At 36.2% G+C, this 66,402-nt stretch overlaps 2 protein-coding genes and 2 long non-coding RNA genes across 4 annotated transcripts; all 4 read left to right on the forward strand.

Annotated features, from left to right (window-relative positions):
* The first annotated feature begins 11,893 nt into the window (after positions 1-11,893).
* On the forward strand, positions 11,894-16,651 carry LOC133790939 (uncharacterized). Its single transcript, XR_009874090.1, has 4 exons — positions 11,894-12,027; positions 12,157-12,203; positions 14,339-14,411; positions 15,941-16,651. It is a non-coding gene; the product is annotated as an uncharacterized LOC133790939 (long non-coding RNA).
* A 322-nt stretch (positions 16,652-16,973) lies between these two features.
* On the forward strand, positions 16,974-20,735 carry LOC133791487 (uncharacterized). The gene is made up of 4 exons (XM_062229412.1): positions 16,974-19,170; positions 19,321-19,510; positions 19,624-20,311; positions 20,718-20,735. Exons 1-4 carry the CDS (start codon positions 16,974-16,976, stop codon positions 20,733-20,735), a joined length of 3,093 nt encoding a protein of 1,030 aa, XP_062085396.1.
* Positions 20,736-21,066: 331 nt separating this feature from the next.
* On the forward strand, positions 21,067-21,902 carry LOC133789502 (uncharacterized). Its single transcript, XR_009873584.1, has 4 exons — positions 21,067-21,232; positions 21,312-21,527; positions 21,600-21,692; positions 21,778-21,902. It is a non-coding gene; the product is annotated as an uncharacterized LOC133789502 (long non-coding RNA).
* A 14,841-nt stretch (positions 21,903-36,743) lies between these two features.
* Positions 36,744-40,962, forward strand: LOC133791488 (protein FAR1-RELATED SEQUENCE 5-like). Its single transcript, XM_062229413.1, has 5 exons — positions 36,744-37,248; positions 37,392-37,702; positions 37,801-37,893; positions 37,975-38,082; positions 40,942-40,962. The coding sequence occupies exons 1-5, from the start codon at positions 36,744-36,746 to the stop codon at positions 40,960-40,962; spliced, it is 1,038 nt and encodes a 345-aa protein (XP_062085397.1).
* Positions 40,963-66,402: the final 25,440 nt, after the last annotated feature.

Consider the following 66,402-nt stretch of genomic DNA (forward strand, 5'->3'; position numbering starts at 1 on the left):
TTACTAAGTGTTTTCGCTTACCTAGTTGTTTCATGTTGTAGGTAAGAGCAAGGGCAAGGTAGAGTAGTGAGCGCTAGAGTCTTCCTTACAAATGTACATGTGGACCGACCTTTTGGGAAGTTGTTTTATTTTTGGAAATGTTGTGTAATTTTCCTAAACTAGGCTCACTCTACTCTTTATAAAATATGTTTGTAACTAAATTCTAAGTATGGCCATACGACTTTTTAAAAAGCTTTTTCTTATACGGGTTTTTGAGACATTTTGTTAAATGAAAACATTTATATTTCTGCATTATCAAATCTTGAAAATCCAGGTTGTTACATACTCATCAATGGAAGAGGAGCCTTTCTTTGTCGACTGAAGAAGTCCTATGATCTGTAGAAGCCTAGCCTTGGATTTGGTGACAAATAGACGAGCAAAAACATTCCAGATCTTAGCAGAAGTGCGGTAGTTGATGTAACGACCCAAAATCACTAATATGGCTTAAGGGCCTTGATCAGTGTGTTGGGAGGGCATAATTTGTTTATGTGTGAATTTATTGATTTAATGCATGATTATATGATAAGCATTCTTGTATGATTATATGAATGTAAATGTGGTTAAATGTTATATCTGTGAGAACCACATTATTATGTGGGTAGATCTGCAACGTGCGATTTAAGGCGATCCTAGGGAGCCAGTTAGCGGGAAAGTCACAACGGGGCTTAATATTTGACTTGGGGTAAGTCAAGGGGTAATTTGGGTATTATATGATTATTTGAGTTATTGGGTCCTGGAAATAAATATATGGAGATATATTCGAGGTTAGGAGGCTTAGGCGGGAATATTGGGGAATTTTACCGTTTTGCCCTCGGGCACGTTTCCGGTACCCCGAGCCCTCGGGATTGACTTAATTAACTAAGGTTAGACTAAACAAAATAGAAATCGGTAGAATAAAGCACAAACCAACCCATTTTGCTCCTCTCTTCCTTATCTTCCCTCTCTTAAGGAAACTATTGAAATCTAAGGGAATTCAGCTGGGAATTCAGTGATTTGGGCTGGAGTTTTAAGGAAATAGCTCAGTTTCAGCCAGGGAAATTCAACCATAAACTAAGGTAAGCACTGAATTTCGTTTTTGACTAGTTGATTATAAGGTCTATGGGTTGAAATCTAAGGGTTCCTAGGTTCTTAATCTCAAGGTTGAATTAAGGTGAAAAGCTTGGGAGTTGGCTTGGATTTTTCCTAAAGAAGTGATTCTGCTGTGGAGGTCACCTTGAATCCATAAATTAATGACTGAATTATGGTGTTCCATTGTTGGTTTTTGTGTTCTTGAGTTCTTGGGTTTCAGAAATCAAGATGGGATTTTGAGGGGTTTTTAAGCTGGATTTATGTTGGATTATGATGTAGGGATCATGCTAAAAGTCTTATGATTAAAGGGTTTTGGAAGTAGGGTACTTTGGGGTGGTTTTGAATAAGGTTGGGATGTTAGAAATGGTGGGTTTTCTGGGCACGAAGGGTTGGGCCGCAGCTCTGTTCTAGAGCGTTGCGGCACTACGAAGCAAAGGAGCCAAGGAGGCTCTATCGAAGGGGAGCGACGCGGCGCCTGTCTGTCTACAGAGAGGCTTAGCCTCTGTTTCAGGGGCGGGTCGTGGCTAGGTTTCAGAGGCCACAGCCCTTAGGTGCATTTTTTTATCTTTTGGGGATTTTAAGCGCGGGAACCTAACCTAGGGTGCTCGGGATCGATTCCACCACCGTGTTTGGTGGAATTCAATGTCCCGGAAGCTAGCATTGTACCCGGAAACCTTTATTTGAATATTAATGGAATCCATTACCTTGGTTGTGACTAGGTGTTAAGCTAGGGCTCGGGAACCAGATCGTGCTCGAGAGTCGTCCCTCGTAGTCAGTGAACGTGGAAATTAAAGGTAAGAAAACTACACCCGGTTATGTATTTGTAATGGGACTAAGGGTTCCCTAATATGTATGCTTTGAAAGGATGGTATTATGCCATGTAAACAGTAAACCACAGCCTAAGAGTGCCCAAGGTTACACTAGCGCACAGGGCGTGGCTCGGCCACTGGTAGCCGAGGACAGCTTATTATGCACTGAGCTCGATTTAAGTGGGCAGGAGTCAGTGGGGTAAACAGAGGGTGCGGCCTAAGTTGTCGGCCCTGATTATCAAGTAACTTGATTGTTATTAATGCTTAGTTTCATCTTTGATTCTGAATATGTGCTATGTGATTAATATGAGTGTTAAGTGTTTAATCATGCCTAAAGGATTATTCATCTGTTATTGTTGTTTGTGATGCATATTATGTTTTCTTGCTGGGCCTTGGCTCATGGGTGCTACGTGGTGCAGGTAAAGGCAAGGGCAAACTCGATCAGCCCTGACTTGGAGAGCTCTGTGAGCTGAATGTACATAACCAACTGCTCAACCGCCACGGTTGAGGGGAAGACAGGAACAGGGGAACCAGAAATGTCTGTTTTTCCTTAGAATGGCTAATTGTTGTTTAAACTTTGGAAATTTTGTAAACTGACTTTCGAACGTTGTTCCTTTTTGGGATCCCATGTATAAAATGTTTTGTTATATAGAATGTACACTTTTGAGACCAAAACCTTTTAACCCTAGTTCATTAGTGGTTTCAGTATCACGTTTTAACTAAATGACTTGATTAGCAAGTCCTGCATCTTTATAAACACACAATGTAGCGGTCTTGGCTATCCAGGGTGTTACAAGTTGGTATTAGAGTGGTGCCTCCTTATTCAGGGACAGGTAGGGGCGGAGGCCCTAGTGACTTCAAGAGAAAGACTCCTGACACTTCGACCGCTGCTGATCCTGATAGGAGGGGTCGGGGTGGCTGTCAGGGTGGCGGCAAGGCGTGGCAGACCTATCCAGAGTGCCCAAGGTGTATAAGGCGTCACCTGGGCGAATGTCGAGCCAAAGCTTGTTTTGTGTGCGGAACAGTGAGGCATCTCAGGAAAGATTGCCCAACAGTGAAGAAAGGTGAAGCAGAAAAGGTGGATAGCTTGACTCCAGCTCGATTATTCACTTTGACACATGCAGAGGTCGAGGCTAGTCCCTCGGTAGTGACAGGTTAGCTTTCTAGCGCTGGCTCTCCTTTTACTGTATTGATTGATTCTGGTGCTACACATTCCTTTGTTTCTAGTAAAGTGATTGATAGATTGTGTAGACCTAGTGAATATCGGACTGCAAGGTTTGGGACTTTAATGCCTACAGGGGAACTGGTAATTTCTAGAAGATAGGTTAGGGAATTGCCAATGATGGTTGATAGTAGGGAACTTTTGGTAGATCTGATTGAGTTAGACATGGAGGATTTTGATATGATCTTAGGGATGAACTAGTTGGTTAGATATGAGACTACTATTGACTGCAGGAAGAAGATGGTGACTTTTGAGCCTGAGGGCGAGGATCCTTTCGTCTTTGTGGGTGCAGTGTGTGGACCCCGCGTACCCATGATTTCTGCATTGAGGGCCATAAACTTGTTACAAGGTGGATGTATAGGTTTTCTGGCTAGTGTGGTGTATACTACCAAGGTGTTGCCAGCACAGTCGGGAGAGACCAGGGTGGTTTGTGAGTTTTTGGATGTATTCCCTGAGGAGCTACCGGGATTACTGCCACGCAGGGAGATTCAGTTTGTTATTGAGTTAGCGCCGGGGACAAAGCCAATATCAAGGACACCATATAGAAGGGCACCAACAGAGTTGAAGGAACTAAAGATACAGTTGCGGGAGCTTCTGGATTTGAGATTCATTAGACCTAGTTACTCACCATGGGGCGCTCCAGTGTTGTTTGTTAAGAAGAAGGACGGGACTCTGAGAATGTATATAGACTACAGAGAATTGAACAAGTTGACTATCAAGAATAAGTACCCTCTACCAAGGATTGATGACTTGTTCGATCAATTGCGGGGAAAGACGGTGTTCTCAAAGATTGATCTGCGATCTGGTTATCACCAGCGGAGGATCAAAGATGAGGATATACCGAAGACGGCCTTCCGGATGCGATATGGGCACTATGAGTTCTTGGTCATGTCTTTTGGTTTGACCAATGCCCCGGTAGCTTTTATGGATTTGATGAACAGGGTGTTCAAGGACTTCTTGGAACAGTTCGTCATTGTCTTCATCGACGACATTCTAGTATACTCCAGTTCAGAGGCAGAGCATAAGCAGCATCTTCGACAGGTTTTACAGAGGTTAAGGGAGCATCAGTTATACGCCAAGTTTAAGAAGTGTGAGTTTTGGTTGCCAGAGGTGACTTTTCTTGGACATATAGTTGGCGCAAAAGGGATTAAGGTGGATCCGTCCAAGGTGGAAGCGGTGAGAGATTGGCCGAGGCCAAGGAATGCCTCGGAGGTGCGAAGTTTTCTTGGGTTGGCAGGTTATTACAGGCGTTTTGTGGAGGGATTTTCAAAGATTTATTCACCGATGACAGAATTGACAAGAAAGAATCAGAAGTTTGTTTGGTTAGAGAAGTGTGAGAATAATTTCCAAGAGTTGAAGCGACGGCTTATTTCTATACCTGTGCTGAGTCTTCCTATGGAGGAAGGAAAGTTTGTAGTTTACTGTGATGCATCGAGTATGGGATTAGGTTGCGTTCTAATGCAGAATGAGAAAGTTATAGCTTATGCATCGCGGCAGCTGAAGGAGTATGAACAACAGTACCCTACTCATGATTTGGAACTAGCAGCAGTGGTATTCGCACTGAAGGTGTGGCATCATTACCTGTATGGGGAGAAGTGCGAGATATACACTTACCATAAGAGTTTGAAATATTTTTTCACTCAAAAGGATTTGAACATGTGACAGAGGCGTTGGTTGGAGCTGGTTAAGGATTATGACTGCGATATCCTTTACCACCCAGGGAAGGCCAATGTGGTGGCAGATGCGTTGAGTAGGAGGGGCCTAGGACAATTGTATAGTTCCACCCAGATCTCAAGAGAGTTAGCTGATGAGATGGCCAGAGCAAATATAGAATTGGTAGTGGGCCAGTTAGCTAATATTACCTTGCAGTCGACCCTGCTAGAGAGGATCAAGGAGGGACAATTGGTGGATGCGCAGTTGCAAGATGTTAGGCAGCATGTCTTAGCTGGGAAATCTAAGGATTATTCTATTTCTGAGACTGGTATGCTTCGATATCAGGGACGGATTTGTGTTCCGGCAGATGAGGGGATCAAACGAGAGATACTGGATGAGTCTCACACTACGCCATACTCGCTTCATCTCGGTACCACGAAGATGTATCAGGATCTACGGACATTATATTGGTGGCCCGGGATGAGGAAGGATGTGGTAGAGTATGTGGCTAGATGTTTGACATGTCAGCAGGTAAAGACTGAGCATCAGCGACCAGGGGGATTGCTTTAGCCTTTGGGTATCTTAGAGTGGAAGTGGGAGGACATCACGATGGATTTTGTGGGAGGACTACCCAGGACAGTGGGACTTTGTGACTCAGTGTGGGTAATAGTAGACAGATACACCAAGTCAGCTCATTTTCTGCTAGTAAAGTCGACCTATACAGAGGAACAGTATGCAGAGTTGTATGTGAGGGAGATAGTTCGTCTCCATGGAGTTCCAAAGTCTATTGTATCTGATCGAGACCCTATCTTTACCTCCAAGTTTTGGGGAGCTTTGCAGAGAGCTATGGGGACCCAGTTGAAGTTTAGCACAGCTTTTCATCCTCAGACTGATGGATAGTCTGAGAGGACGATTCAGGTGTTGGAGGACATGCTTAAGGCGTGTGTGATTGACTTTGAGGGATCTTGGAGTAAGTATCTTTCGTTGATTGAGTTCTCGTATAACAACAGTTATCAGTCCACGATTGGAGTGGCTCCTTATGAAATGTTATATGGGAGAAAGTGTAGATCACCCATTCATTGGGATGAGATGGGTGAGAGGAAGTATTTGGGGCCAGATATGGTTCAGAAGACTAATGAAGCTATTGAGAAGATTCGAGCCAGAATGCTTGCTTCGCAGAGTAGACAGTAAAGCTACGCTGATCCTAAACGTAGGGACGTGGAGTTCCAGGTTGGGGGCCACGTGTTTCTGCGAGTTTCACCACTGAGAAGGGTGAGGAGGTTTGGAGTAAAGGGCAAGCTGAGCCCTCGGTTTGTTGGACCTTTCGAGATCCTAGAAAGGATTGAACATGTGGCTTACAGGTTCGCCTTGCCACCGTCGCTGTCAGGAGTTCATGATGTATTCCATGTCTCCATGTTGCGAAAGTATGTCTCAGATACGACGCATGTGCTGAAGTATGAGGACTTAGAGTTACAGATAGATTTGTCCTATGAAGAGCGACCAGTTCAAATTTTGGATCGGATGGACAAAGTTCTACGGAATAAGATGATTCTGTTAGTTGAAGTGTTGTGGAGAAATAACAAGGTTGAGGAAGCGACCTGGGAGTTAGAGGCAACGATGCGGGATCAGTATCCCGAGCTATTCAGGTAAATTTCGAGGACGAAATTCTCAGTAGGAGGGGATATTTGTAACGACCCAAAATCACTAATATGGCTTAAGGGCCTTGATCAGTGTGCTGGGAGGGCATAATTGGTTTATGCCTGAATTTATTGATTTAATGCATGATTATATGATAAGCATGCTTGTATGATTATATGAATGTAAATGTGGTTAAATGTTATATCTGTGAGAACCACATTATTATGTAGGTAAATCTGCAGCGTGCGATTTGAGGCGATCCTAGGGAGCCAGTTAGCGGGAAAGTCACAACGGGGCTTAATATTTGACTTGGGGTAAGTCAAGGGGTAATTTGGGTATTAGATGATTATTTGGGTTATCGGGTCATGGAAATAAATATGTGGAGATATATTCGAGGTTAGGAGACTTAGGCGGGAATATTGGGGAATTTTACCGTTTTGCCCTCGAGGACGTTTCCGGTACCCCGAGCCCTCGGGATTGACTTAATTAACTAAGGTTAGACTAAACAAAATAGAAACCGGTAGAATAAAGCACAAACCGACCCATTTTGCTCCTCCCTTCCTTCTCTTCCCTCTCTTAAGGAAACTACTGAAATCTAAGGGAATTCAACTGGGAATTCAATGATTTGGGCTGGAGTTTTGAGGAAATAGCTCAGTTTTAGCCAGGGAAATTCGACCATAAACTAAGGTAAGCACTGAATTTCATTTTTGACTAGTTGACTATAAGGTTTATGGGTTGAAATCTAAGGGTTCCTAGGTTCTTAATCTCAAGGTTGAATTAAGGTGAAAAGCTTAGGAGTTGGCTTGAATTTTGCTTAAAGAAGTGATTCTGTTGTGGAGGTAACCTTGAATCCATAAATTAATGACTGAATTCTGGTGTTCCAGTATTGGTATTTGTGTTCTTGAGTTCCTGGGTTTCAGAAATCAAAATGTGATTTTTAGGGGTTTTTAAGCTGGATTTCTGTTGGATTATGCTGTAGGGATCATGCTAAACGTCTTGTGATTAATGGGTTTTGGAAGTAGGGTTCTTTGGGGTGGTTTTGAATAAGGTTGGGATGTTAGAGATGGTGGGTTTTCTAGGCACGAAGGGTTGGGCCGCGGCTCTGTTCTAGAGCGTTGCGGCCCTACGAAGCAAAGGAGCCAAGGAGGCTTTGCCGAAAGGGAGCACCGCGGCGCCACAGGGCAGGGCCACGCCGCGTGTCTGTCTACAGAGAGGCTTAGCCTCTGTTTCAGGGGTGGGTCGCGGCTAGGTTTCACGGGCCACAGCCCTTAGGTGCATTTTTTATCTTTTGGGGATTTTAAGCGCGGGAACCTAACCTAGAGTGCTCGGGATCGATTCCACCACCGTGTTTGGTGGAATTCGATGTCTCGGAAGCTAGCATTGTACCCGAAAACCTTTATTTGAATATTAATGGAATCCATTACCTTGGTTGTGACTAGGTGTTAAGCTAGGGCTCGGGAACCGAATCATGCTCGAGAGTCATCGCTCGTAGTCAGTGAACGTGAAAATTAAAGGTAAGAAAACTGTACCCGATTGTGTATTTGTAATGGGACTAAGGGTTCCCTAATATGTATGCTTTGAAAGGATGGTATTATGCCATGTAAATAGTAAACCACGGTCTAAGAGTGCCCAAGATTACACTAGCGCACAGAGCGCGGCTCGGCCACTGGTAGCCGATGACAGCTTATTATGCACTGAGCTCGGTTTAAGCACTCCGGTGGGGTAAACAGAGGGTGCGGCCTAAGTTGTCGGCCTTGATTATCATGTAACTTGATTGTTATTAATGCTTAGTTGCATCTTTGATTCTGAATACGTGCTATGTGATTAATATGAGTCTTAAGTGTTTGATCATGCTTAAAGGATTATTCATCTGTTATTGTTGTTTGTGATGTATATTATCTTTTCTTGCGGGGCCTTGGCTCACGGGTACTACGTGGTGCAGGTAAAGGCAAGGGCAAACTCGATCAGCCCTGACTTGGAGAGCTCTGTGAGCTGAATGTACATAACCAGCTGCTCAGCCGCTACGGTTGAGGGGAAGACAGGAACAGGGAAACCAGAAATGTCTGTTTTGCCTTAGAATGGCTAATGGTTGTTTAAACTTTGGAAATTTTGTAAACTGACTTTCGAACGCTGTTCCTTTTTTGGGATGCCATGTAAAATGTTTTGTTATATAGAATGTACACTTTTTGAGACCAATACCTTTTAACCCTGGTTCATTAGTGGTTTCAGTATCACGTTTTAACTAAATGACTTGATTAGCAAGTTTTGCATCTTTATAAACACACAGTGTAGCAGTCTTGGCTATCTAGGGCGTTATAGTTGATCACATGTCCAAGCATCACCTCAGTCACAAAATTCATCATCAAATGCCTAAGGAATTGATCAAAGCGAAGCCACTGGAAATAAGCAGGATTAGGAGCATTACCTGCAAAAGTGATTGGTGGAGATGGAGTTGTGCCAAGAATATAACCATCAAGATTGTAGGCATGCGTTGCAGCAAGAACCAGCTAAGCTCTCCAGTAGGAGTAATTTGTGTGATCTAGTCGAAGATTAAGCATAAGGAGATTATTATTGGGAAGGCCGACAGGATCGGCTGACGAAGGTGGAGCTACAACCGGAGCAGCAAGAATAGGAACTTGTGGAGCATTTTGATTGGCGACTGAGTTGTTAGATCCATCGGATGCCATAGGAGAATCTAATAATACCATGTAAGAGTTCACAGAGCTCAAGAACTAAACCAGAGAAACAATGGAAAAAAGAAATAACAAAGCTAGAGAGAGAAGTAAAATGAAGAACTCAACCAATAAAGATGAGGCTCATATCAATATATAGAAGCTGAGAATTTGTTACAACCGAATTAGTTACATAACAGACTAAGACAACTAATAAAAAAGAATAACAGATTCTGTTATAACATAATTGTTGCTTCAGGAAAGTGTTCATACTCATGCTCAATCCTAACATTTCCTTATATAATTTTTTTTTTTACAATTTTTTTTTTCCTATAACTACATGATAGCCACACACTCGTCATTTTACATCCTCAAAATATACATAACGATATAGCATACATCTTAATTCGCATATAAAAATTAGAAATCTTCTAAACACAAAAATGCTTTAAAATGAACATCAAAAGTTAAAATCCATGATCATCTCTCACAAAAGGAAATTAAAACGTTAAGACCTAAGTAGTGGTCCAAAGAAATCCCTCAAATGGATCTAGCTAGCTAGTTGGAATATATATATCAATATAATGGCACTATTTTAAATAATTTTAATTTTCTAAAGGTGCTTGTTAGCAGGGGGTAACAATGTTCTTGTATATGCTTCATTTCATGATAGAAATGACTAAGTTTGATCCGTTCATGATCCATGCGCCTGTCATCAGCATCCCTAAACGCCCCTTCATTAACCTATAAATATATAACACAATAAAATTAATTAAACTATCAAAAACCAAATAAAAACAATAATAACAGTACTATATATATAATTAAGTAATGTGAAGTTAATGAAAAAATTTATACTATTGATATAATTATATTTACCTTTTGAATTAAAAGGTGGTCGATTTGAGTGTGGAATTCTTCCCATACCTGAAAATAATAATAATAATAATGATGATGATGATGATAGAATTATGTTGTTATAACATATACATGGAAGTTATGTGTATACTATCTACCATTTTACAGAAGCATATTTTTGACATTTTATACAAGGACATAGGAAGAACATTTGTGACTGTAGGCATACGTCCAATTGCTTCCACTGGTTTAAAAATGATCTCTAGATTTCTTCTGTAAATGTCAAATAACAACCATTGTTCCACAACTTCCTTCAGCAATGAGCTTTTAAATCTCACTTCCTCAATTGAAGGAACCACCTGAAAAAAATAAATAATAGAGTTTGATGATATAAATATATATATATATATAAATTACAAATTAAAATAATAAGATTGGCTCACTACCCTTTGTGAAATTCTCTGTTTCAAAACACTCTCATATTTGTCGTTAAGGGATTCCATCAAATATCTCCTATCGCTTGGGTTACCATTTTCCGTGAACAATTTGTTGACGGCTCTGCATAAATATGTATAAATAGATTAAAGCATATCATGATATTAATTAATTATATGTTATATGTATATATAGACACTCTTACATGGAGGCAAGCATTTGGTGGACTTTATTCCATTGGGCCTTATTATGATGATCAAGCTTATTGCTTATTTTCTGAATGGATGTATATATAACCACCATTGTATCATTTAACATCTTTCTCACTTTCTGATTGATATCAATCATCTTCTTTTTCGGGTTCTCACATAACAATTTGTCAGCACTGCATGTACACATTTCTTGCTGTTAGCTATATAAAAAATCAGAAATAATACGTAGAGAGGAATAAAGGAGCCAATTTAGCATAGTCATCATAAGAGAGATTTTATTAATACTGAATTTAAATTAACAGCAAATTTCTTTTGTGGAGTTTTTAAGTTCCATTTGTGCATGTTAATTTATTTAAAGCAAACGTAACAGCATATGATATATATATATTAGTTATATTTATATGTTTATGCAATCAAATATAGCTACATATATATATATGTACACACACTTACATGGAGTAAAGAATTTGGTTGACTTCATTCCATTCTGCAGCCTCATTAGGATCATCAAGATTATTGTTTATTTTCTGAATGAATTCCGCCGTTGCATCATGATCACCTGCCCTCATCTTCTTTCTTGGGTTCTCATTCATATTTTCATCATTATCACCCACCTTCTTCATCTTGGCCTTTCTTGATAATATATATATATATACTTCGATATATATAATTATTCCTGATAATCATAAAAAAATTAATAAAATAGATGATAATTAATAAACATGATGGACGATTTCGGAAACTGTGTATAATATATTGGCCTACTTATATACGTAGGTATATATAATCAAGACTACATTAATTATTACCTATAGAGATCAAGAACATTATATAAACATAAAATTTCTTAAAGACGAAGAAGACATGTACTAGTAAAGAAGAATAAAGAACAATAGTTGTATATAACGTTTAATGTTAAAGAAGAAGAAGAAGATTCACTACAGGAAAATTGGGTTCTAGCGACGACACATCTAGCGACGACATTCCGATTTTCGTCGCTAGATGTACTTTTAGACTTACTCCCCACGTCTACCCTATTTACCGCGAACCCAAATAAAAAAGCCCACCAAATTTTTGTTTTCCCCACCAAATTTTTTGTTTTCCCCAGTTTTTTTTCCCTCAGACCCATATATACCCCAAACCCCTTTCTCTCCCCTCTCAGACCGAAGCCTTTCTCTCAGACCTCAACCCCAAACCCCTTTCTCTCCCCTCTCAGACCGAAGCCCTTCTCTCAGACCTCAACCCCAAACCGTGAGAACCCCCATCTCCTCTCAGACCCCACTCTCTTCTCTCAGACCTCAACCCCAAACCGTGAGAACCCCCATCCTCTCGAGCATCCTCCATCTGTGGCTCTTCCAAGCTCCGCCGGAGACAACTGTGAGAACCATCAGAGACGGAGACGGTTCCTCTGAGCTCCATGGGTACATATATTTATATATATATATATATAAATATTTAGTTTTTTATTATTAGTATTGTTTAGTTAATTTATATATATATATATTCTTTTGTGACTGAAGGTATCTCTCGACTCCTTCTCTGTTTTGCAGGTATCTCTCTATTTCAATGTTTCAAAACCTGTATTTGACTTGTTTGGGTAATGTCTTGACTCCCCTCATTTGTTCTTTTTGCCTTTTTACACTGATTTCTCTGTTACTATTAGAAAATTAGCTATTACTATTACATATATATAGATAAAGTATATTCTTATCAAAATATTATATATGTTGCTTTACTTCTTTCTTTCTTATGGACCACTCTAATCGTTTAGCAGTGTACTGAAAATAAAATTATGATAATTTAACATGTCATGGAAGTAATTGACCGAATCAATCAATTTTATACAAAAAAAATTGTAAATAATGGTCTTTATACAAAAGTCAGTAATAAATGACCAAGTTGCTTCGAATGGAATTTAAAGGTCGGTTCCCATACATGACATCCTTTGTGGTTTTTATCTCTGATAGGTTGAGAGTTTTTTATATTATATTACAATTCTTACCTTGATTAAGAATATTTGTCCCTTTTTCATGGGAATTAAGCTTTGTACTTATATGAGGTTAATTAGTTTACCAAAGTTGAAAAATTGTTCAATAGGTTGTGCTTGGGTCATCATTAGTGGTTTGTAGCTCTTTCAACATCTTTTCAGCCACATCAACTCACTAGTGCCTTGAGCATGTGCTCTCAAGGCAGCTCCTGCTTTACTGCTGGACACCATATACTGCTTCTTCACATTACAAGTTTTTTCCAAACAAAAGAACAATGTACTGATGTAGTTCTTCTATCTTCAATCGAACCAGCCCAATCTACATCTTTTTACCCTGCCACCTTTTTATTTCTATTTTTCTTATAACCAATCCAGAGGCAGTCTTCAAGTATCTCAAAAATTTTGTATACAACATCATGATGTTATTTACAAGGAGCATGCATATATTGATTGACAGCACCTCAACATATGCAATATCAGTGGACCCCTTTTACAACTTACCGTACTCTTTTTGCTTTATCCTTAAACCCATTGTTTGGTGATCATTTTGCTGCGTTAAAGATGTTTTGTGTTCTGAATATGAAAATTAATGGGAAGAAAGTAAAAGTCCATTTAAAAAAATAACTATGCTTCATTTTTTTTTGTTAGCAAAACTGCAGTATTATTGTTGATGTTAAAATATGAAATTTAAATCTTGTTCTCTTTATGTTGATGGTTTATGGAAGTTCCAGCAAATGCTTTAGGAAGCCAATGGCAAGCAAATTGAACTGTTTGCCCCTCTCTCCCTAATTTAATTAATCCTGCAAAGCAGTTGTTTTCAATTTAAAGTATGGTTTGTGAGCATTAATAATTTAAACCTGTTACATATACAAACAAACTATTATAAAGGGTTGGAATAGATTGGCCAAATTTGGATGATTTAACCATTGACATATGCTTTTATGTTTTACCCCTGTGTTGGTAAATCAGGGAAAGAGAACCAAATTTTAACAGAAACCCAGTTTGAAAGGATTCACTATTTTTACTAAGATTGGATGCCCAGTAGTAAAGACTCACTCAATGCTATTCTTTTTTTTTTTTTTTGTCTAAGTTAAACAACACTAAACAATAAAATAACAAGCCTTTCTTTAGGTCTAGCTATGTGTGTGTTATTTGAGAATAATATCCTCTTTTATCTATGAAAAATAACAAGTTTGGGCCCCTCAGTCCTCATCTGACAGACACCAAATTATCTTGTCAAATAGTAACTATGAAATAGTGAGTTTCATTGAATTACTTCCACTCTTGCATACAGGATCACCAGAGAACAGAGGCCAAATGAAGCAAGTTGATATAATAATCTCACATTAACTTTTGCTTTCTGTGATTTTTTATCACCCGTGATTTAAAAACATGTACAAATTTTTTGGGCAATAAAAAATATTAGGCACCACAATAAGGAGAGTAGTGGTGGTTGGTCCCTATCAACTTGAGGGGGCTGTTAGTACATATGGTTAGGCTTGTATTTAACTGCAAATTAGTTTATTTCAACTGTATTTTCAGCTATCTTAACAGCCTCTTTCTTGGACATATATATATTCTGTTGGTTTATAACAGAACTCAGTTGTATCTATTCTATATAAATAATACAAGTTCTATTCAGTCTTTTTCACTGATTTATAACTCTTTTTCACTAAAACACTTTTGTATTCACACCCAGAAGCTCAACAACTTCATTATTTTTCTCTGCCTTTCCTTTAATCCAGGTTCTTCTGGTACATGCACCAAACAACACATTAACTGCAAGACAGTGTACTCATTATGAATTCCGGGCAAAAGGTTTGTCTTATTAACTCAACGACTTGTTTCTTCACTATATTATAAAATGCTTATTTTCACTTTTAAAAATAAAAACAAAAACCTTATTTTTAGTCACAACAAATTTAAGTTTGTAAAACTCACACTTATTCTGTATCTTGAACATTGCTTTTGTATAATTATAGCTATTTTGAATCCTTCTAGAAAGACAAAATAAATTAGTTTAGAGTATATAGTTCGCTTTGATTTCAGCTGCATCTTTTTTTTTTATCACAGATAGATAACTGAGAATTGAGTTAAACTGCTTTAGGATTCTGTATATAGTCTAGTAGATTCGTAGTAGGTTAAGAAGGGCTATCTATTACTATAAAATTATATTACTGAAAAAATAAAAGTGCATATGAGCTATTATAATAATGCTTTTAAGAATGTAAAACATACCAAAAATCTTCATGATTAAAATCAAAGATAGTTCATTGACATAGAAATTATATATTGGTATACCTTCTGTTCCCATGATTTTCTTGACTTGGTGTCTGTTCTTAGAATTTCATGCAACAGCCCTAACAATTATTATATCACCGAGTTGGATATAAATCAGTGAAACATATAATCATAACATATATAAGAACAACATTATATACATATATATATTATTACGGTTAAGGGTGATTTGCTTGAAATTCTTATGGATGCCGCCATGTGACTGAGATGATGTTACAGAGGCCATAATAGTTGTTTGAAAAGAAAAAATTTGTAACAGAAAGTGAAAGAAATAAAAAAAAATCAGTAAAAAGTAGTTTTTTTCTATTTAGATTTTAAATATGTATTACAACTATCTATTAGTTTCTGGTTTTTAGCACCAATACCCTCTATGCATGAACACTCATTTTAGTCCCTGAGCTTTTGTTTTTGAGCTACAATGGTTGAATTTGTTAAATTGGGTTCAGTAGCAAAGAAGACAGTACAGACAAAAAGAAAGATAACGATTACCTCAGCGACTAGTCCAGTATGGGTGCTGTATCCATTTTTAGAAAGAAACCCAGTGGAGCATTTTAGTGAACAGATCATGAACTAAAAATCCAAGCTAAATAAAAGTCATAGTTACAGAGTACTTACTGGCTAGAGATAGAGATTCCAGTGGTGCAGTTAAACTAGGACGAAGATCAAACCCATATATACATATACATATACATATATATATATATGACTGAAGAATCTTAAGGATCAGTGGGCACACGGGTACCCCCTGAATTTTTTTAGAAAAAATAATCATCTATGACTATACATGCATGGACAATAGATTTTTCTATTAATTTGGAAACTACATGGAAATGTCCAAGCCAATTATCTCCAAGTAATTGAAAAGTAACAATATCGTGCCCAAGTTTACCAAGTTATGTCATTTTCACTTGTAATTGTTGTCAAAAATAAATCACTATTGCATTACTCTTCTTTTTATTAATTTGTACTCTGTTGACTAACCACGACATTTTTAATTTTCAGGATTAATTGTTGATTGTAATTTGAGCAGGAGCTTGGTTTTGCAGGATTTTCTATAATAAAAGACTTTGGATTTTGATTGATTTATTGAGGTATTTACTCTTCAAATGTGTTTATTCTCTATATTTAGTATTGTTTATTTTGGTTTTTTTTTTCATTATGTGCTATAAGTTGAAGAGAATACATGTTTCAACTGAATTTTTGTAAAACTTTAATGTATGTAGAAAAATATATGTTGTTCTAAGAGAACCCAATATAGAGTCAAGTGGAGGTTAATCCAATTCCATGTAATTAATACAATATGTTTAAGCTATAGCTACCTATAACTAGATTGATATTTACACATATTTAGTCCTATTTAAAATAGTATATTTGTTTTTTATCAAGAAAAAGAAGTCTTACTATTTTTACAAGTTTTGAGTTTCTCATAATAATATGTATATTTGTTGCTCTTTGTGATGTTATTTTTCTTTAATTACTTCCCATCCTTTTGTAATAGTCTATCAATTTTCTTGATGCAACTATTTTTCCTCAAGAAATATGGAGTCAGGTTTACCCAAGAAAAAATATGATATATTTCTAATTAAGATGTATGGTACATGTGTGTGTTTTTTTAGGGAAATTTATGTATATATGTACCATACATCAACTCTGAGCAAGCAATTTGCGTTCATTAAAAAAAAATAGAAAGAAAAAAGTAGTAATGAGTGAATCAATAAAATTATACAATAAATAATAACCATAAGATTTATGTTATTCATTTTGTGGTTTTCTCTTTCATAAATATTTTATAAATGGTCAATATGCATAAACTTATAAATTTTTTACTAAATTTAATAACCAATAAAAGTAATAATTAATAAAATAAGTATAATAAAACAAATAATTAAATCAAATAAAAGTAATTACTAAATTATATTTAAAATTGAAATTAAATTGATTATTAATTACTCACTTAATTTATTAATTAATAAACTTTAATCTAATAAGTTATTGATGATTTATTTGTAAAACATGATAATTCATTGAAAAAATAATAATTCAAATAATAATTTCTTACACTGTGCAGTGTCCTATAGAATGTCGATCAACAAGACTTGGATTAATAATTCAAATAAATTTTCTGATGAGTATGTTGCTGGAGCGTTTGCATTTGTTGAGAGAGCTCAACAATTTGTGGATACAAGGGGACTAGTGAAGTGTCCTTGTAACAAGTGTCTTAATATCGAATTGCAAACGATTGGTGTGCTAGAAAGTCATCTTTTTGAGAATGGTTTTCTACGAAGTTATACAAATTGGTACTGGCATGGAGAGGAGGAAATAATACCGACCAATAGAGTAGTCCACCAATGTCACGAGGACGACATGATGGATGTTCTTAATGATATAGCACAACCTAACAATTGTGAAGATGATGAGAATGAGGTTGATGAAGAGATACCACCAGCATCAGAATGCAGAGGTACTAGCCAATACTATAATGACTTATTTGCCGAGATGGAGTCTCCGTTATTCCCAGGGTGTGAAAAATACACATCTTTGAATTTCGTAGCTAAGTTGATGCATTTCAAAGTGTTGGGGAAAATTCCTAACAAAATTTTTGATGGAATCTTGGAGTTGTTAGAAGATGCATTCCCATCTCCAAATAAGATACCAAAGTCACATTATGCGGCGAAGAGGTTGATGAGGAAATTGGGTTTGGGTTACGAGTCAATCCATGTTTGTAAGCATGATTGTGCATTGTTTTGGAAGGAAAATGCTGGAAAACACAAGTGTCCAATTTGTGGGGAGGATCGTTGGGTGGATAAAAATACCAAGGGGAAGAAAGTGCCCCAAAAAGTTATGCGTTATTTTCCATTGACCCCTCGGTTGATGCGAAAATATGCATCAAAGCACATTTCTCAACATATGAGATGGCATCATGAAGGGCGTGTTAAAGAAGATGGTATCATGCGTCATCCTGCAGATGGGAAAGCATGGAAGGATTTTGATCGTAGCAATCCAGCGTTTGCAATGGAACCTAGGAATGTGCGCCTTGGATTGGCTGCTGATGGATTCAATCCTTTTGGAAATATGAGTTTGTCTTATAGCATGTGGCCGGTTGTGTTAACGACTTACAACTTGCCACCGTGGTTATGCATGAAAGAGACTAACTTTATGTTGACTTTATTAATTCCTGGTCCACATTCACCTGGAAAAGATTTTGATGTTTTCTTAAGGCCATTGGTTGATGAGTTGAAGGAATTATGGGTGAACGGTGTTCAGACTCGGGATGTTGTTGATGGTAGTTTTTTTAAGCTTCGAGCAGTTTTATTGTGGACTATAAATGATTTTCCAGCGAGGAGTAGTCTTTCTGGATGGAGTGGTCAAGGTTACACTGCTTGTCCTACTTGCAATGTATCAACACCATCAGTTCGTTTGCAAAATAAGGTTGCATTTTACGGTCACAGACATTTTTTACCAATGGGACACCAAATTAGAAAAAAGAAGAAGTTATATGGTTCAGTTGAGAAAAGACCACCTCCAGAGGAATTTAGCACTGAAGCTATTTTCACACAAATGAATTTTATGCCTGAATCTCTTCCTGGTAAGCATGTTAGCTACGGTGGACAAAAAAGGAAACGCACAAAAGAGCAAGTTCGTTGGCGTAAAAAAAGCATTTTCTTTGAGCTCCCATATTGGGCCAATATGAAGTTGCGACATAACCTAGACGTCATGCATGTTGAGAAAAATGTATGCGACAGCTTAGTTGGCACAATAGTCGGGTTGGAAAATAAGACCAAAGATACAGTTAGCGCTAGAGTAGATTTGGAGAAGATGAAGATAAGGCCAGAATTGCATCTGAGAATGGTAAATGGTCGAATGGAAAAGCCAGCAGCGAAATACACATTTATTCCTGAAAATCGGCATAAGTTTTGTCGATTTTTGAAATCAGTCAAATTTCCAGATGGGTTTGCATCTAATCTAAGGAAGAATGTGATTGAAAATGACAATAAGATTACTGGATTGAAATCCCACGATTGTCATGTCATATTGCAACGTCTTTTTCCAATTGGTGTTCATTCATTCCTAGAAAAACCAATTGCCAAGACCATTATTGACTTGTGCACTTTCTTCAAGATTATTTGTGCTAGAACTCTGATTGTTTCTGATTTGGAGAAAGTGAAAACATCAATTGTTGAAATTCTTTGCGGACTAGAAATCATTTTTCCGCCAGCGTTTTTTGATGTTATGGTTCACCTAATGATACATTTGCCTCAAGAAGCAATAAATGGAGGTCCAGTACACATGAGGTGGATGTATCCCTTTGAGAGATACATGAAAAAATTGAAACATTATGTGCGTAATAAAGCTCGTCCTAAGGGGTCCATAGCTGAGGGTTATGTCGCTGATGAAGCATTGACATTCTGTTCTATGTATTTCAAAGGGGTGGAAACAAGGTTTAATCGTCCAGATAGAAATGTTGATGCAATTCCATCACTAAAGAAGTTGTCTGTGTTTCAATCTCAAGGTCGTCCGATCGGTAAGAAGACACTAACAACTTTGGACGATGAACTTAAAAAAACTGCTGAGTGGTACATTCTCAACAATTGCATTGAGATTCTCCCATATATTCAGTAAGTACTTTGATCACACTAACAATATATCTACTCTTCCATTTATCTTTCAAATTTTTTAAGTCTTTCATATTTTATATGTGTAGAGAGCACAAGTAGATCCTTTTATCTAGTGGTGTTGAAAACCTAGATCAATTACAGAAAAAGGAGTTCCCCATGTGGTTTTACAATAAGCTTTACAATCTTCGACAAGCAGGATCTGCAGAAGCTTCTGAAGAGTTATTCTCCTTAGCAAGCGGCTCCTCTAATCTTGTTTCTTCATACACTGGGTGTATTGTCAATGGAGTTCGATTTTTGTGTTATGATAGAGATAAAAATTTGAAAACTCAAAACAGTGGTGTCTTAGTACCCGGAGTAGACAACAAAAATTTCTACGGGCAATTAGAAGAGGTTATAGTGATGTCATACCTTGCTGGTTGTTCTGTTGTATTATTTAAGTGTAAATGGTTTGATACAGATCCTACCAAGAGTAGGATGAAGCATGAAAATAATATAACCAGTATATTTACTAAGTTCGAGTGGTACAAAGATGACAAGTTTATCTTGGCAACTCAGGCAAAACAAATTTTCTATCTTGATGATTTGAAAAATGACCGGGATTGGAAAATTGTTGAAGAAGTTCATCATAGAAATGTGTGGGACACCCCAGCAACTGATGAACAGTTGGATCCCATTGAAATAGATGTTATGCATGACACAATATCATCTGATTTCCAATTGTTTGTCGATCTTGGTCCGTTGCCTGAAATCAATTTTTGCCGTAGAGATCAATCGCCATATGTTGTCAATGTAGATACTCCTGTTGATCAAGAGGAAGATGAAGAGGAAGAGGAAGAGGAAATGGTTGATGAAGAGGAAGAGGAGATGGTCGATGAAGAGGAAGAGGAAGAGGAAGAGATGGACTTAGAAGAAGATAATGTAGAAGAAAATGAGAATGATAGTGATAATGAATATTATAGTGATGATTAAGTTGTAATTTTTGCATTCAAAGATTGCTTGCACTTATTATTTATGGATAACCATATATATCATTATATCATTATTCGTTGGTATGTTGAGTTTAACTGTTAGAAATATATATTCTTAATTTTCGGTGATAAATAAAGTGTCTAGAATACCTCACATGAATCTTAAATGTCAGCAATCTATATTATTTTCGGTGATAGTGAATATTATAGTGAAGCTTATATTATTTTTACATTGAAAGATTGTTCAAATGTATTGAAATTTTATAATATTTAAATTTGATTGTACAAATTTATCAATGCATATATATCATCAATTTTCTTAGATATGTCTTCTGCGGTTATGCAACATCACGGAGGGGATGGTGGGGCAAATCCTCCTCCAGATCCAACGCAGATACAGGCTGATTGTGAGAGAGGTAACACATGCAATTATTTTTTTTGGATGAATATATTGAATTAATTTATTTATGTGTATATAATAATTATATGTATTTGAGAAACAATAGTGACGACTAAAACGAAAAGGCGCGGCATCAACAAGGGGTTTTCAACTCGAGAAGCTAGAGTTGCATTAGGTAGACCACTACCACTGTAGTGGGATGTTCGAGGGAAGACTTACAAAGAAATTGGTAATTATTCCCAACATTTCTCTAGAGAGATCGGCATTCTCATTCGACAATATGCCGATCCCGACTACGACCGATGGGATAAAGTACCCAGCGAAGTTAGAGATCGCATACTTCCTCGTCTAGAGGTAATTTATTTCTATAATTTTTTTATTGGGTTCACTTTAATATTAAATCTAGCTAATTTATTTTATATTTTTTATTCAGGATGATTTATTCGACATTGGTCGAAGTCGATATGCCTCAGAGAACCTCCCCGGCATTCTTTTGGGCATTCAACAGTCGTGCGCTGATCGTTACTCGGAGTGGAAGAATGACTTGTCCACTCATTTAAAAAAGAATGGTCGAGCACATCCTCCTGATGTTTTGGTGGTGGAGAAATGGCAGAAGGCGCTCCAGTATTTTGATCGCCCTGAAGTGAAGGTATTCACAAAAATATTATTTTTTAATTTATTTTTGTTAATTTAACATATGGTTAACACAAGTTCTTTGCAGAGGCGTTCTGAGACTAACTCTGCGAACCGTGCAAAACAAAAACAGAGAAGCGTGCAGGGTTCACAGTCTACGCCAGCCCTTCGTTACAAGAAGGTACTTTCTTTTTTACATAATTTTTATTTATGTTTTTTTATAATGATTTTTTTTCTTAATTTTTTTCAAACTTCTTGTATTGTAGCGTGATTTACAAACTGGGTGTCTTGCTGGGGTTCCAGAGATTTGGATGGCGACTAAGTATATAGACGGGGAAGGTTGGGTGAGCAAGGCAGCAAAAGATAACTATGTATGTAAATTTATATTTTATGATGTTCTTACTTTATTGTGTTGTAAATTCTAATATTCTTGAAAATTGTGTGATACAATGATAGAGATACGTGACACTCTGCAGTCACAATCATCTACGAGCGCCTCTGCCTCGAGTACTATCCCGAGAGAAGATGATGACATTATTCTTGTTGAGACGATCTTTGGACGTCGTCGAGGCTATCAGCCGGGTCTTGGTCGTAGGATTCGCACGAGGGCGAATTGTGAAGCGGCTGAGGTACCTCAACCAGCCCAACCACCTCCTACCGCACAAGACATGCAAGAGGTGAGGGAGCGACTCCGAGCCATAGAGGAGCACTTGGCTAGGATTGGTGGAGTCTCGGGATCTGGATCTTCTTAGCAAGGTCCTGGTGCCGATCCTACAACACCTAGTTAAAAATATTTATATTTATGTATTTTAATTTTACTATGGTAGTACTTTGTTATATAAATATTTATAGTAAAAATATAATTTTGTGCATGATTAAATTTCTCTTTTATTTCAAATCTTTTAGCAAAAAAATGTGTTAGTATATATATTGAATAATGACATTTTTTTTAAGTATATATAATAGTTCTTTAGGTATAAAAAAAAAAAAGACTTTTAGCGACAACATGTTGTCGCAAAAAAGGCAAAATATCGTCGCTAAATACCCAAATAATTTCAAAAATCAGAGCACATTCCAAACTAACAGCGACGAAAAAGTGGATCTTTTAGCGACCACATGTCGTCGCTAAAAGGAAATAGCGACGACATTTTTCATTTCGTCGCTAATTAAAACCAATTAGCGACCAGCAATTAGCGACGACAAATAGCGACGACAAGGTCGTCGCTAAAAGAATTAGCGACTAGATTTTGGGAATTAGCGACGACTTAAGTCGTCGCTAAAACCCCTTTTTCCTGTAGTGATTACGTTAGTACCTGCGCCGTACACCACCACTTCTAATTGCTAATCGCTGAGAAGATGTTGGACGAATATGTTTATAGTGTGATATAACACAGAAGAATGTTTATATACACGTATATATATGTTTGAACCTGATCATATTGCACGCACGTTTGATTTTTTTTATATGTATTTATGTTATATTGTGCACGTGTGAATTATTTGCACCCAAATTTCGGATGAGGATCCTCAGTCCACTTTGTGTACCATTGTGTGTCCAACAATGATTTTGTGACAAATTATTTAATGATTTCTCTAATAAAACCTAACACTCAGTTGCGGTTAGTTATCATCCATTACTTTCTGTTTCATTTTGTATTTTTTTTTTTCATTTAATCAATTACTTCTAATATAGTCAACTGTCTTACTATTTTTGTTTATATGTCTTACTATTTTTGTTTATATGTACATATGCAACTGCACTGCCAATTTATTTATTAAACTATTTTTTTCCAAGCTTTGAAGAACACATTTTTTTTCCCACGGTAAGTTCTCCAGTTTTTTAGTTTAAATATGACTCTATATATGCAATACTTTCTATTTTTGTTTCCATTACATTCTGAGTTTTTTTGTTTCATTTTTATTTCATTGGTGGACACAAACAATATATATGACCTATTTATATATATAAAAATAATTACAATTGTAGCTTATATAGTTTTCGGTTAAGTTTTTTTAGTTTTAGATTTTAGTGATATCTCTTCTAGATACATGTGTATTATATTAGTACTTAAATCAATATAAACAATATTTATATATGTATTTATAAACTTAATGAATACAATTTTTTATTTTTTTTATTGAGAATAATACAATTTTGATACATAATCATATCACTTACAGGAATTAGTACTGTCAAGAGACAACAATAGTTAATTGAAATAGAGTCAAATACGGTTTTCATCTACGGGTATGGTTTTGCATTCTTTGTTATTTTGTTTGAATATTATTTGACTGCTTTGAGAATGTATCATTTATTTTTCAACATACTTATATTTGCAGATTATTTTATTAAAGATTATGGAATGTGATAATTTAGAAGAGTATCAGTCATGTCGAAAGTTAGACTTTGAAGGTAGAAAAGATATTGAAGCTAAGGAAAGAATAGAGATAATTCATTCTAAAATTTTAGATGAAGAAATACCAAAAATAGATATGGAATTTGGAAGTGAAGAAGAAGCATATAATTTTTACAATTCCTATGCTTTTAAGGTTGGATTTAGTATTCGTAGAAGTAAAGGACAAAAAGATCAAGATGGTAGAATGATAGATAGAATGTTTTGTTGTTCTTGTGAAGGATACAGCAGAAGAGATAGACGAGATATGAATGTAAAGTATCATAGAGCTGAGACAAGATTTGGGTGTTTAGCAAGAATGAAAGTTACTTCTCGTCAAACTGATAATTATCGTGTAATTGAGTTTGTTGCAGAACATACTCAGGTAACATCGAGTCCTAATAAGAGTCATTTGCATAGATCACATAGAAGAATGACTGTTGCTCATGTAGCTAAAATCGATATGGCTGACCGTTCGGGGATCACTCCAAAAGAAAGTTGTGAATTAATGGCAAGGAGAGCCGGTGGACGAGAAAATCTTGGTATGATTCCACTTGATTGTAAGAATTATTTACAGACTAAACGGATGATCCAAATGAGACTAGGAGAAACAGGTGGTGTTTTAGAATATCTTCAGTGCATGCAATCAAAAGATCCAAACTTTTTTTGATGCTATACACATTGTTGTAGATGATTTAATAACCAATATTTTTTGGGCAGATACTGCTATGATAACATCGTACTTTCATTTTGGTGATGTTATTAGTTTTGATGCTACATATCGGAAAAACCAAGAAGGAAGACCTTTTGCTATGTTTCTTGGAGTAAATAATCATAAACAAACATTTGTTTTTGGGACTACACTCTTATATGATGAAACTGCTGAAACATTATGTGGTTATATGATACTTTTGCCACAGCAATGTCTAGGAAGAAGCCAAAGACAATTCTTACTGATCAAGATGTTGCTATGGCTAAAGAACTATCTTCATAATGGCCAAAAACATATCATTGCTTGTGTATTTGGCACATATATCAAAATGTGGCCAAACATCTTAACAGTGTGTTTGAGAAGTTTAGAGAATTTTCAAAAGATTTCAGTAACTGCATATATGATTATGATGAAGAAAGCAAATTTGTCGAAGCTTGGAATAATATGTGTTGACCTTGATTTTGGGCAACTGACACGGAGTCAAAATACGCTTGACGTGGATGAATGCGTTGAAAAGAACATGATGACGAAAATAATAAGAACACAAGATTTTATAGTGGTTCGGCCCCAGGATCTGGTAATAACCTACGTCCACTTAGATTGTTATTGATGTAAGATCCAAAGGAGTGATCAAAGAACTATGGTTCAATGAGTTTCACCAACCTCTGAAGAACAATACAATATGACTAATTTGATAACTCTAATCTCAAGTGATCTGGAAGTCAGAAAAGAAAAAAGGATCCTCTTCCTTGAGCCCTCTTCTTCTATTTATAAGCTCAGGAAAGATTTACATTGATTTGTTACAAATATTATTTCCTAAATAATCGGATACTCAGGAAATCATGGGAGATAATTTCGGATTCCATCATAACTGCCTAAGATTTCCTCCGCATATTATGTGCATACGACCAGGCTGGTCGTATGAAGAGACCAATCGCATGATACCGAATATCTTCCTGGTCGATAGTCGAACACAGATTCTGCCAGGTGTCAGCCACGTGTAATTAATGCCTGCCATGCCATTCACTTCTGATTTTTGGGATAACATTTGCCCCCCAAGTTTGTTTAGTGCGACCAGCAATAAAGAAACTTAAGGGAACAACCGTTCACCTTCCCATGATGTTTGTCAGAATCCCCGTGCATTTTCGAAAACCGTGATATAATTATGTCTAATCAAGCCTTTTCGGTTTCCAAAAAGGAAATCTGACGGCTTGTATACTTCCCCACGTTTTGAAAGTGGGAAGTGATGATTACTGCCTTTTGGCTGTCCCTTCGATCCCTATAAGTAGGCATTTCTTCTCTTTTAAGAAATTTTTACCCATCACCTTTGCCAATATCTTCAAGAACTTGCACCAGAGTTCAGAGCTTCGAAAACCAGTCCGACCTTCTGCCGCCGGTCTTCCGGTTCAAGTTTCCATCTTTCTCCGAATCTCCATTCTTGCCCAGGTAAGAACTTCGTTCTTTTGAGCTTTCTACTACGCCATGCATGCCATTTCTGTGCTCTGTGTTCTTGAATAGGGTTTTAAGGGTTTTTTGGTATAAACCGTCTAGCGCTTGGTAACGTGCATTTTTATGCTTTGCATAGGTTAAGACTATAGTTTGATAGTTAGGATCTCTAGTTTGGGACGTTAGGTTGACAAAAGATTCATCCTTTTAGCTAGGTGAAAAAACCGAAATTTTTTCCCACCCCTCAGGAGTCGAAAAAAGTTCTCTTTTCAGAAAACAGTTTACTTTCCTTTTTGTTTTTATCCGTCTTTCAAACTACCCATGTTGAACTTAGCGTAGGATTAGGATGTTGCTAGTTATTTAGGCACGAGCAACGTTATCCCAATCTCCACCCTACCTCGCGGATTGTGTCTTATCTCCTCCATTGTCTGTTGGCAGTTCATATGCAAGACCCTTGGGGGGGAGAAAGACCTATTGAATATGATCTTTTGGCCCAATTGCTCGAAGGCGAAGAGAATCCATCTACGTTGGTCCCAGAAATCCCCTTTTCTCGTCCTAGCCCAAATCCTCCACCAGTTTCCTATCAGAAAATGGCCAGAACAAAAACCAAAGCTAGAAAAAGACGCAACCTCAACTCTCCAAGTCAGCCTTCTGCTGATGCCCCCTCGACCAGTGGTCGATGGGAATTTTCCCCTGAAACCAAAGTTCAGAGGCGCGCCCGTCCTCGGCATGCTAACCAGCCGGCTGTTGAGTGGCACGCCGTTTCTCCAAGTTCGGTGACCATTCGAATGATCGCCAACTATTTAAACAAATACAATCTGACGGGGGTGACCCTGGTCAGACCTTCCATCGACCAGCGAGCCAACCTGCCAGGGGTGTCTTATAGCGCCTGGTCGAGATACCATATCGAGGCTGGTGCCACCTTGCCTCTTCATTCATTCTTCCAAGGGGTGGCAAACTACTTTGGGGTGGCCCCTTTTCAAATCACCCGGAATGGGTATAGGATGATGGTCGCGCTCTATATCCTCTACAAGCTCAAGAAATGGCCAGCTCCTTCGCCTCATGAGGTCAATTTCCTGTTCGACCTCAAGTCCAACCCCAACCAAGATGGTACGGGGTTCTTTCATTTCTGCCATCAGGAGACTGGACGCACTTTTCTGTCCGACACCACTCACATCTCCAACGTGGGGAAGTACCATCAAGAGTACTTCCTTACGCCCGACATTGCCGCGGATAATCTGGCCTTCACTCGAGGAGGTAAAGAGAATAATAATCCTTGAACCAATAGTTTCCATACTTTAATTCTTTCTTGTCGTAATACTTCGCTGTTCCATTGCATTCCAGGCCCCTGGTTACGCCCGACCCCCACTCCAGGAATGGAGTCGAGGGTAGCACTCTTAGCCAGCATGCCAAGTGCTGCTAAGAGTGTGAAGAACTTAATTAATGAGGCTAACCTTAGGCTGGCTGGCCTTTGGGGCTTCCATCCTGCGACTAACGAACCGCAGCAAGTGGTGTCCACGCCGATGCGGGACCCGAGCAGCAACCTCAGGCGCCCCCTCCTCGGAGGAGGCCAACTGGGGTTACAATCAAGGAACCTGCCGTTCCCCACCGAGCAGCGGAATCATCGGTCCCCAAGGGCAAGGGGAAACAAAAGGTTGTCGAACCTACCGAACTGTCTGACGACTCGTCGGAAGTAAACGGTACATCATTCTTGTTTTTGAATAATCTGCCAATTCCTTCCCATCTATTTGATGGGGATGGAAACTTTAGGAATGCCCCTTCTTTAAACTCAGATTTCTTCCAGGAACTAGGTAGTTCAGTAGATAATGTTACGACCAGTAGGTGTAGCTCGAGTATTTTACTTGTAATCCTTTCACCTTGATCTCTGCTCCTCGTGATCCTCTAATCTAACTGTTCGAATTGTTTTCCTTTGTGTAGGTATGGACTCTGAGGACTTCTTCGATCATTACCAAACCCCTGCTACTGCTTCTGTCCCGAAGGACAGAAAAAGGGCTCGAGGGGAAAGCAGTAAGACTCCCTCAAAGAAGGCTCGAACAGAGGATACTCCCGGCGCCGGCCCTTCTAAGGAGAACACGACACCTCTGCCTCCCACCGAACAGTCGTTTCCCGCACCTGAGAATCCACAGCTTTCTTCTAGGGTCGCTGGTAGAGAGACTCTGGACAACTTGTCCGAAGGCTCCCTGTCCAGCCTTGTGGTCGGGTCGGCCAGGGAGAGAATATATAAGCTCTCGAAGCACAGACGCAGCCAGGCCGCCATCAACGAAACTGCCTCAATGGAGGCCGACCAAATCATCAACCGAAGGTTGAATGAGATAGTCAGCGTAAGTCAATTTCTGTTGTTTCATCATTTATTCTGACTTCTATTCCTTACTTTTTTGTTTTTTTTTTTTAGGGATTGCTATCTTTAACTGCTGGCTGGCGCCGTACTGGGGCGCTAGTTTCTCGCGGGCAGAACTTTGACTCCAGGCTTGCTCAGTCCAAGCAAGCACTTGAGGATGAGAAGAAAAAGCTGCTCGAGGAGAACAAGGAGTTGTCCAAGCTGAACGAACAGTTATGCGAGGACCAAGCCAACCTCACCCAAGAGCTTCAGGAAAGTCAAGGGGCCCTGAAGAAAGCTATCGACGAGCGGCACAGGTGGAGGGAGAGTTCTGTACTCCACACTCAAGAGTGTAAAAAGCTCACACTCGATCTGACCGCCAGTAGGGATGGGGCGAAGAAGCTTGAGGAGCGGGTGCGAGAGCTCGTGGGGCGAGTGCAGGAATTAGAGGAGGATAAGGCCAAAAATTTGAAGAAGTATAAGGAAGCCACCTTCCTCTGTTTCTACGACTTCTAGAAGCACAATCGGGAGGCCAACATTAACTACCTCTCCGAGCGGTTACAAAGGACGCTGATGGCGCAGTGTGCTGCTCGGCTGGAGGCGGAAGAGAGAGCCAAGGCCAAATCCCCTGCAGCTGATGTTGCGGCTGGACCTCCGGCTGATCAGAGTGCTCCTAATCCAGAAGACCTTCCTGCTCCCCAACAAAATTAACATTTTCTATTATTTTTCCCAACTTTTATGGCCCACGGGTCTTTTTGTAAAGACAATTTTTTTTATTGCTGCGAGGGCAGCTCTTTTACTTATGCTTGAACAATTACATCCGAGCAGTACTGCTCGCGATGTAAAGGTTTTTTCCTTTTAATTTCATATTTACATCCGAGCACTAATGCTCGCGGTGTAAACGTTTTCCTTTTTGATATTATAATGTTTCTTTTATTATACTACTTGTTCGCATGACCGAACTTTGCATAGTACTTTGGTTTGCTTTTTCAAAACATAAATTTTGAAAAATGTTCTAAGTACTGTAGCATGCTTTCACTCATTTTGTTCATGTGTTTACATACCTCATGGTACGCTTTGCTATCAATGTACCTTATATGCCCCCCAAGTGATCGAGGAGCTTTAAGTCCTTGGTCACTTGCCTTGACCATAACCTGTTCGAACATTACTGCTCGTTGCAAAATTTAATACTTGTAATACAGCAAAACAACACACGTAATGAAAAAATACTTGTAAAAATAAATTTACAAAGGTTGGCAAGAATGACTGGCTGTGCACAGTCCCTTATAATCTCGTATTAAAAATGGACTAAACATATCTTTACGAGTGATCCTAAAAAAGGATCTTACATTTATAAGCGATTAGCCATACTGGCTAACCTTTTTTTCAAAACTTGTAAAAAGTAAAATTTAATATAAGCCAGTCCTTTAAAAAGAACTGTTCACTGATAATACTTGCGCAGGTGTTCTCCATTCCAATAGCGTGGAACGAGATCTCCATTTAGGCGTGCAAGTTTGTAGGTGCCCGGGTGAAGGACTTCTTCAATCTGGTACGGTCCTTCCCAATTGGGTCCAAGTACTCCAGCAGTGGGGTCGCGGGTGTTCAAGAAAACTCGTCGTAGCACCAAGTCACCGACGTTGAATTTCCTTTCTTTTACTTTCGAGTTAAAGTACCAGGCGAACTTTTGCTAGTACGCATCGACTCGGAGTTGGGCTTTTTCTCGTATTTCGTCAATTGAGTCTAGGGACTCCATCATCAGTTGGCTGTTCTGGTCCTGGTCGTATGTTATGCGTCGATGTGAGGGGGGATCTAACTCGACAGGTAACATGGCCTCATATCCGTAGGCTAAGGAAAATGGGGTATGACCTGTCGCTGTTCGGTGAGAAGTTCTATACGACCAGAGGACTTCAAGCAGTTGCTCTGGCCATGCTCCTTTAGTGTCTTCAAGCCTCTTCTTCAGGGTGTCCTTAAGAGTTTTATTCATGGCCTCGACCTGCCCGTTTGCTTGTGGATGCGCAACTGAAGAAAAGCTTTTGATAATCCCATGCCTTTCACAGAAGTCGGTGAATAAGTCGCTGTCAAATTGGGTTCCATTGTCTGAAACAATCTTTCGCGGCAAACCATAGCGGCAAACAATGTTCTTGATGACGAAGTCAGGAACTTTCTTGGTCATTATGGTAGCGAGCGGTTCAGCTTCGGCCCATTTGGTGAAGTAATCGACCTCCACAACTGCGTACTTTACTCCACCATTTCCGGTTGGCAGGGATCCAATCAAATCTATCCCCCATACTGCAAAAGTCCACGGACTCTGCATCTATTTCAACTCGTTTGGAGCTGTTCGTGGAATTTTGGAGAACCTTTGACATTTATCGCATTTTCGTACAAACTCCATCGAATCGTCGTTCATAGTCGGCCAGAAGTAGCCTTGCCTTAGAATCTTTTTTGCCAAACATTGCCCCCCATCGTGATCCCCGCAGAAGCCTTCATGTACCTCTTTCATTAGTTCCTTAGCTTTTTCTGGTGTAACGCACCTGAGTAGTGGCATTGAATATCCTCTCCTGTACATAACACCATCGACCAGTATGTACCTAGCAGCCTGCCTTTGTAGAGTTCTGGCTTTGTTTCTATCTGTTGGTAGCACACCATCTGTCAGATACTCCAAGTAAGGCGCCATCCATGTATCTTCCATTCGGATTTCCATAATGGCTTCTATTGCTCGTATGCTTGGCTCACTCAATCTTTCTACTGGCACAATGTTCAAAGTATCAGCATCTTTCGCGCTCGCGAGTTTGGCTAAGGCATCTGCATTCGAATTCTAATCCCGCGGTATTTCCTGGAGGGTATACTTCGTGAACTGGGCTAGCAGGTCTTTGGCTTTATTCAAGCAAGCCACCATCTTTAGGCCTCGTGCTTGATATTCCCCAAGAATTTGATTCACTACCAGCTGTGAATCACTGTAAATATCAAGCGTCTTTATGCTCATGTCTTTCGCCATTCTCAACCCAGCGAGGAGTGCTTTGTATTCGGCTTCATTATTTGAACCTAATGGCGCAGTGAAGTCGAACCTAATGGCGCAGTGAAATCGATGCCCTTCCGGCGTTATCAATATCACTCCCGCTCCTGCGTGGGATTTGTTGGACGACCCATCTGTGAATAACTTCCACGAAGGAGCTTCATCTTGGGGCTCAAGCACTCTAGGTTGTACGTACTGCTCGCTGTCTGGGAGTTCGGTGAACTCTGCAATAAGATCAGCCAAGACTTGTCCCTTTACTGCTGCTCGTGGTGAATATGTGATATCGAACTGCCCTAGTTCGACTGCCCATTTTAATAAGCGCCTAGCCGCCTCTGGTTTTTGGAGGACTTGCCGAAGGGGCTGGTCAGTTAAAACTATGATAGGGTGGGCTTGAAAGTAAGGATGTAGCTTCCTTGAGGCCAAGATTAAACAGTATGCTAACCTCTCGATGGGAGGGTACCTCAGCTCTGCTCCGATCAGCCTCTTGCTTACATAGTAAACCGCTTTTTGTACGCCTTCCTCCTCTCGTACTAGTACTGCACTCGCAGCAACTTCAGTGATCGCCAGGTAAATGAACAAAGTTTCTCCTTCGATCGGCTTGGATAAAATGGGAGGTTGTGCCATATGGGCCTTCAAGGCCTAAAAATCTTGCTCGCAGTCTCCTGTCCATGCAAATTTCTTATTGCCCCTAAGTAGATTGAAAAAAGGGACACATTTGTCTGTTGATTTTGAAATAAATCTACTTAGGGCTGCAATCCTCCCGGTTAAACTTTGTACATCTTTGATCTTTTCTAGCGATTTCATGTCGATCAGGGCTTTTATCTTGTCGGGGTTGGACTCGATTCCTCTTGAATTTACAATGAACCCCAAAAACTTCCCTGATCCAACTCTGAAGGAACATTTGAGGGGATTTAGCTTCATCTGGTACTTGTTCAATACATCAAAACATTCTTTTAAATCCTTCACATGTCCTTCTGCCTTCTTAGACTTTACCAGCATGTCGTCCATGTACACCTCCATGTTTACCCCGTCAATTCTTTAAACATGTGGTTAACTAACCGCTGGTAAGTCGCACCTGCGTTTTTTAGTCCGAAGGGCATTACTTTATAACAGTATAAGCCCGTATCGGTCCGAAAGCTGGTGTGATCCTCGTCAGGGGGATGCATTCTAATCTGATTGTAGCCTGAATATGCATCCATGAAGGAGAGGATCTCGTTTCCTGCAGTAGCATCGACCAACTGGTCGATTCTTGGGAGTGGGAAGCAGTCCTTTGGGCAGGCTTTATTGAGGTCTGTAAAATCCACACAGGTTCGCCATTTGCCGTTAGGCTTGGGAACCAGCACTGGATTGGAGACCCACGATGGATAAAACGCTACCCTGATGAACCCATTCTCCTTTAACCTCTCTACTTCTTCTTTTAAGGCTCTTGATCGATCTCTATCGAGCAGCCTTCTTTTCTGTTGCACGGGCGGAAAAGTCTTGTCTATGTTCAGGACATGGCTGATAACTGCAGGGTCTATCCCAGCCATGTCTTTGTGCGACCAGGCAAAGACTTCCTGGTTCTTCCGCAAAAATTCCACCAGTGCATGCTTCGTGGTTTGTTCCAGGTTTTTCCCGACCTTCACGACTCTGGTCGAGTCTTTTTCGTCGAGTTGGACCTCTTCCAGGTCCTTGACGGGTCCAACGTTCTCTTCAAAATCCCCAAAGCGAGGATCTAAATCTCTATCCTCACTTTGGGCAACACCCTATTTGGTGACCTCATCACTGGATTGGGCTTGTGTATCGATCGCCATCTGCAACTTATCTGAGGTAGTGCTCTTTGATGTTCCCTTTTTCACCTTCGTGACTGAGGCATTGTAGCACTCTCTAGCCTCCCTCTGGTTTCCCAACACACGTCCTACCCCTGCGTCTATCGGGAATTTCATGGCTAAGTTCCACATAGAGGTGACGGCCCATAGATCAACTAGTATAGGCCTCCCAATGACGGCATTGTATGCCAAAGGACAATCGACTACTATAAAAGTAGCGAGTAATGTCCTGGTAGCAGGCGTTGTACCTATCGTCACTGGTAGTCTAATTGATCCTGCGGGAGCGAGTCCCTCACCAGAGAAGCCGTATATTGTTTGGTTGCAGGGCTCCAGGTCCTTAACGGATAATTTCATGCGTTCCAGCGAAGACTTATACAGGATATTAACCGAACTTCCTGTATCGATCAGCACTCTCTTCACCATCATGTTGGCCATTTGGATATCCATGACCAGCGGATCAGAATGTGGGAACCGGACATGCTTGGCATCGCTATCAGAGAAGGTTATCTCTCCCTCTTCTGATCGAGCCTTTTTTGGCGCGCGGTCCTCCACAGTCATCATCTCGATGTCCTGGTCGTGGCGCAGAGTCCAAGCGTATCGTTCCCTGGCCTTTCCGCTGTTTCCCGCGAGGTGTGGGCCTCCACAGATGGTTAACAATGTGACAGTCACAGGGGCAGGCTGCAAAGGTGGCGAGCGTTGGCGTGTGGGAAATTGCTCGTTGCCACCTGGAGCTTCTCGTTGGGAATTTCCCGAGGCCCGTACGTATATTCTCAAGTGTCCTTGTCTAATAAGGAACTCGATTTCATCCTTCAGCTGGTTGCATTCGTTGGTATCATGTCCGTAGTCGTTATGATAACGACAGAACTTGGTAGTGTCTCTTTTCGAAATATCCTTTCAAATGGGGGCAGGCTTCTTATAAGGCACGCTGGAACTCGTGGCCTGATAAACCTCTCCCCGAGACTCAACTAGGGCAGTATAGTTAGTGAACCGAGGTTCATAACGGTTACCCTTGGCTCATTTATTGTCAGAGGTGGAAGGCTCATTGTGTGGCCGTTTCCCCCCATTCTTGCCATTGGCGTTGCCGTTCCCGTTGCCCTTGCCGTTGCCATTAGGCTTAGACCCATTGGCAGCTTTGGCGGGCTCGGCTGCCTTCTTATCCTTGCCTGGAGGCTTTCCATCATTGGCAATGGCATCTTCGAGCTTGATGTAACGATCAGCCCGGTCCAAGAATTCCTGGTAGTTCTAACCCCATCTTTTCGGAGACTTTTCCAAAGAGGGGTGTGACGCCTAACCCCTGCGGTTATGGCCATAATTTTTCCTTCGTCCCCCACTATTTTTGCTCCAGCTGCTGCTCGCATAAAGTGCTAGATGTAGTCCTTCAGTGGCTCTCCATCCTGCTGGTGTATTTCAACCAGCTGGTTTGCCTCGGTCGGATGCACACGACCTGCGTAGAACTATCCGTAAAACTCATTTACGAACATCTCCCAGGAAACTATGCTTGCAGGAGGGAACTTGGAAAACCACTCCTGCGCGACATCAGAAAGTGTTGCAGGGAAGATCCTGCACCGAGCATCTTCGGACACTTTCTGAATGTCCATTTGTATCTCAAACTTATTGACGTGAGATACCAGGTCACCGTACCCATCAAAGTTCGGAAGCGTAGGCATTTTAAACGTGCTAGGAGTCTCTGCCATAGCTATCATCTGGACGAAAGGAGTGCCTTTTCTCTTGTCGTGGTCGATGTAAGATGTTCTTCCCCTGACCAGCTGTTGCACTGCCTGGTTGAGGGCATCTATCTAGGCATGCACAGTGACAGGAATCGTTGTGGCCTCTATTGCTAGGGGATGTTCTCGCCATGTCGTTTGCGGCGATCGTTGAGTACATCTCTCAAGTCCTCGTCTATTCTCCGCTGCTCGCTAGCTCCGAGCCAGTCGAAGATGTTATTTTGTTTGGGCTGCCCCCCAGCATCTCGTCTGTTGGGTTGGTCATCTTGAGGTATCTGGCTCCTGCCTCCACCTCTTTCTTCATTCCTCTGACCGACATTTCCTTTGCCTGAGTCGGCCTCATTATAACCATGGCCATCTCTGAATCTTGATTGGCTATGGTGGGATCGACTGTTCCCTCGATTACCCTCCCGGGCTGGAAACTCCCGAGCGTCAGAGGGTGGTCTGCGTTGGTCGTTAGGTCCCCATGCATTATCATGCCGTGGGGGACCTCGGACCGCAGAGCCTAACTCCGAGTTCCTCCTGTTACCAGGAGGATACTGTCCTCTGTTTGGAAGGTTCGGCTCGTCGCCCTTATGGCATCTAGGATTGCGAGGCTGATGCCCGGTCCTATTCTGCCTCTGATGCGGGGGATTGCCGCGACCAGCTTGGGATGGAGGCTGTGCCTCAGGGTCCAGTGGGACATCGTCATGGGGCACCTGAGGCTGTTCGGGCCTTTGCGGACTCGAGGGTTGGATAGGTGGGCTAGGATTAGGACCCCTTTGTGTTGGTCCATTCGTAGGTTGATCGAGCTGCGAGGCAGGTGCAGCCTGATTCCTAGCCAATTGCAAGGCTGCCTTGAGGGCTGCCATGGCTTCGTTCTGGCGACGGTCCATCTCCGCCTGCCTCTCACTTAACTCCACGAGCTGCCGTTCAATTTCTTGCTGCTGCCGCGCCATGATTTCGGCAGCACTTTCCTGGCTGGCCCTCAGATTGGCCAGCTCTTCATGCAACACCCCCAGAGTACTTTTTAGCGTCGCGTCATCCATTTCTTCCTCCTTAAATTCCAAATGTGGCTCATCCTCAGCCACGTTGGGAGGGGGAGGAGGAGGCGGGTTAGATGGTGCAGCGCTGGCCGCCTGTCCAGTTTTCCTGGTAATTTTCGCCATTGGTTTTCTCAACGGTGATATATCAAGCTCTCAATGAAAGCACCAGAATGTTGACCTTGATTTTGGGCAACTGACACGGAGTCAAAATACGCTTGACGTGGATGAATGCGTTGAAAAGAACGTGATGACGAAAATAATAAGAACACAAGATTTTATAGTGGTTCGGCCCCAAGATCTAGTAATAACCTACGTCCACTTAGATTGTTATTGATGTAAGATCCAAAGGAGTGATCAAAGAACTAGGGTTCAATGAGTTTCACCAACCTCTGAAGAACAATACAATATGACTAATTTGATAACTCTAATCTCAAGTGATCTAGAAGTCAGAAAAGAAAAAAGGATCCTCTTCCCTGAGCCCGCTTCTTCTATTTATAAGCTCAGGGAAGATTTACATTGATTTGTTACAGATATTATTTCCTAAATAATCGAATACTCAGGAAATCATGGGAGATAATTTCGAATTCCATCATAACTGCCTAAGATTTCCTCCGCGTATTATGTGCATACGACCAGGCTGGTCGTATGAAGAGATCGATCGCATGATACCAAATATCTTCCTGGTCGATAGTCGAACACAGATTCTGCCAGGTTTCAGCCACGTGTAATTAATGTCTGCCATGTCATTCACTTCTGATTTTTGGGATAACAATATGCTTATCAAATATGATCTTGAGGAAAATGATTGGTTGAAACAGATGTATGACTTACGAGAGAAATGGGCTTTGGTTTATGGTAGAGAGACATTTTGTGCTGATATGCCGACTACCCAAAGAAGTGAGAGTATGAACAATGCAATAAAAGGTTTTGTCAATTATAAAAATAATCTTTTACGCTTTTTTGAAAATTTTGAAAGATTGCTTGATTATCGTCGCTATGAGGAGTTACAAGCTGATTTCAAAGCGACCCAAAGAAAAGTAAAATTGTCATTTGAGATTGAAATTTTGAAGCATGCATCAAGTTTTTATACACCAGCAGTGTTAAACATGTTTCAAACTCAGGTTTGTGAGAGTTATGATTGTGCTATTACTTTATACGATGAGAATGAGACATTGTTTAAGTACAAAATTTTCCCGAAAAGGCATCTTCATCATATTGTTGAATATGATTCAGCTGACGACACAGTGACATGCTCTTGCAAGAAATTTCAATTCACAGGTATTTTGTGTTCACATGCTCTTAAAGTTCTTTCTAAAAAAATATATTGAAAATTCCTTCTCGATATATTTTGAAAAGATGGATAATTAAGGAAAAGGTGAGAGATGAATTGGATAATTGTGCAACAAATAACCATAGTGAAGATCCTAAAATTGATATGGTGAATCGTTATCACGAGTTGTGTAGATTATTTCAAACTTGTGTTGTAACAAAGGCATCAAAGAGTGAGAAAGCATACAATTATGCTAAGAGTGGTCTTAGAAAGATTGTGGAAGAAATTGATGATCCATCAGATGACCCAATCATACATAGCTATGACGAGAATCAATATTCCAACAAAGAGAGGAATAATATTAAAGGAATCAAGACAAAAAGAAAGGTTTGTGGTAAATCTAGCAGGTCAAAAGCAGCTCTTGAAAAAGCTAGAAAGAAGAAAAAAGTTGAGCGCAATAAGGTTTCTTCACATCATATATTATATATTATATCTACATTTCATAGTAATTTAAAATATTATGTCTAGATAATTTAATTATTTGTGTTATGCTTTTTTAGAACGAAGGATCAAGTGGAAGTGGAAAGAAATTTAATCAAAATAGCTTTGATGGTCCACATCAACATGATCCATTCATTTTTGGTGCATCACAAGTATGTAACTGTTTTTTTATTATTTAATATCTAATTTTTATGCCAATTATTGTTTTAATTGACGTATGATTCTTTATTTAGGCTTCATCTCATTTTGGTAGAGATAGACAACTTCATTTTGAAGTCTCTCTTGCTCAACAACCATTGCAAAATTTAGAGTTATGTATATCTCCACTTAATCTTAACCAAGTACGTATATTATTTATTTATTTTAAAATGTACATAATATAATTATTCTCATTAATATAGGGGTTGTTTGGTAACACTTAAAAAAATAGTTTTTTATTTAATTAATTAGAAATTTAAAAATTAAACATAAAATGTGTTTGATAACTCTATTTTTTTTTTTTAATTTTAATTAAAATTTATTAAATTTTGAAAATAAAAAATTTTCACTTTCAAAATTTTTTTAAACAGTTTTCATTTTTTGCTTCTCTTCTTCAAATCAACACCTCATATTGTTAAACAAAAAATAAAAATAAAAGTTATCAAACATGTTTATTATTTTTTGTTTTTAAAAACAAAAAACAAAAATAGTTACCTGTCACACCCAGATTTCGAGATAAGAGGTTATGACCCCGAAAGCTGGGCTCGTCAGGTGTGCTCGTCAGGTGTGAACTCGAAACGTATGAAAACATCATATGGTCCAGCCGTAAAATCTCTAAAGTAAAACAACGACCTCGAAGATGTGTAACCTCGGGATACTCTCTGAGTTTGAAATGGCACGACACTGGGATACCTCAGTTACCGATTGTCTTCAGATAAAACAGCCCGAGCTTGGGAAGTGCAAGCTCGGGTGTGACAGCTTCAACAGTACCTACCTATCCCGAGCATGGCCTGAAGTTGGGTAGCAAGCTCGTAGCAGTTTCATAAGTCTTGACAGTCATAATGTCGATTGCTGATCTCGAAGACCTGGTGAGTAACCAGGGATAGCCCATTGCGTGTGAACATATTTATTGTTGTGTAATCCTGATATTTAAGGGATATCATTTAATCTATTATCTGTTCCCGATTCTCATGGGACGTTTCCATATGTATAGGAGATATCGCATTTAATGTCATTATTTGAATTAATGTACAGAATATCTTCCCGAAATATGTGGGAATGAACTCTGTAACCTTCCCTATAAATAGAGGAGGAATGACCACTTCTAAAAGATCGATTTCTGATTTCTTGAAAGAGAACTCTGGGTAATTCATCCCTGAAGAATTTTTAGAAAACTCTAAGTCTTAATAACATAGACTCGTGGACTAGGCAGAATTAACTGCTGAACCATGTAAAAATCTTCTTGTTCCTCTTCATCATCCATTCGCTTCATAGTTTACATTGTTTAATTGCTCTACGATTTAAGTTGACGAAAAACGGCGTCAACATTACCAAACATATTTTTATTTTTTAAAAATAAAATAATCTTTCTATTTTTGTGTTTAAAAAATTCAAAAACAAAAATTTTACCAAACTGGCCCATAATGTTTTGAGAGAATAACACGTTATTATTTTGTAGCATGAAAGTCAAAATGCTTACACTAATCTAAATAACAATATGAGCATGATGGAATTGCTACAACAGATACATTTGTATTTCATACTTTATATACTGAATAAATATATATATATATATTTATCTTATACATATCTAATCTATTAATTATGTTTGTCTATTTTATGATCTACATACTCATTCCTTTCATACAAGCTTTGAACTTCCTCAAAATCCACTAAACTCTTGAAGGAAGACACTTATATTAAAAATTGAAGATAGACGCTCGTAGTAAAATAACTAAATCACTTTTTATGCAAATATTTTATTGAGAATTCTTAAACATGTTATTATTTAAGTTTTGATTAATTTCACTCCTTATTTCTTTTTTGTTTTTCTATAGTAATCTTTATGATGTTTTCACACCTACCCTTTTAAATACTACTATTGGCTTTTTTTTTTGGACAAGACTACTGCTATTGGCTTTTGTGTCTACATTTTAGCACTAAAAAAAAGCCATAAAAATAACTTTACCACAAAATTATGGTATAAAAGAAAAAAAAATAGAATTAGTTTAATTAAATGACAATAACATTTATATAAAAGAAAAACGAGCCACGGTCTATATAAAAGAAATGAAAAAAAATAATTGGTTTAATTAAATGATAATAATATTTATATAAAAGAAATAGCTACTGTAAATATAAAAAAAAATTGAGTAAGTTTTGTGTTTGGTAAAATTTTTGTTTTTGAATTTTTTAAACACAAAAATCGAAATATTATTTTATTTTTGTTTTTTTATTTTTAAAAAATAAAAATATGTTTGGTAACTATTTTTGTTTTTTGTTTTTAAAAACAAAAAATAATAAACGCGTTTTATAACTTTTATTTTTATTTTTTGTTTAACAATATGAGATGTTGATTTGTAGAAGAGAAGAAAAAAAAAAGTAAAAAAACAGTTTAAAAAAATTTTGAAAATGAGAAAATTTTATTTTCAAATTTTGATTAAAATTTAAAAAATAATAAATAAAAATAGAGTTACCAAACATATTTTATGTTTAATTGTCAAATTTTTAATTAATTAAATACAAAACTATTTTTTTAAATGTTACCAAACGCAATATAACTACACTTAAAAAAAAGGAGTAATTAACAAAAATTAAATAAATCCAAATATTGTAATAATATATATTATATTATATATATCATTGAGTTAAAAAAAGAAAGGAAACAAAAAATATAGAATATTATGAAAACAAAAATGGAATTGATTACAAATACATATAGACTCGTATGTACACATCAACAAAAATGGAATAAGACACTGCAGTAGTAAAGTAAGACATATAAACAAAAATAATAAGACAGTTGGTTGTAGTAAAAATAATTGATTAAATGAAAAAAGAAAAAAAAAATTAAACAGAAAGTAACGGATGATAACAAACAACAATTGAATGTTAGGTTTTATTGGAGAAATCATTAAATAATTTGTCACAAAATGATTGGTGGACACACAATGGTACACACATTCTGGATAGAGGATCCTCATCCCCAAATTTCTGTGTAGGCAGTGGCACTTGCCAAGTAGAATTTATTGACAGTTCTACACTTTGTGGTATATAGATGCTCTTATATATAACAATAAAATAATAATTATTGTGAAATAATATTGCCAAGCAACAAATTATTAGCGCATATATATATATATATATATATAAACTATAAAACATAGCTGCGCGCTTGACACAATATTTTGTAATAATTAAAAAATATAAAACTTTGTAAAAAAAAATTTGGAGATTATGTGGTAGGGAGTATTTTTCAACCTGTCAATACAACACGCTCCTTATATGGACACATTGGGAGGTCTTGACCTCATTTTTTTCATGATAGTATTCATTGTATAGAGAACTTCATGTAGGTTTTCAAGAAATTCCAAATAATCTACAGTGTTGAAATCAAAGTTTAAACAGATTATTACACACGCTTTTTTTTAGCGTGGTTTTTAATAAAAAGTCTAAATTATGTATATAAAAATTTATGTTTTGTGTGTAAGGGTTCATACTATTTCGAACCTTGTATTTTACGTAGTTATGTGTTTGGACTCTTTATTTTTTAAAATTAACTTTTAGACCTCGTATTTTGTTTAAAGGTTAAAAATATGAATATATAGATAGATTATTTGAACCATATATTTTGGTTGATTACTCGTTTGAACATTTTATTTTTAAAAATTAACTTTTGAACATTGTATTTTGTCAAAATATCAAAAATATTAATAGATAGATTATTTATTATTATTACCCATTTGAACCATTTATTTTTAAAAATAACTTTTAAACCATATATTTTGTTAAAAGGTTAAAAATATGAATATATATTATTTATTACTATAGATATTTTAATTAAGATATACTATAATTATTATTAAAATAAAAAATAGAAAATAGATGGAATTTCTCCCTTAATTAATTAATAGTCACAAATTAGAAAAATATAATAAATTAGGTTTTTTTTCTTAATATTTTCTTAGTTTTATTGTTATCTTAAAATAGATAGCGGTGACAAATATTGTGTTTTAATATAAAAATTGAAACTTTAATGAAAATACAGTATATAAAAAAATTGAAAACGTATGAAAAAAAAGTGAAATAAAAAATAATAAAATTTATTTTATTGAATTGTTATTTACTTAAATATACAATTAAATTGGAATTCAAATTAGATTGAATCACTACAACAATCAGGGGCATTAGCGACGACTTTTTTCGTCGCTAGAAGCACTGTTGTCGTCGCTAGAGGATTTAGCGACAACCAAATCGTCACTATATGTTGTCGCTAGAGCCTAGTTGCTAAATGTTTGTTATTAGCGACGACTCTAAAAATGTTGCCGCTAGAGCTTCTAGCGGCAACATTTGTCGTCGCTGGAGTCCATCATATTTCGTCGCTAGAGGGCTTTATTTCACCGTATTCGCACTGCCTCTAACAACGACTTTGCCCTGATGTCGTTGCTGGAGCCCTCAGATTTCGTTGCTAGAGGGACTGATTTTTTTATTTCATTTTCATTTTTTTGCTATAATTATTATATATTTATTTGATCTTTTTTCTTGAAACATAAATAAACCACTAATTAAACTTAATAATCATAAAATTTTATACATATAATGTTCTAATAAAGTCAAGTCAAGGCTAAATAAATAAAGTAGAATGTCATCAATAATATTTTCCTAAAGTCAAATTACATAGAGTATAAAGTCATAAATAATGTTCTCCAACAGTCAAAATACATAAAGTAATCCTATTGAGTAGGAGTTGTCAGATCCTAACCATCATCTGGCTGAGAAGATCCAGAACCTGAGGCTCCACCAAGCCTAGCCATGTACTCCTCAACTATACGGAGACGTTGGACCATATCTCGCATCTCTTGTGCAGTAGGGGGTGGTGACGGTGGTTGAAGTGTGTCAGTCACTTCACGTTCTGCCATCGAGCGAATCCTGCGACCAAGTCCTGTCTGATGGCCCCGACAGCATCCAAAGATTGCCTCAACAAGGGCAATGTCGTCCTCCTCTATTGTGGCAGTACTCACACTGGAGGTGGTCGTAGAAGATTGTTTTCGTTGAGTGTGACGTACCTCCATCAACTTTTCCTGTATTATTGAATTTTTAATATAACTATTACAAATTTACAAGCAAAGTAAGAAAAATATAAAATATATACAATTACTTATATAGTTATCACGCGCTACTTGACTGGCCCAACCTCTCCCTTCTTTATATTTGGTATCCATCCAAGTTTTTGGGACGCCAGAGAGATGGCCAGTTTACATATCACGCTAAAATACAAAAAATATTGAAAAAGTTAATAAAAATATATGAAATTTTTTCAAATTTAACAAAAAAAAAATACCTTCTTATAACGAAGAGCTGGCGAACACTGCGATCCTTGGAAGCTATTTTGTTTTTGTTTTGCTCGATTCGCAGCATTAATCTTAGAGCGCCTCTACAAAATGACATTGTGTTAATTATTTATATGTTATATTAACAAAACTAAATTAAAAAGAAATTTTACCTTCACTTCACGCTGATCAAAATAATCAAGCGCCTTCTTCTCTACCAAACCATCAGGAGCATGTCTCCGACCATGCTTCTTTATGTGAGTAGATAAATCATTCTTCCATTCCGAGTAACGATCAGCGCAAGATCGTTGAATGCCGAGAAGAATGCTACTTCAGTGCTCTGCCCCATAGCGAGTGAGACCAATATCGAATAAATCATCCTAAATTAAGTTAATTAGTCAAATTTAATACTAAATTCAACACAATACAAAAAGTAAGAAATAAATTACCTGTAGACGAGGAAGTATTCGATCCCTAACTTCCTTTGGTACTTTATCCCATTGATCGTAGTTGGGATCAACATATTGTCGAATGAGAAGGTCGATCTCTCGAGACAAATGGTGGGAATATTCACCAATTTTCTTGCCCGTCTTTCCTCGAACATCCCACTCAAGGGGTAATGGTCTACCTTAGGCAGCCCTAGCCTCTCGGTTTGATATCCCTTTGTTGATGTCGCACCTTTTTATTGCAGGCACTATTATTTTACAAGTGCGTAATATTAAATTATACATATATAGTTATAAGGTTAATTTATGAATAAAAACAATGGATAGTGCATGAATTACCTCTCTCACAGTCAGCCTCTATATGTGTTGGATCTCGAGGAGGATCTGCCCCGCCATCACCTCTGTGATGTCGCATTACCGCAGAAGACATATCTAATAAATTTAAATATAATGACATATATGTGTGCATATAATAAAATGTTGACAAATAAACATGCACATAAATAATATAAAAATGCATAAATAATAAGTGCAAACAATCTTTGAATGCAAAAATTACAACTTAATCATCATTATAATATTTATTATCACTATCATTTTCATTTTCGTCTACATTATCTTCTTCTAAGTCTATCATTTCTTCTTCCTCTTCCTCTTCATTGACCATTTCCTCTTCCTCTTCCTCTTCATCTTCATCTTCCTCTTCCTCTTGATCAACAGGAGTATCTACATTGACAATATATGGCGGTTGATCTCTACGGCAAAAATTGATTTTTGGCAACGGACCAAGATCAACAAACAATTGGAAATCAGATGATATTGTGTCATGCATAACATCTATTTCAATGGGCTCCAACTGTTCATCAGCTGTTGGGATGTCCCACACATTTCTATAATGTACTTCTTCAACAATTTTCCAGTACTGGTCATTTTTCAAATCATCAAGATAGAAAATTTGTTTTGCCTGAGTTGCCAAGATGAACTTGTCATCTTTGTACCACTCGAACTTAGTAAATATACTGGTTATATTATTTTCATGCTTCATCCTGCTCTTGGTAGGATCTGTATCAAACCATTTATACTTAAATAATACAATATAACAACCAGCAAGGTATGACATCACCATAACCTCTTCTAATTGCCCGTAGAAATTTTTGTTGTCTACTCCAGGTACTAAGACACCATTGTTTTGAGTTTTGAAATTTTTATCTCTATCATAACACAAAAATCGAACTCCATTGACAATACACCCAGGGTTAGGGGTGTTCATAAAACCGCCCACACCGCACAAACCACCTACACCGCACCACACTGCACCGCAATTTGCGGTTTAGAACCCTTAGCGGTGCAGTTGCGGTTTGTATTTTTGCCAAACCGCACGGTGTAGTGCGGTTTGCGGTTTTAAATTTTATAAATGTGGTTCAAACCACACCGCACCGCATCATATATATATTAACTTTTTTATATTATTTTTTTCAATTTTACTACATTTAAAGTTAATGCATAAATATTTATATAGTATAATATAATATACACTATATCTAGAAAAAATATATAATGTTTCATAGGATGCTAACACATATTATATTTCAATCTAAATATATTCATCCTTAATTAAAATAATATTTACTTTTATATTACATTTTTTCTTTGTTATTAGTTTGTTATATTTTTATTGTTTTGCTTAAATTTTATTAGCTTATTGTACATTTAATTATTTTGTTAAACACTCTATGGTTATGAGATTTATTATGAATCTTTCTTAATTATAATATTTAATTGTTAAATTATTTGGAGATAGGTATAAACCGCCCACACCGCACCACACCACACCACATTTTTGCAATGCGGTTTATGTAGTTTGAGGTCTATGCGGTGCGAGTTGCGGTTTGGAAAATTGTTCAAACCGCATATGCGTGGCGGTCCAAAAAATTAGAGAAAAATCGCACCACGAACACCCCTACCCAGGGTATGAAGAAACAATATTAGAGGAGTCGCTTGCTAAGGAGAATAACTCTTCAGAAGCTTCTGCAGATCCCGCTTGTCGAAGATTATAAAGCTTATTGTAAAACCACGTGGGGAACTCCTTTTTCTGTAATTGTTCTAGGTTTTCAGCACCACTAGATAAAAGGACCTGCTTGTGCTCTCTACACAGATAAAATATGGAAGACATAAAAATTTTGAAAGAATAAATGGAAGAGTAGATAAATATATTAGAAGTGTGATCAAAGTACTTACTAAATATATGGGACAATCTTAATGCAGTTGTTGAGAATGTACCACTCAGTAGTTTTTTTAAGTTCATCGTCCAAAGTATTAAATGTCTTCTTACCGATCGGACGACCTTAAGATTGAAACACAAACAACTTCTTTGGTGATGGAATTGCATCAACATTTCTATCTGGACGATTGAACCTTGTTTCCACCCCTTTGAAGTACATAGAACATAATGTTAATGCTTCATCAACGACATAACCCTCAGCTATGGACTCCTCAGGACGAGCTTTATTACGCACATAATGTTTCAACTTTTTCATGTATCTCTCAAAGGGATACATCCACCTCATGTCTACTGGACCTCCATCTATTACTTCGTGAGGCAAATGTATCATTAGGTGAACCATAATATCAAAAAACGCTGGCGAAAAAATGATTTCTAGTCCGCAAAGAATTTCAACAATTGATGTTTTCACTTTCTCCAAATCAGAAACAATCAGAGTTCTAGCACAAATAATCTTGAAGAAAGTGCACAAGTACATAATGGTCTTGGCAATAGGTTTTTCTAGGAATGAATGAACACCAATTGGCAAAAGACGTTGCAAAATGACATGACAATCATGGGATTTCAACCCATTAATCTTATTGTCATTTTCAATCACATTCTTCCTTAGATTAGATGCAAACCCATCTGGAAATTTGACTGATTTCAAAAATTGATAAAACTTGTGCCGATTTTCAGGAATAAATGTGTATTTTGCTGCCAGCTTTTCTATTTGACCATTTACCATTCTCAGATGCAATTCTAGTCTTATCTTCATCTTCTCCAAATCTACTCTAGCACTAATTGTATCTTTGGTCTTATTTTCCAACCGAACTATTGTGCCAACTAAGTTGTCGCATACATTTTTCTCAACATGCATGACGTCTAGATTGTGTGCAACTTCATATTGGCCCAATATGGGAGCTCAAAGAAAATACTTTTTTTATGCCAACCAACTTGCTCTTTCGTACGTTTCCTTTTTTTTTCCACCGTAGCTAACATGCTAACCAGGAAGAGATTCAGGCATAAAATTCATTTGTGTGAAAATAGCTTCAGTGCTAAATTCCTCTAGAGGTGGTCTTTTCTCAACTGAACCATATAACTTCTTCTTTTTTCTAATCTGGTGTCCCATTGGTAAAAAATGTATGTGACCGTAAAATGCAACTTTCTTTTGCAAACTAACGGATGGTGTTGATACATTGCAAGTAGGAAAAACAGTGTAACCTTGACCACTCCATCCAGAAAGACTACTTCTCACTAGAAAATCATTTATAGTCCACAATAAAGCTGCTCAAAGCTTGAAAAGGCTACCATCAACAACATCCCGAGTCTGAACATCGTTCACCCATAATTCTTTCAACTCATCAACCAATGGCCTTAAGAAAACATCAAAATATTTTCTAGGTGAATGCGGACCGAGAATTAACAAAGTCAACATAAAGTTAGTCTCTTTCATGCATAACCACGGTGGCAAGTTGTAAGTCGTTAGCACAACAGGTCATATGCTATAAGACAAACTCATATTTCCAAAAGGATTGAATACATCAGCAACCAATCCAAGGCGCACATTCCTGGGTTCCATTGCAAATGCTGGATTACTACGGTCAAAGTCCCTCCATGCTTTCCCATCGATGGGATGACGCATGACACCATCTTCTTTAACACGTCATTCATGATGCCATCTCATATGTTGAGAAATGTGCCTTGACGTATATTTTCACATCAACCGAGGGGTCAATGGGAAATAACGCATAAGTTTTTGGGGCACTTTCTTCCCCTTGGTATTTTTATCCACTTACAAATTGGACATTAGATTTTCCTGCATTTTCCTTCCAAAAAAAATGCACAATCATGCTTACAACACATGGATTGACTCATAACCCAAACCCAATTTTCTCATCAACCTCTTCGTTGCATAATGTGACTTCGGTATCTTATTTGGAGATGGGAATGATCTTCTAACAACTCTAAGATTCCATCAAAAAAATTGTTAGGAATTTTCCCCAACACTTCGAAATGCATCAACTTAACCACCATACTAATTCTCATAAAAATTCAAAGAGAGCCCAAGCAAGACACTTGGAGAAGCTACCGATCAATGAAAGGTAATGAGAATGAATTTCAGATAAGTATTTTCCATTCATTTGTTCACTTAACCATTTTATATACAAAAATTAGTTAAACTTGACTTAAACATTATTAATTGGTGCATTGATGTGGTATAGGGTCTTTACTTAACGATATTGTAAGTTCTAAGAAACATTCAAAACCAGCGAGAGCAAAAAACAAATTTCAGATGATAAAAATAGGCACAAAACAGGACTCAAAATAAACAAACAACATATCTATCAATTTGAACATATAGCCGAGACTACATAATGATAGTCAAAACTTGTAGACAAAATCTCAAATGAAAATTGCCTCTAGCCGAGACTACACTGCTCACAAAAGAATATATATATATAAATTAAGTTAACAATATTAACAATAAAACAAACAAATATATATTAACAATATATATATACCTATGAATGCCGCCTAAGATGATCGGAGAGCTTGGGGGCGCCGTCTACGGTGGAGCTGCCCAAGAGGACGCCGCTGCCCGAGAGGATGATCGAAGGATGCCCGAGAGTTTGGGGTTCAGTCGTTTGGGGTTTGAGTGGTTTGGGATTTGGGGTTTGAGGTTTGAGAGAAAAAAGAGGGAGACTTACAGAGGATTGGGGTTTAAGGTTTTGGGTCTAAGAGGAGAGAGAGGGGTTTGGGGTCTGAGAGGTTTGGGGTCTGAGAGGTTTGGGGTTTGGGGTCGTTTGGGGTATGGGTCTGAGAGGAAAAATATCAATTACAGAGGTAAAACAAAAATTTTGGGGTTTTTTATTTGGTTTCACGCAAAATAGGAGAGACATGCATGCCTGTCTCTGGAAGTACCTCCAGCGGCGAAAATTTTAATGTCGTCGCTAGAGTTGTTGTTGCTAGAGCCTAATTTTCTTGTAGTGAATCTTTTTTATCTTCAATTATTAGTTAATAATTATAAAATTTTAAAAGTTCCACTTTTTTAAATTAGATAGTTTTTTTTTTTGTATAATAAATTTATAAAAGAAAAATTTTTAAAATGTCAAAAAGGAATATGAATTATATATATTTTTTAAAAAAACTTTTTTTTGTTTATTATATAATTTTTTTTATATTAAGGTGAGAAATTTATAAATGATGATCTTTTGCAGTTTGGAATCATCCATTTTTAAAAATATATATTTATTAATTTATTTAATAATGTTTCTTATCAAAATAAATATCGCGTGTATACATTACAAGAAACGGGGCTTTTGCCGGCGCGTTTTGGAATTGCGCCGGCACAAAACAATACTTTCACCGGCAGCAATTTGCACCGGCAAAAGTTTTTTGCTGGCACCATGAAGAATTGCACCGACAAAAGTATTCACACATTTTACGACCTACTTTTTGGCAGTGCACAAGGCATTATTGCACCGGAAAAAGTAATTTTTATACGAACCTACTTTTGACGGTGGTATTTTTTAAAGCACATTACGATGTTGCACCGGCAAAAGTCTTCTAAACACGCTGTCAAAAGTTATAAACGCGACGGGGAAAGATAAAATTACGTCGGTAAAAGTATTAAAGAATAGAAATACACAATTTTTAAAAAATTTATAAGTTATTATAGTTTTATATAGTATCTGTTGACCACGTTTTTGGCCAACGACGTGAGAACGTCAAAAACGATAAAGCCTTCAAGAGAAATTAAACGACACAGACAATTTTGAACAGAAAGTAAATAACACATGTAATTTTTATAGTGGTTCAACCCCAATATGTTGGTAATAGCCTAATCCACTTAGAGTTGTGATTATAGATTTGTACTCAAGATCAGATGAACTGAGCCAACTGAGTTTCTTCAGTACAGATTACAAGAATACAAGAATTCTTTCAAATACAAGCACTTTCTCTCTCTAGAAAACTCAGACCCAAAATTTCCCAAAAGTCCCAAAAGAAGAAGCAGGCCCTTTCTAATCCCATAAGCCATATATTTATAGGCTTAGGATCATACATCTGATATCCCCTAGAATCGGGATATTTCATTATTCTTATTATATTTAAATTACAAAAATATTCAAAATTTAACAGAACACCCAATTTGTGGGAAAAATGAGATATTCCCGCGTGTGCCAAGACCGGTTCTTGTTGAAGCCGTTTCTGGGAATCTTGACTTAGTCCTCCTCTATCTGGTCGACCCATATCTCCTTTAAGCTGGTCGAACACACCTCTACTGGACAGTCACGCACTTGGCTGGTAGGACATGCACTTGCTGGTAGGACATATGCATGCTGGACATATGCAAGTGCTGGTCAGACACATGCATGCTGGACATATGCAAGTGCTGGTCGGACACATGCATGCTGGACATATGCAAGTGCTGGTCGAACACATGCATGCTGGACATAAGCAAGTGCTAGGACATGTGCATGCTGGTCTAACATGGCACTCTGGTCTAGCATGCCATGTCTCTCCTCTAACATGGCACTCCGGTCTAGCATGCCACTCTTGGGCAGCAATGTCACTCCTGGGCAGTAATGTTGTGACTGGTCGGACAAGGTCATGCCTGGTCGGTCATGACACTTCTCAAGCCAGTCAAAATTTTATCAAAACTCTGAGGAGTCATTGTATTTATTGACTATTTAATGTTTCTTTTACGGACCATGTACTGCCACTTGTCATCTCTATTGCCACGTCATCGATCTCCATTTTTTGGGGATAACAGTATCATTCATTAATTAATAATTATTTAACATCTAATCAATGGTATAAAGTTGTTAGATTGATCTAAGATCAACAATAATACTAATTAACTTTGTAATTATGAATTAAGATTGTTGTGATCATTGTCGATTATGTTTATCTAACCATACGACTATCATTTATTTTTAAAAATTGCTATCATAGGTCTAATAAATTGTTGTATTACACATAAGTTTATGAATATATACAATCTTGGTCTTACTCAACATTATTAATGTTACTGATCATATGATCGAGTATTGTTCTTTTGTTAATATATATATGTACATTTCATTATTGATAATTTCTTGAAACGTTAAATAATTATTCATTTTTTGAGGAATAAAGAAATAGTCGATCATATCAATGAACTTTTATTACCATTAACAAGAATTAATAGTAATTGTATTGAATGTGTAAGTAGAAAAACTCTTGTGATATTAAATATTCTTGTATGTCATCAAATTTCATTAATTTTTAGATATATTTAGTATTTTATTATTAATTATGAACATTATAAATAAACCGATTAAACCCTAAGTGTTAAAATATTCGAAATGTTAAGCAGTACTGCTAGTTAACCTAGTTTGTTGGTAGTGCATGTTTCGATCTCGATCGATATAACACCCGAAAAGTACATTAAGCATATCGATTTTTAGATATATTTAGTATATATTATTGATTATGGACATTATAAATAGTTCATTTAAACCGTAATTGTTAAAATATTAGAAATGTTAAGTAGTACTCATAATTAACCTAGTTTGTTGATAGTGCATGCATGTTTCGATCTCCTTCGCTATAACACCTGAAAATTGTAGTACGTTAAGCATTTGAACTATTATTTGTTGGTTAGACAATAAAATATTTCTATTATTGTGTGTGGATAATTGACATAATTTTAATATTTTTGCTGGCGCAAAAGAACTTTTGTCGACGCAATATTGTGCTGGCAAAAGTACTTTCCCCGACACATTTTTCGAAACGCGCCGGCAAAAGAGGAGCGGGAAAACTCCCGTCTTCCCCATTTTATACACACGTGGAAAAATACTTTTGTCAGTGTGTTTCACCTAACACGCCGGCAAAAGTCCAATGTTTTATTACCGTTGGGACTTTTGTCGGCGTGTTAGGTGAATTGCGCCAGCAAAAGTGTGTCGTATTAAATATGGTAGGTGAAAAGTTTTGCCGGTGCATGTCATTGCACCGACAGAAGTCAAAAAATGTGACGGCAAAAGTTCCACTTAACCAAATGACGTCATTTAGGGCTAGGGTTCCAGGAAAACTTTTACCAGCGCAACTTTTGACTTTTGTCAATGCAACGAAATGCGCTGGCAAAAGTTTAAGGATATTTCACCAACCGCCCCATCCCTTCTTCCCCATTCTTCTAACACACTAACTCTCTCTCTCTCTCTCTTCACCACCCTCCACCACCCCGACACCCCACCCCGCCCCACCCCGTCGACACCCCACGAACCAGCCGTGTCTCACCTCCATCCAAACCCACGAACCTACTGCCCCTCACCACGCCTTCGCCCAACCCACGAACCCAACCTTGCAGACCAGTTGCGCCTCCCAACGAACCTAGCCCCACGCCTCCCATGACTTCGCCCAACTCTGCGCACAACCACAACCTAACGCCCCAAGCCCCGACCACCACGCACCCAACCCGAAGCCACCTTCTCAACCCACGCATCCAACTCGAAGCCACCATCTCAGCCCACCCTCCACCTCTCAAACCGACAGCACCATCCCACCTCGAGCCCCACAGTATGTTTTTTTTATTTAAATATTTTTTTTTAGTTTTTTCAGTTATTTAGTTTTTTATTTCTTTTTTGGTTAATTTTTTTACTTTTGGTAGAGACGACCCCGCCACTGCTGCTGCCGACCCCGAGCCACTACCAACCCCAAGCAAACCCACTGTAATTGTTTTCTTTTTGTTATTTAGTTATTTTGATCTTTTATGTTATTGGTAATTAAAAACAATAGTTTTTGTAAAATTAAAAAAAAAATTGGAATATGTATTTTTTTTATTTTAATGCTCTATATGTATAGATTTTTCTTTAAAAAAATAGATTATATTATTATGTTCTATTATATTTTTGTATTATAAATTGTATTTTTGTTTATAAATATTTATTGAATAAATTGTTTTGATTTTATTAAAAAAGAATATTTGATATATGTAATTAATTTTGGTTTATGTTGTGTATGCTCTGGGAATATTCTGTATATTTTTGTGTGTAGTTTGTAGGTTTTATAAAATTTTGGGATAATTTAAAATATAGCTGTTATGTTGCCTAAATTTTGTTAGTCTTAGGAAATTTAACATTAATTACAAAATATAATAATTAAATTTTATGTAAACTTTAATGTTTATTTTAAATAATGTTGAAAAAAATAATTAATTTAGGATATTAATTGAATCAAATATAATTAAGTAAAATACAAATATAATAAAAGTGTTATTAAATAATAATTAAGTAAATAATTAAATAAATTTGAGGAATAATTTAAAATAATTCAAAAATGCAATTAATATATAATTAAATAAATTTAAAATTATATTTTAATTAATTAATATTTAATTATATAATGAATAAAGAAAACAATCAATTAATTAAATGATTTACAAAAAATTGTAATAATTAAAAATTAACTAAAAATTTAATTATAATATAACTTCTTACTAATAAGGCAAAAAAATAAAACTTCATAAGACATAATTTTACGATTCTTCCCTAATACATGATAATTTGTTGTTTTGAAAATAAGAGATCGTAATACACCATAAATATTTATTTTTGCAAAAGATAGGATATTATTATCACTTAGTGATAATTAGTGATAAATTGTTCTCTTAATAATTTTAGTTAAAGATGGAGAGCAACAGAAACTGGATGAGCGCTAGGAATCATTGGTCTCCAGAGTATAGAAATGTTGTTAAGGAGTTCATTGAGGTCGCTCAAAATGTGGTGAATGATCGGGGTTTGACTCGTCTGCACAAGAAATGTGAGAATGTTAAGTTCCAGCCTATAAATGCAATTTTGATGCATTTATTCAACAGTGGCATCATACGGTCCTACAAAGTGTGGCATTACCATGGAGAGGCGTTGCTGCCGCCACCAGATGTGGTATGAGATGGGGATAGATATGAGATGGCAGATATCCTGGAGGATGCTTACGCTGAAGATGACACTCCCGCTGGAAACTATAATGATCCTCCCCAAGATGATGTTCAACATTGCGACAAGTATGAAAATTTATTTAAGGAGATGTCAAGTGAACTATACCCAGGTTGCAGAAAGTATTCCGCATTGAACTTCTTGGTGAAGTTGAGGCATCTGAGAGTTATTAATAAGTGCAACAACCATTACTTTGATGGTTTGCTGGAATTGTTAGTCGATGCTATGCCTGACGGAACAATTTTACCTAAGTCTAACTATGAGGCGAAGATAAAGTTGCGGAGTATTGGATTGGGATATGAGTCCATCGATGCTTGCAAGCATGACTGTGCACTATTTCGGAAGAAGAATACGAATTTGGAATTATGTCCGGGTTGTGGTGAGTATCGCTAGCAAGATAATCGTGGGAACGAGAAGAAAATGGCTCATAAGGTAATGTGGTACTTTCCATTGACGCCGAGATTGAAAAGGTTGTACTGTTTGAGATATACTGCAGATGATATGAGATTGCACTATTCTAAAGGCCAAAGGAAGATGGTGTGATAAGGCACCCCGCTGACAGTAAGGCGTGGAAGCACCTTGATGAGTTGTACCCATCTTTCACAGCCGAACCTCGAATGTTAGACTTGTGTTGGCTACAGATGGTTTCAATCCTTTTAGGAACATGAGCAAATCTTAGAACATGTGGCCTGTGATACTTGTCCCATGCAACGTGTCTCCATGGAAGTCCATGAAACCACAGTCATTAATGTTGTCTATTCTAATTCCAGGTCATTCTTCACCTGGAAAAGATATTGATGTCTATACGAGACCTTTGCTTGATGAGTTGAAGGAGTTATGGGTGAATGGTGTCGAAACACAAGATGCATACAATTGTACCTTATTCAATATGCATGCAGCAATCTTGTGGATCATGAATGACTACCCAGCTTATGCTATGATGTCTAGGTGGGGCACAAAAGGGTACAAGGCGTTCCCCACATGTAATGAAGAAACTCCATCTGTAGGGATTAGAAGTAAAATTGCATTACATTGCCCATAGAAGGTTTCTTGATATGGATCATGAATGGAGGAGTAAATAAGAACTATTTGATTGTAACAAGGAATTCAGGCTACCACCGAAAGATTACTCCGGTGATGATGTGTTGAATCAATTAGAGAATTTGCAGATTAGACAACCTGGGAAACACAAAGAATTTGGGGGTGTGAAACGCAAAAGGGCTCCGTCTGAACTTAATTGGTTGAAGAATAGCATATTTTTTGAGCTTGAATATTGGAAGGAATTATTGCTCAAACATAACTTGGACATAATGCACATTGACAAAAATGTTTGTGATAGTGTCTTGGGAACTTTTTTGAACTTAGAGGGAAAATCTAAAGGCACTGACAAGGCAAGACTTGATCTAGGAGACATGAAAATTAGGGAAAAACTCCATCTTTGTAAGGAGGGAAACAAGTGGAAGAAACCTCGCGCCAGTTACACCCTTAGTGTCCCGGAGCATCGAGTTTTCTGTGAATTTGTGAAGTCGGATGAATTTCCAGACGGTTTTGCTGCAAACTTTTCAAAGAATGTCAATGTCAATGATGGCAAGATAATCGGGCTGAAATCACATGATTGCCATGTGTTGTTTCAGCAATTGTTGCCCCCCGCAATTAGATCATTTTTGGTTCCTGAAGTTCGGAAGCCAATTATTGAGTTGTGCGGTTTTTTCAAAAAAACTTTATTCATGGACTTTATATGTGAAAGACCTAGAGAAGATGGAGACAGACATTATCACCATTTTGTGCAAGTTGGAAATAATTTTTCCTCCTGCATGTTTTGACATTATGGTGCATTTGGTTTTGCATCTTCCGAAATAGGCAATTCTTGGCGGTCCTGTGCACTTTAGGTGGATGTATCTCATTGAATGTTCAATGGTGGTTTATAAAAGTATGTAAGAAATCTTACACGTTCGGAAGGTTCAATTGCAGAAGCTTACATGGTCAACGATGCCTTAACCTTTTGCTCAATGTACCTCTGGGGGGTTGAGACTCGATTCAATCGACCTGAGAGGAACGACGATCGCGTTGAATCCCAACCAAATCAGGAATATTCTATTTATAAGGTTGTTGGTCGTCCATTGGGTAAGAAATCTAGTATGCTTCTCTATTCGCAGTTAAAGCAAAAGGTTGAGTGGTATATCTTGAACAAATGTGCCTAAATTAAAGAGTACCTTCGGTGTGTTTTCTAGTCTTTTTCAATAAATTTGTTTGGTTTATATACTGGGTAAAGACAAAAATCATAACATTGTTGTCTGTTTGTAGTGAGCATATGGATGAATTAAGAAAACAGGGGGGCTCAAATCTTAAATTTCGACAAGAAGCTGAGTTTCCTCAGTGGTTCAAAGAACGAGTAAGTATATTTGTCAATTTTTTTCCGAAGCCCCACTTAATCAATCCAAAACTAACTTTCAATGTTAATGTTGATAGTTGAATAGTTTGCGTGAGTCAATACCCACTGAAGTTAATAATGAATTGTATGCTCTCGCAAACAAATCAAGCGGCACTGTGCTATCTTATCCAGGGATGATAGTGAATGGTGTCAAATTTGTGATTCATGGTCGTGATGTGAAGCTTAAAACACAAAATTGCGGTGTAATGGTGCCAAGTGAGGAAGGAGCAAACTACTATGGAGTTCTGGAAGAATTACTTGAATTGTCCTACTTGATGGGTTACAGTGTTTTCCTATTCAAGTGTAGATGGTTCAATACAAGTAGAATTAAAGTGGAATCCAATTTTACGAGTGTATATGTTAAGGAAGAATGTTATAAAGATGTTCCTTTCGTTCTCGCATCTCAAGCGAAGTTGGTGTATTATCTTCGAGATGTAAAATATGGGGATGATTGGAGGCTCGTTAATGAATACATTCCGATGAATGTATGGGATTTCTCAAATAGAGATGTTGATGATACTGACACGACAAATGATATACCAATATTGCAAGAAGTTAATTCTTCTTCATTTCAGTTGTGGGTAGAACTTCCAATTTTTTATAATCTTCAGTATGATCGGGTTGATGGCAATCCCACTAAAGTGTACAACGTCAATGATTTGGTTGGCGAAGGTTCAGATGAATTTGTTGTCAATGATGAAGTTGAATTTGAAGACGATACGTTGGCTGAGTATGAAAATGATGAGGATGACAACAATGTTCTAGTCGATAGTGATAATGGTGTCCGTAATGATGTTGTAGTTAGTGATGATGAGGACAATGATATGTAATTTGATCAAATATTTGTAACTTTTTATTTAATTCAATGAAAAATTTATTTATTATCATTTATTAATGATAGTAGTGAGATATACATAGACATGCACCTAGTGGATGCCTTGGGGATAGCAAATGTATTCATGTACTGATCCTCATTTTTTCAAGATCTTTGAGAAACATCTTGAAAAATGTGGAGAAGTACATGACTGCTTACTATCTCCAAGGGATCCACTAGGTTAAAATATGGTAGGATGGGAATGACCACAAGTAATCAAATGTTAATTTTATAACAAAAAGCAATAGACATACATAATATGAATTAGTTGATTAATGAATATTTTAATGTAGAATGGTCGAACCAATTAATGACACCAATGGTGGCTCCAAGAGGGGCAGGGGCACAAAAAAAGTTAGTCATATGAAAGTAGAGTTTGATGCACAAACTAGAAAATTTGTTCAAATGTATGGCAAGTGGTTCAACAATTTCATGGCTCATTATATGCATGACATCGTACCCCCAACTACACTAGCTTGGGAACAAGTAATGCCAGCTGATCTCTAAGTTATTCGGCAGAGGTTATCTATAAGTATTTTGTAAATCTTTAATAACTCACTATTAATTATTTTTTCTATCTTCATAATATTTTAACAAATACCAAATTTAATTGCGATTTTATGAAAAATTCATTTATCCACAAGACAATCCAGTAATCAACAATGACATGGTAAGACAAATGCAAAAACATCTAAGTGATTGGCACCACACGATGAAGAAACACTGGGTAGAGGTTGGGGAAAGGTGGAGAATGAGAGAGTGAAGGCGAAACCTTATCATGGTGTTAGTTCTTCTGATTGGGAAATTCCATGTGGTTATTGGGCTTCTGATTCTCAGCAAGTATACGTTAGTTTTTACATTAATATTTAATTATAAATTTACAATCTAGATTAATGTGTATTATTATTTGTTTGAAGCGTATATTGAAGAGAAATAAAGAGGCTCGAGCAAAAATGACCATACCAGGAGGATACGGTTTCGAATCCATCGTTGCCCATGTTTATGATCACGTAAGTTATAATAACCTATATCTTTACAGTTACAAAAATATTATAAAGGTAACAGTGTTGTAATAATTTGTTTTTTTAGATCGACTCGTCTACTGGCCAGTTTCCGAGCATAATCGACACATTCGAGCAACTCCACAGGAAGAAGGATAAGTGGATTAGTGATGAAGCAGCGACAAAACATGTAAGTTGCCTAACCTTAACTAAATTATGATCATTTAACTTTAAAAAAGTTTAGTAAATAATTAATAAGTATTAATTATTAATTGGTTGGTGTCAATTAGTAATTACTTATTAATTATTAATTAAATTTATTACAATTAAATATTTATGATCTATGTGTCAATATCTTTATGATTAATGATTATGGACTAAGATAAAAAAAAGAACGTAACTCGTATCAGGGAGCTTATGGACTAAGTTAATTTGTTCATGAAAATCCATATATAAATCACAAACATACAAATATTATTGATGTATATGTTTATTAACGTAAATTCCACTTTAATGAAATTAACTGCTCTTACTATATATATCAACAATATCTTTATTAGTATGATTTAAATATGGATTTTCATGACCAAATTAACTTTAGCCAATTTTCTCCCTGATACAGGAACAAAATTAATTACATTCTTTTCAAATCACTGGTTTGCAGTCATTAATAATAGGATGTTGACAGATAGATAATAAAGTTATACTTTATATGTAGTTATATTAAAACTTTCTAAGTTACGTTTTCAAATAATGTTATATTGGAATGTGATATATATATATATATGTATTTTTTATTATTCAGACTGAGATGATCAAGCACTGAGCATCGCAGAGTACGGCCCCTGTATCATCTGCTGCTTCTTGTGTCAGCGATAATGTTGACAGTCAGTTCCCGCCTGATATGGACATTGTCACGGATGTCCTTGGGCCCCGCTCGCGTTATAAGAAAGGGTTTTTGGGGTTGCCTAGGTTGAAGGCAATTGGCGCAAAGAGGGCAGGATATGCATCAACTTCTCAAATGTACGAGTAATTGCCACCTGAAGTGGACATCATTCTGCAACAAAGTCAGGACATTATGCAGGAAAATCAAAACCTAAAGAAGGATAAACTTGAGAGTCGTCAACGACGTCAAGATGTATTGCTTAGTGCTTTGTTGAAGCAGGTTGGTGTATTGGCTTCTGGTTTTACCATCGACTTACCAGAAGAGGATCCGGGCGAGGACGATAGTCCATGCGACGATGATGCTCACGGGGGCGAGGATGATGAGGAGGATAGTACACATTTGTAGAACTTTTTTATTTATTTAAAGTTTAATTAATTAGAGATTTAATTTACTAAACTACTTTTATATTTTCATGTTTAGTAGAGACAATTAACATTAATAGTTATAAAATAATTTTATTTTATTTATTTATAATGGTTTAATTTTTATTTTATTTCTAATTTAATTAAATAATATTACTAAACAAATTAAATAATTATTAATATATTAAAATCAAAATTTATTAATTGATATTAATATATTTAAATTAAAATTAATAATATTTTTTTTAATTTCAAAAATATTTTTACCGGTGCAAAATTGCATCGGCAAAAAGCACTATCGCCTAAAATTAAAAAAAAATTACCGACGTAATTTTACGTCGATAAAAGTCTTCACCTTTATTGCGTCGCTAAAGATGGCCACCTTTGCCGACGCAAATTTGCGCCGCTAAAAGTGTTTTTCACAATTTTTGACAAAGTTTTTCGTCGACACAAACATATTTTTCCCGACGCAGTTAATAGTCGCTAAAAGTAACTTTTCCCAGCGCAGTACGTTTTGCGCCAACAAAAGTTCTATTTCTGATAGATTTTTAACATCGTCTTTTGTCGACGCAAAAACACATCAGGATAGCCCAACGAACCTTTGCTGGCGCAAAAACGTGCCGACAAAAGTAACAATTTTTGTAGTGATATATTGATATTTTGAATTGTTTAAGATATTATCAAAATATTAAAACAATGAACATGCAATAAAAAATCTTGAAGATAAATGTCAATTTTATATAATTAATTTATTATTATAATTATTAGAAAATTAGTTATTACTAAGACAATGTTAATTGAAATTAACATGTGATTTTAAGATTAAAAAGAATAAAGGACACATAGTATATAAGGTGATGAATTCTATTGGTATTCATATAAGAGAGAAAAAGGACTTAAATAGTCATAAGATTATATGTTACCTTATAATAAGCACATTTTTGTAGTTATGATTTTTTAGATGATAGATAATGGACGATATTCTTTATCATAAATAATTTATACTTGTGTATATCTTATCAATACCAACAATAAAAATACCATAAGTTGGTGTTTTATGGTTTATTAAATTTAACTGTTTGGTGACTACATAATTGTGGGAATATTACTGTTCCATGTATAATGATAGATGATCTTGCTTTTATGAATAATATTTTTATATATAATTATAGGAGTTAATCCATTATTTATGACTTGTAATTATGGTACTATTTGGAATAAACGAAATGATCATTTATAATGGTTATTTTCCAACAAAGGTCAAAGTTTAACCTTTGATCACACAAATTATAGATATTATAAATCTGCCACAGTCCAGGGTCTGGGTCGTGACAACCTATATGTACTTTAGTATTTTTGGTATATAACTAAGTTATAATTCTATTTTTTTTACATGATGTTGTATAATGTAGTTACAGGGGATCTCTTACAAATTTTCAGAAAATTTCAGATAATTTAGGATGTCGAAATCATGATTCAAACAGCTTGTTACACATATGCTTGTTTCAAAATTTATATGCGCATGCAATAAGTTGTTTGAATCATGATTTCGACGTCCTAAATTATCCATAATTTTTTAAAAATTTGTGAAAAATCTCTTGTAACTATATATTATATGCCGTCATATAAAAAAAAAAAAGTTACAACTTATTCATGTACCAAAGTACTAAAAGCACCTATGGGTAGTGATTAAAAAGAATCACTAGGTTCTATAGTGGTACCCTATGTATATATATACTATGTTATTTATTTAGCTCCTTAATTTTGTCAAATTATTTCATGTCTCTTCCTCCATTAATTATGATTCTACCATTATATAACTAGAGTACTTCTTTCATTTGCAATAATAATAATTAATAAAAATAATGCTCATCTTAAAATTAGTTGGTTCAAAACGAACATCAAAAGTTAAAATCCATGATCATCTCTCAAAAGGCGAAAAAATAAACTTAGACCTAAATGTGAAGAAAACAATGAACAAGAAAGAATGAAAAGCTACTGATTCTCATTAAGACCAAACTGAATAGTACAGAGAGTATTTATATACAGGTCTGATGTAAAACAGAACAAACAGACTCTAACAAACTCAACTAACTTCATAACAGAACACTAGCTACTGATGTAACTAATTCTCAACACTAAACAGTGATCGAAAGAAATCCCACAAATTGATCTAGTTGGGATATATATCAGTATCATGTTATGGCACTATATTATTTTCTCTCAAGATACTAAAAGTTCTTGGCAGCAGATCGGAAAGATGTTCTTGTATATGCTTCATTTCATGATAGAAATGATTAAGTTTGATCGTTTCATTATCAATGCCCCTGTCATCAGCTTCCCTAAACGCCCCTTCATCAATCTATTAATAACACAATAAAATTAATTAACTAATAAAGCAAAAACCAAATAATAATAATAATAATGATTACGTATATGTATATATAAGACTAAGTAATGTGAAGTTAATGAAAAAAATTTAGTGTTGATATAATTATATTTACCTTTCGAGTTAGTAGGTCGTTGATATCAGACTGGAATTCTTCCCATACCTGAAAATTCATTAGTAAGAAATAATAACAATAATAATATACATGTATAATTTGGAAGTTATGTGTATACTATATACCATTTTACAGAAGCATATTTTTGACATTTTATATAAGGACATAGGAAGAACATTTGTGACTGTTGGCATACGTCCAATTTCTTCCACTGGTTTAAAAATGATCTCTAGATTTCTTCTGTAAATGTCAAATAACAACCATTGTTCCACAACTTCCTTCAGCAATGAGCCTTTAAATCTCACTTCCTCAATTGAAGGAACCACCTGAAAAAAATAAATAATAGAGTTTGATGATATATATATATAAATTACAAATTAAAATAATAAGATTGGCTCACTACCCTTTGTGAAATTCTCTGTTTCAAAACACTCTTATATTTGTCGTTAAGGGATTCCATCAAATATCTCATATCGCTTGGGTTACCATTTTCCGTGAATAATTTGTTGACGGCTCTGCATAAATATATATAGATTGATTAAAGCACATCATGATATTAATTATATGTATTTGAATACAATCATATATATATATACTATATACAAACAAAACAACGTACAATGAACATTTGCTTAGTTTTATTTATAGAATTTATTAATTATTTTTATAAAATTTATATGAATGTCATATAAATTTTGAAATAAATATTTTATTTTAATTAAATAATTTATTTATTTTGTTTAAATTTATGTTTGTTCTAATTTTTTAATTGGAGAGTGACAACAAGAAATTATATATTATATGTTTAATGTAATATTAAATATTATACGTGTATTTTAAATTTAAGTTTCTGGCTAGTTTTTTTTTAAAAAAAAAAACAATTTCTTACTAATTCACATTAGATTATATTATATATTTAATATGATATTATTCTAATAAGTGAGTTTAAGTTTAAGTTTAAATAAATTTTATTTAAGTTATAAAATGTATGATTTTATTATTTTTAAATAATTATCATTGTAGAATATCTAAAAAAATATTATATTTTAATTTGTTTAATCATTTATTATTTTTAAATAACTATCATTGTAAAATATCTCAAAAATATCATATTTTAATTTGTTTAATTATTTATTATTTTTAAATAATTATCATTGTAAAATATCTAAAAAATATCTTATCTTAAATTTTTTAATTAATTATTTTATTTAAGTTTAAGAGATATTTACAAACTACCGTTAAATATAAGAATATTCTGTTAGATATAAGAATATTCCGTTAAAGTTAACATTTAAAAAATAAAAAACCGTTAAAACCAAGAATTTTCGTTATCTACACACTTTTTATATATACTAGATACAAGCAACGTGCAATATGCATGTTTGCTTAGTTTTATTTATAGAATTTATTAATTATTTTTATTAAATTTATATTAATGTCATATAAATTTTGAAATAAAGATTTTATTTTAATTAAATAATTTATTTATTTTTGTTTAAATTTATGTTTGTTCTAATTTTTGAATTTGAGAGTGACAACAAGAGATTATATATTATATGTTTAATGTAATATTAAATATTATACGTGTATTTTAAATTTAAGTTTCTGGCTAGCTTTTTTTATAAAAAAAAAAGTAATTTGTTACTAATTCACATTAGATTATATTATATATTTAATATGATATTATTCTAATAAGTGAGTTTAAGTTTAAATAAATTTTATTTAAGTTATAAAATGTATGATTTTATTATTTTTAAATAATTATCGTTGTAGAATATCTAAAAAATATTATATTTTAATTTGTTTAATCATTTATTATTTTTAAATAATTATCATTGTAAAATATCTCAAAAATATCATATTTTAATTTGTTTAATTATTTATTATTTTTAAATAATTATCATTGTAAAATATCTAAAAAATATCTTATCTTAAATTTTTTAATTAATTATTTTACTTTATTTAAGTTTAAGAGATGTTTACAAACTACCGTTAAATATAAGAATATTATGTTAGATATAAGAATATTTCGTTAAAGTTAACATTAAAAAAATAAAAAACCGTTAAAACCAAGAATTTCCGTTATCTACATATTTTTTATATATAATAGATATAATATATATATATATAATATAGACACACTTACATGGAGGCAAGCATTTGGTGGACTTTATTCCATTGTGCCTCATTATGATGATCAAGCTTATTGTTTATTTTCTGAATGGATGTATCTATAACCACCATTGTATCATTTAACATCTTTCTCACTTTCTCATTCATATTAATCATCTTCTTTTTCGGGTTCTCAGTTAATAACAATTTGTCGGCTCTGCAGATATACATGCATGTATAAATGTAGTTGTTAGCTATATAAAAAATCAAAATTTTAATATGTAGAGACAAAAAAAGGAGCTAGTAACTTAATTAGCATAGTCATCATATATATATATGTACTATATTTATGTTGATGCAATCATATATAATCAATTCAGCGGTGGATACAATATTATATATTTACATGGAGTCAAGCATTTGGTAGACTTCATTCCATTCTGCCTCCTCATTATGATCATCAAGATCATTGTTTATTTTCTGAATGGATTCCGCCATTGCATCATATTCATCACCTGCCTTCTTTCTTCGGTTCTCATTGATATCCTCACCATCATCATCATCATCATCATCATCATCATCATCATCACCCACCTTCTTCATCTTGGCCTTTCTTTCTTGATAATATTGTAAGAAAAACACAACTTATATAATACTTGAATAAACACAATATGATAAATACAATATTTATATCTACTAAATTAAAAATATATAAATATTATAATTATAAATAATATAATATAAATAACTTATAATATATATATATAACAATATAATATTATAATTATAAATAACTTATAATATATATAACAATATTATAATTATAAATACCAATATATAAATAACTATAATATAAATAGAAATTATAATTAATTTACACAATAATTATAAAAAACAAAATTAAAAACCGAGGCCTGTGTAACACACAGTTTCCTTAAAACAGATTCGCCTCGCCGCCTCTACGAGGTTTCGATGTCTATCTCCCAGGATACAATGATGAACGACAAGTAACTCAATTACTTCGCCGAACCAAATATTCCCGAACTCTATCACACTAGAACAGATCTAAGAGTAGAAAGGAAAAAACAATATTGAAAATATATATATCACAATCTTCAAAGGAAGATAAATATATATAAGTATAAGTTTTTGGTGTGTTTAAAACTAAGAGACCCAAGACTCTATATATAGGCAACAAAGGAGAGGCATAAACTCTTATTTACCAATGTGGGACAAAACCCAATTTGGTTTTTCCATTCAAATATCCAACAATCCCCCACATGAATGGAAAAACTGACTCAAGAATAACTAACAGATGGTTTAGACCTAGGAGATAGAGTTCAACGTTAGAAACCCGCATAGGATAGGTAGGTGTTACCATTTGAACCTTCCCTTGTGTAAGTATATTTACTTTACTGGCTGATCAGTAGACGCGATGTCTTTGAACTGTTCTGCCGTTCGTGTAAACGATGATATACCACACACAGGAATCTTCCTGACATATATTGGTTCTCAAGATTATGTTCGTTTTGGCCCTGAACATTTCCCTGGTTCTGCAAGAGATATTCTAGGAATTGAGCCCTTATTCAATCCCTATAGAAGCGGCCCATCTTCTCTCTCACATAGGTGATTTTCTTAATTAAGAGTAACCCGTATTACTCTGCTCGACATTTCGACGCATAAGAAATCATTAAAAGCATAACTTAACCTTTTCCTCACGGTTATCACTGTTTCATCATAGGAATGGATAATGAGGATAACCCCCACAGTGATCCAACATAGTCTTTACAGTTTTAGTTGTCCCTTTGAACCTAGATCTTGGGATCTCCAGTCAACTAGGTGGGGTGTCTACTGTATTGACTTTATTCATTTATGGGCTTTAGACCCATTCCCCTCGATGATTTTTCAACCAACTCTCTATTTAACCCTTTGGTTAGCGGATCCGCAATATTATCCTTTGACTTCACATAGTCAATAGAGATAACTCCAGTTGAAAGTAGTTGTCTAATGGTATTGTGTCTACGACGTATATGTCTAGACTTACCATTATACATATTATTATACGCCCTACCAATTGCAGATTGACTATCACAATGTAAGCCAATAGCTGGCACTGGTTTAGGCCATTTTGGAATATCTTCTAAAAATTGACGAAGCCATTCAGCTTCTTCGCCACACTTGTCTAAGGCAATAAACTCAGATTCCATCGTGGATCTAGCTA

The sequence above is a fragment of the Humulus lupulus genome, chromosome 7, assembly GCF_963169125.1.
Source record: "Humulus lupulus chromosome 7, drHumLupu1.1, whole genome shotgun sequence".
NCBI classification, from domain to species: Eukaryota; Viridiplantae; Streptophyta; class Magnoliopsida; order Rosales; family Cannabaceae; genus Humulus; species Humulus lupulus.

Excerpts from the sequence above, each read along its gene's own strand:
- LOC133791487 (XM_062229412.1), top strand. The coding sequence starts at position 16,974 with ATGTCGATCAACAAGACTTGGATTAATAATTCAAATAAATTTTCTGAT. Across the intron at positions 19,171-19,320 it reads TCAAGAAGCAATAAATGGAG|GGGTGGAAACAAGGTTTAAT; the intron begins GTCCAGTACACA and ends TGTATTTCAAAG. Across the intron at positions 19,511-19,623 it reads GAGATTCTCCCATATATTCA|TGGTGTTGAAAACCTAGATC; the intron begins GTAAGTACTTTG and ends CCTTTTATCTAG.
- LOC133791488 (XM_062229413.1), top strand. The coding sequence starts at position 36,744 with ATGCTTATCAAATATGATCTTGAGGAAAATGATTGGTTGAAACAGATG. Across the intron at positions 37,703-37,800 it reads AAAAAGTTGAGCGCAATAAG|AACGAAGGATCAAGTGGAAG; the intron begins GTTTCTTCACAT and ends ATGCTTTTTTAG. Across the intron at positions 38,083-40,941 it reads CTCCACTTAATCTTAACCAA|GCAGTGGCACTTGCCAAGTA; the intron begins GTACGTATATTA and ends ATTTCTGTGTAG.